The 72089-nt window shown below is 39.1% G+C and overlaps 2 protein-coding genes across 3 annotated transcripts in view; one reads left to right on the top strand and one right to left on the bottom strand.

The window, feature by feature from the left end:
- The first annotated feature begins 21466 nt into the window (after positions 1-21466).
- Positions 21467-38553, top strand: LOC111583094 (E3 ubiquitin-protein ligase pellino homolog 2). The gene is made up of 7 exons (XM_023292026.3): positions 21467-21898; positions 29774-29903; positions 30588-30689; positions 31167-31364; positions 32906-33091; positions 33184-33389; positions 34318-38553. The coding sequence occupies exons 1-7, from the start codon at positions 21819-21821 to the stop codon at positions 34700-34702; spliced, it is 1287 nt and encodes a 428-aa protein (XP_023147794.1). The 5' UTR covers positions 21467-21818; the 3' UTR covers positions 34703-38553.
- A 32111-nt stretch (positions 38554-70664) lies between these two features.
- The window catches only part of LOC111583095 (homeobox protein OTX2-like), a 5646-nt gene continuing 4221 nt past the window's right edge, over positions 70665-72089 (bottom strand). For both annotated transcript variants that reach the window (XM_023292027.3, XM_055015665.1), the window contains one exon: positions 70665-72089. This exon is cut by the window's right edge and continues 39 nt beyond it. In XM_023292027.3, coding sequence (XP_023147795.1) covers positions 71481-72089 — 609 coding nt within the window. In that variant the 3' untranslated portion in view covers positions 70665-71480.

A 72089-nucleotide genomic window follows, 5' to 3' on the forward strand; every position in this document is an offset into this window, starting at 1 on the left:
TTTATGCTGGAAATGTCTTTATGTGCAAAATTCAGACACCAGGTGAAAATTCAGACTATAAATGGATTTGCTTATGTTGGAACTCATAATTTATGTTTTTAAAGTTAATATCTGAGGCCTTTGTGAATTTATTAGTGACATCATTGTCACTTATTAATGTTTTAGACATTTAATTTAGATTAAGTTCTGTGGTTAACCTTCCATTGTTGTTGTTAAAAAAAAGTAAGAAAGGAAGTTTTTGAAACACTTTTTAACAGTTATTTTTTAAAATAATGTACTATTTTTTTCTCATTTGTGAAATAAAAAAAAAACCCTAGTAAAATCGCAGAAAATAAGTTTGGATTTACACATTTGCCATAAAAAGGTTAAATCTGTAAATAACAGCTGCAACAAAATCCATTTTTTTAAGCAATGTTTGATTGTACATGGACACTTTTTTACTGTGTTTAAATCTGCAAAAAAATCTAATTACAGATGGTAAATTTTTAGCAGTTAACCGTTACTTTGCACGTTTTTCCTGTTCTGCTGAATTAAAGACTTTTTAACAGTAATTTTAAAAAAAAGAATTTACTATTTTATATTTTAACTTTTTTCCTCATTTGTGAAATTTAAAAAAACAACAGCTAGTGAAATCACAGAAAATAAGTATGGATTTACATATTTATTGTAAAAAAAAAAATAGACCAAAACTGTAAATAACAGCTACAACATTTTATTTATTATATTTATTTACAAGATTTGATTGTAAATGGACATTTTTTAATGTTTAAATCTGCAAAAAAAATTAATTGCAGATGGTAAATTTTTAGCAGTTAACTGTTATTTTACATATCTTTCCTGTTCTGCTGAATTACAGAAAATATCTGTTAAAATCACAGAAAAAATACAGATTTTTATACATTAACTGTAATACAGCATTGTAAATAATATTCACAACCAAATTTTCCCCCCTTTTTTTACTGTATTTAATCAGCACAAAATAAAAAAAAATATTTTATAGATATTTTCCATTATTAAAAAAAAAATTACACCGAGTAGTAAAATGGGAAATAGTTTTTGTATTTCTTTTAGAGTATTTGGCTGTAAAATAAAATTTTTACTGCATTTAAAATTCTTATTTTTTCACAGATATTTTTGCTGATTTTACAGGTTTTTTTCTCCATTTTTCAACATTCCAGTATTCCACCATTTCTTTTCTGGCACCAGGTTTTCACAGGCTAATGTCCATAATTGCATTGAATTAATTGGATTGATTTGAACCCCTAACATGTACAATATTCGGATAAATTCACACCATGAATCTAACCCCGATATTTACATCTGTTGAGTTAATTAGTTATGTGCTGTTGATATAACGGAGACTTGAACATACGTGTTTTCTCTATACTGAAGGGGATCTATTTTCTGCTTCCACCTCCTAAAAATGTACAACCGTCAGTATAATAATCATCAAACGTCTGTCACTTAAATGTCACATTTCAGTTTTCATTCATTTTCCTGCTAATCTTTGATTGTGGTGAGAACTTTTCCCACCAGCTGAGTGACTTTGTGTTACTTAAGCGCTTGTGTAACTCTTCAGGTCACTCCGTCGGCCTCACAGAGGTCTCTGGCTGCCTGGCGCTTTGCCCCGAGTCGCCCTGACGCACAGATCTGAGATCAGGCCTCCGTTTCAAAGCCTTCTTTTAAAACTCCACCTGCTTACTGTACGGTGCTTCTGCAGCTTGCCGAGTGAGAAGTGTAGCTGCTTGTGTGCTTCAGGTCGGCTTCCTCTGTGAAAACACTGCAGGAGGAGGCTGAGAGTCGCAGCAGTGACGTCAGCGTGTGAAGTCAGGAAACGCTTGAAAGGCCGTTGTCATGGAAATGGGCGGTTTAGCAGCGAACAAAAACAGGTGAACAATAAGCAGACGTCGAGGTTATTCCTGCACTCGAGCTAATAAAGCGGGACGCCGGTTAATTTCCTGAAAAACTCACGTTTTGGAGGCAGAGTGCAGGAATTCCTGTGCAGGAATGTTTGTCTGGTATCTCTGCTCTGTTTGCTCGTGTGCTGTTTGTTCATGGGAAGTTCGACCTGTTGCTGAAGGACGATAGTTAAACTGAGATAGACACACAAATGTGACGGTGGATTATCTCACCTGAAACTGCTCCACTCCTCAGGGCAACCAGAAACAATATTCAGACTATTTACTGAAGTAAAACTACTAATTCCACTCTGTCCTGCATTCAAAACCTTACACAAGTGAAGGAATGCAAATATTATCAGCAATATTTACTTTAAAAATCACGAATAAAACCACTCTCTGGTTCCTGTAGTTGTTTAACTTTTGTATATGATGTTTCCGGATTAATACTGCAGCGTTTGAGGTTTAGGTTTGAGCTAATTGGAAGTTTAATCTACAGCAATATATCATATTCTATAAGACTGATGGCTAAAACTATCAATTATTTTCATTCTCGGGTAATTTTGCAATTAATCGATTAATTGTTTGGTCGATAAAATAGACCAAAATAACAAAAGATATTCAGTTTACTGTGATAGAAGTGTAAAAAGCACATACAAATACACTGAATACCTAAAGAGATGCCTTTTTGTCGACGAAAAAGCTACTCAAACCGATTAATTGACTTTTAAAATAGTTGGGGGCTACTAATGAGATCAGTGCATATTTGTAAAAAGTCTACTTTTAATGAAGTCAGGGTAGGGGGAAGTTTCTAGGTTTGTATTTTGCAGCAAATTCGCGAGAATAATAGTTTATTTGGCTTAAAAAAATAGGAGGATTTGTGAGTCAAGTGTGGATTCATGGCATGTCAACAGGTTTGCTACAATACCTTTATAAACAACTTTCAATTTCAATTTTACTCAATTGTATATATAATATTTTACAAGAATCGTTGTGTAAAAATGCCATATGGTGTTTGGTTATAGGCGGCCATGTTGATTTTAGGCCTGAAAACAGTAAAAATGTCAACTATGACACCTGTCAGTTATGTTACAAAAAGACCCGCAGTTATATATTGCCCCAAATGCTTTTCTTCTTTTGGGTTTTTTTCTCTCTCTCTCGCTCTCAGGAGAGGAAATGTGGAGCGGTAGGGCAGTTTGGAGTTACATCAGCGCTGAGCCGGTGAATCGTGCTGCACGTTTCAGGCCTTTTGTCCAGCTGTCACTGCACTCAGCAGCAGATGCACCAAACACACTGGCTGGTGTCAGACGCTGTCAGACTCACCTGTGGCCCTCAGTTACAGGACGCCATTTAGGTCCTCTGTGTCGTCACACTGCAAAAGATTCATTGTTTCTGCTCAGAAATATCCACCTCAGCTGCCGGCAGACTCTCATTCTACTCTGCAGTCATTTTCTTTTAGCCTTAAGCTCTGCCATTGTGCGTCCCAGGGTGGGGGTTGACCAGACTATTGTACGCCTTATGAAGAGGGAGGTTTCAAACAATACTATAACAGCAGAGCTCATTGGTAGTTCCTCTGTTTACTCAGGCGTTCCTCTTTGATTTTGGTCTCACTTCACTCATTCAGCAAACCAGGAAACCGCCAAATGCACACAATATCTGCACAAAGGAGTCGCAAATTTCAATTAAATCTGCCTCCGACACGTGCTTTCTAAGAAATATTCCCAAGTTTGCTCAATGCTAATTCACTTATAAAGAACAAGTCATTCAGTTCATCACAAACATTCAAAATCATGTAAGATATATAAAAAATAATGTAATCTGAACTGTAACTCAAGCTGTCAGACAAATACAGTGGAGTGTAAGTTAAAGTATTTCCCTGCGAGATTTAATGGAGTGAAGGTTGCATTAAGACACTGCACACAAAATGTCACCTTTCTGACTAATAAAGCATCCAAAATACATATTTAGATGTTTATTTTGCTACAGACTGTCTATTTGGTTCTGTACAGTTTATGATATGAAACACTGTTATCTTAAATGGAAGTAAAGCTGTTATGGTGTACAATACAGTATTTGCCTCTGAGCTGCAGTGGAATAAAGGTATAAAGTTACATTAAGTTAAGACACTGCACACAAAATGTCACCTTTCTGACTAATAAAGCATCCAAAATACATATTTAGATGTTTATTTTGCTCCAGTTTGTCTATATGCGTCTGTACAATCCAATTGTTCTTATCATTAAAGGACATTTTCTCTGTTTTTCTCCTATGCTGATCCAGAAATCTCCACTGCAGTAGCAATGTGGGCCAAACTCTCCAGTTATATTCATTCTAAAGGTTTTTCCAGAAGGGTTTCCTCATATGTCAGTCACAGCCTGATTTATGGAAGATTTTGTTTATAAAAACATGTCAAAATTCCATGAATATGATGTGAAACACTGTAATCTTAAATGGAAGTAAAGCTGTTATGGTGTAAAATACAGTATTTGCCTTTGAGCTGCAGTGGAATAAAGGTATAAAGTTGCATTAAGTTGAGACATTGCAGGCAAAAACATGTCACCTGAGTGGGAAAGAAATATCTTAAATCCATATTTAGATGCTTATTTTACTACATGTTGTCTGTTTGTGCTTGTATAGTTCAGTTGTACGTACATCTAAAGGACATTTTCTTAGTTTTTTCTCAAACTCTAAGGCAATAATCTCTACTTCAGTAGTACTTACACCCACTAAACTCTCCAATTTTATTCCTGTTTGTATTCTAAAGGTTTTCACAGAGAGGTTTGTTCATGTATCACTCAGCCTGGTTTATAGAACATTTTATTCATGAAAACAAGGTGAAAAATGACTTTTTTCTTGCTCTTGTCGCTATTTTCTGAGCAATAAAAAGAGAAATCTAAAGTCTCTTCTGCCAAGACATTTAACTCTAATATGTCATAAAAATGAACCAAGCACTGATTATGTGTCTGTTAACTATCAGTGAAAACATGAGCACAATCTGAGCAGTTTTTCTCGCATCTCAGGCGCTCGATATCCTCCCACTGCCGTTTCCATAGAGCTGTGGAGTTTAGACATGCTATGCTCACTTTACTTAAAGAGTCAGAGGCCAAGTAAAGCTTCGCCCTTGAGCCTTTTCCCATCGTGTTTGCACAGATGCCTATTGTGTTTAATGTCAGTTTCATTGCTTGAGTACACAGTCAGTATGCTCAGAGTAAAGTTCACTTCAGTCATTGTGTCATCCTGTTGGGAAACTTGACTTGACGTCTGGGGCACAAGATAATTTATTTTTTTTTAAAAAGAGCCAAAAGTGAAAAAAATGAGCTCCTCCAGCAGCCATGTTACAGCAGGACAGTGTATCTCCCTGTTGCCATGGGTGACCGGACCAAAAAAATTCAACCAGCGATTGTTCAACTCATCGAGGATAAGAATCTCTCTCCGGCTGTTGTTTTTTTTATCCTGTCTTCTGATTGAATGATTATCTGCACGTCTCTCGACAGGCGTTTCCTGTTCAACACAATCCGCTGCTGACACTCAGAAAGTTCCAGGGTCTCCGTTGCCATGGGGGCCGCTTTAAACGGTGCACTTCCAGCAGCATGTGGAGTGACATTCAGCTCCCAGGCAGTGCTAAGCTCTTCAGAATCTGTTGCACAGATTTGCATTTCCCTCCGCCTCGGACAATGTGCTAATAATTACAGGGAGCCCGAGGCCTGTGTTTGCGTTTGGCAGAGGAGTCGTTCAGTGGGAGGGATGAGAGCTGCTGCACATTCAGGCTCACAGATGTAATTAAGGACGGATTCTTCACATCCTTTGGAAGAAACACAGTTTATGTAAATAAGAACGAGGGCAGGAAGGTATTTTTACTAGAACTGTGAACGACCAATTTAAATAACTGATCCGTATGTCCAGATTCTCACTTTGATCACTGGTGAGGTTTTGTTCAGAATGTATTTACTCTGCATATTTAGTGTTACTGATGCAGCTGTTGGATCAATAATGATGGAAATTTTAATCGAGTGTTGGATTTAAGCACAATTTTGACGTTTATGCTGCCTTATTCTTCCACTCATTTCAGGGGGAAATTTTGTACTTTCTACTCCACTATATTTGTCTGACAGCTTTTTTAAGATGCTGATTTCACAAATTAGATAAAATTTTTATAATACCACACATAGTTGAAGATTAAATCAGCAATTTCTGACTTTTTTAGCTTCTAGCATGTTGTGTAGTCGGGCTCATATTTCAGATGTCTATCGCTTGTTTCCCACAGCAGGAACATGCAGGTCATTTTAGGGCAGCTGAACATTTAAATGCCTTCCGGCTGCTAGAATCATCCCTGTAGAACCTCTTTCACAGCTGGGAAGAAAAAACTCCAGTATAAGCACTTCTGAGTGGCCTTGAAAAACTGCTGTGACACTGTTTGGTCACACGAGGACGAGAGACATTCTTATTGTCCATTTAAGGTCCTCAGCTAGTTGCAGTTTTTTTCTTCTTTAACAACTGCATCTAAAATGTAAAATTCACCATAGAGGCTAAATAATAAAGCTCCATTGTTGTATTTCCTACATTTTCATAGAACTGGAGTTACATCCAGTAACTCGTATTTGTCATTGTTTTGGTGGCTTTAAGTTAACATCGTGGTTGAAACTGTTGGATGCCACACTGGAATAGAGACAGAAATACTGAAAGGGTTGAGTTCCTGCTGTGGAAAGTCCCCTTAGAAGTTGCTACCAGCTTCACCAAACATCAATTTTTCCCTTTAAAGTTCTGACATGGTTTCATTTCAACAAATGTTACAAAAAGTCCAAAAACTGAGAACAGATTAGATTGTTTTCTTCTTCCCTCTTCCATTTATCAGGTGATGAAGCCTCACATGTTGTTATATTACAACATGAAGACAAAATGGATGCAACCTGTAAATTTGTTCATGTAATGACCTACAGAGATCCACATGTACACCAGTTTTTGTGCTTCTACAAATGAGTCCACATCACCATTTTGTCAAAAGAGCTAAAAACTTGAACCTTGGTTTGCTATACTTAACGTACATTAAATTTAACTGATGTCAGAGGCCTAAAAAGTTGGTGAAATGTCAATCAAAGACTGCATTTTAGTAAGATATACGGACACATCCATATACAGTCAAAAGTTTGGACACATTTTCTCATTCAAATGAACCTTTGACTGGTAGTGTACATATACACTTTCAGGAACTTTCTGGGGTCTCAATACCCGCCTTTGTATGAAAATCCTGGACTGTTTTCCATTTTAATAGTTAAAAATTTGATGGCACCTTTTAAGCATTTGGATCAGTTGAAAACAGATTTGTACTGTTTCTTCTTGTTTTTCCCACATCGAGGCCCTCATATGTCAATAAATTGAAGACAGCATGGCAGCAACTTGTACATTTGCACATATAATGACTATTTAAAGGCACCTATCTAAACCAGTTTTTGTGCTTCTACCAATCAGTCTCTATCACCATTTTGTCAAAATAGCAAAAACCTGGAACTTTGGCTTGCTGTACTTAACATAGTGCATCAAATTTAACTGATGTCAGAGGCCTAAAAACTTGGTGAAATGTCAACCAAAGACAGTATTTTATTTAGAAACAGGCATACATTCATATATTCAGTATATAGACTTGCAGGAACAGCTCTGGTATGAACATCTTGCACTTTTTTCAATTTTCAAGGGCCAATAGTTAAAAATGTGATGGAGCCTTTTCCAAATCAATCCACATCACCATTTTGTCAAAATAGCCCAGAACTGGAACTTTGGTTTGCCAAACTGATGCATTCTTCTTGAGCCATTTAACCATTAGGATCTGTTGTTTTTTTTTTCCCTCTCTTATTAATCATGTTTGGAGACCTGAGATTTATCTTCTGTCTCTGTATATAAAACTGGATATTAAGTAGTTTAAACCTGCAGCAGCTCCAACAGTAACCTGCTGCTGACACTCTGATGCTTCACTGTTAATAATATAATGATGGCACATAAAATATTATATCAGTCATCAGGACATTTATTGCAATACTCTAACTACATTTTGCTGCTATGTACTTTTACATAAATATAATGGAGTATTTTCACATTAGCCCTTACTAAAGTAAAGCATCTACATACTTTGTCCCCCCAGTGGTGTAAAAATGATAACTTGTGGCTTCATTCGACGAAACTATGGTGAACAAATAACAGGAAGCTACATGATTTTCTAATTACAGATGAGTTTTTTTATTCTGCTGATAAAGACATGAGCTGATGGGTAAACGTAGAGCTGTATCTCTGAGACAGGAACTGACATGTGCTGCAACCTTCCTGTGTGACACATGGCACACCACAGCAGCAGATGGACACGTGAAGATAAAATAATGATTCACAGGACAGTTTCGAGCAGAGGTTTTCAGAATGGGAAGCGAATAATCCACAGAGGGGCTCCGAATAGTTTCAGGGGAGGTTTAGTGACAAAAATATGACATCAGTTAACAAAAAGAGAATCATTGATTCTTCTTAACCCTCGTGTCGTCCTGCGGGTCAAAATTGACCTGTTTTTAAGTTTGAAAATGTGGGAAAATATATATATATATTTTCACAGTGAAACTTCTGATGTCCACGTTTTCAACATTTTTGGGAAATCTTTGAACATTTTTTGGCGGAAAAAAAGAAATGTTAAAAATGTTTCTTAAGAACATTCACATAAAAATCAACCAAAATCCAGCGAAATTCGCTGGATTTTGCACACATATACACAACATCACCATAATCAAGTATCGACAAAAAAAGCAGCTGACATCAGAAGCTTCCGAGCTCTGAGGGAGAAACATGATTTGTTTCTATAGTAGAAACCAAGCTTCACTTTTAATTTAGAGATCAGGTTTTTGACATGGACTTTGAGAGAGAGGTCCTCATCAATAGTTAATCCCAGGTACTTGTAACTGGTGACCAGCTCTAGAGTTTTACCGTGGGCAGTTCTAATTGAAGGGATATCCTCCGAACGAACAGAAGAATTTGAAAAAAGCATCAGTTCGGATTTTTCTGCATTTAAAACCATTTTCAATTTCTCCAGATGAATCTGCACCGCATCAAAGGCGGACTGCAAGAATTCAAATGCCTGTGCATTATAATAATGATAGTAATAAAAATACCTTTATTTATGTAGTAACGTTGAAAAACAGAGCTTACAAAGTGTTTTATGGACATGTCAAAATGAGGATACTCACAAAGACCACTGAACTACAGAAGGCCAGTCAGTCCAAACAGAAAGAACAAAAACAGAGAAAAAAGACCAGCAGCAAAAGTAGAGGACTAGAGTGAAGCACTGCAAAAGATTACACAATAAATCAATACAACAAACACCAGCTGGCACAAATAAAATAATACTACCACCAAAAATGCCACATTGAGAGAAAAACAACAAGTCAAATAAAAGAAAACAGAGGGTAAAACCATAAAAACAAGGGTAAAAGTAATATTCGAAATGTCCTCTTTCTGATGACATCTGTTGGCGCCAGTAAAAATGTTCTGTCACCATCCAGCTCCAACTACTATGAGGAGGAGACGACAATACAAACAGGTCATTAAGAACAACAGAGATGTTCAAATGTCTTTCCAGAATTTCCTTTCTGCAAAGGAATGAAACATAAATCCACTGAGGAATGATGAGTCTTGCATTGTTTTTGCTTTGTTGCTTTCAGTACAGCATTGATCTTCTGAGGGGTGTTTGTTGAATTACCATCAGTGTCTCTGCTCGGTGTTCATTTCAAGTACACATTTGGGAACATTCAGTAATGGAAAATTTCCTATGTTCTCATAGAACTGGAGTTACATCCAGTAACTCGTATTTGTCATTGTTTTGGTGGCTTTAAGTTAACATCGTGGTTGAAACTGTTGGATGCCACACTGGAATAGAGACAGAAATACTGAAAGGGTTGAGTTCCTGCTGTGGAAAGTCCCCTTAGAAGTTGCTACCAGCTTCACCAAACATCAATTTTTCCCTTTAAAGTTCTGACATGGTTTCATTTCAACAAATGTTTCAAAAAGTCCAAAATCTGAGAACAGATTTGATCGTTTTCTTCTTCATTAATCAGGTGATGAAGCCTCACATGTTGTTATATTACAGCATGAAGACAAAATGGATGCAACTTGCAAACGTAATGGCCTACAGAGACCCATATGTACACCAGTTTTTCTGCTTGCCAAAAGTATTCGCTCACCCATCCAAATAATCAGAATCAGGTGTTCCAATCACTTCTATGGCCACAGGTGTATATAATCAAGCACCTAGGCATGCAGACTGCTTTTACAAACATTTGTGAAAGAATGGCTCGCTCTCAGGAGCTCAGTGAATTCCAGCATGGAACTGTGATAGGATGCCACCTGTGCAACAAATCCAGTCGTGACATTTCCTCACTCCTAAATATTCCACAGTCAACTGTCAGCTGTATTATAAGAAAGTGGAAGTGTGTGGGAACCACAGCAACTCAGCCACCAAGTGGTAGACCACGTAAACTGACGGAGCGGGGTCAGCGGATGCTGAGGCACATAGTGCGAAGAGGTCGCCAACTTTCTGCAGAGTCAATCACTACAGACCTTCAAACTTCATGTGGCCTTCAGATTAGTTCAAGAACAGTGCTTCAGCAGAGAGCTTCATGGAATGGGTTTCCATGGCCGAGCAGCTGCATCCAAGTCATACATCAGTGGTGTAAAGCAGCCGCCACTGGACTCTAGAGCAGTGGAGACGCCTTCTCTGGAGTGACCAATCACGCTTCTCCATCTGGCAATCTGATGGACCAGTCTGGGTTTGGCGGTTGCCAGGAGAACGAAAAGTTGAAGCTGTTATAGCTGCAAAGGGTGGACCGACATCATATTAAACCCTATGGATTAGGAATGAGATGTCACTTATGTTCACATGCGAGTCAAGGCAGGTGAGCGAATACTTTTGGTAATATAGTGTACATCAAATTTAACTGATGTCAGAGGCCTAAAAAGCTGGTGAAATGTCAACCAAAGATTGTATTTTAGTAGGTAGTGTATATGGATACATCCATATACACTACCAGTCAAAAGTTTGGACACACTTTCTCATTCAAATGAATGAATGACAAAGTGTGTCCAAGCTTTTGACTTGTAGTGTACATATACACTTACAGGAACTTTCTGGGGCCTCAATACCTGCCTTTGTATGAAAATCCTGAACTGTTTCCCATTGTCAAGGGCCAACTGTTAAAAACTTGAAGGAGCCTTTTAAGCATTTGGATAAGTTGAAAACAGATTTAAACTTTTCTTTCTTGTTTCTCCCATGACGAGGCCCTCATACGCTGGTACACTGAAGACAGCATGGCAGCAACTTGGTTGTGGGAGTTGTATTTCTGGAGATATTGAATCCTTTTAACGGCTTCCTGAGAAAGATGTTTATTGGTTCAAGTGTGAAAATACAAAAATTCACTGCTCAATAGATATATGAAATTTTCTAAATTTTGCCGAGATATAACATCCAAGCGAGAAATAAGTAAACTGTGAACAAAATCTGAGATGGTCATCAATGTATTTTCTGAATACTGTCTAATTTGCATGCACTGATATGCAAGCAACCTTCCACGGACACGAAAAGTAGCATAATAACAGCAACTATGTGTCCGTGGTGTCCACAGATGTCCGTTTGCATGACTCCGTAAAGAAGCATAATGAAGGCTTAAGCCAATAAAGTAAGGGGGGTTTGGAGGCCTTTTTTTCTAAGCTTTTTCTCAGGCTTTGGTATAAAGAAAAGTACAATAGAAACAACTGCGTGGGCCTAAAGTAAAACAGTTAGGCGAGGGTTAAAGTACTGTTATTGTGAAGTAAATTATGTGTGTTTAACAGCACTGTAATTACCTGGACGGCCTTCCTATTGTGCAAAAGAAATACTGCAGACATGCTGTATTTTTAGTTTATACTTTGCTGCCACTTCATTTAAAGCAGCGATAAGACAATCAACATGTGTCACATGCCTTTAACACATTCTTCAGAGGCCGCGATAATAAAACTGGTCGAACCGAGGTTAAAGGCTGCCACTCACCCCGTTGTGTAATTATTAATACACTGTCAGGCCGAACAGGGAGCCAATTACTGGAAATGTCGCTCACTCTGGTGCCCGTTGGCAGCTTCCCACAAACGCAGAAAGAGTCGCCGATACAACTTTCATCCCTAAATAACACACAACACTACACGCTAAAAATAACCGACACACACAGCAGCAGCCTCTCACTAATGACCTGTCTGAAGAGCCATCTGCTTTCATGTAAAGCGCTGAGAGGAGCTCAGGCCGGCAGCTGTGCAGAGTCATGTGCATGTATGGCAGGTTGTTGGCAGGTGCCGAGTCTCAGCTCAGTGATCGGTGTTTAAGCCGAGCAGCATCCAGGCCCAAAGCTCCCATTTGTTCTCTTTAATGAGGTTATAATTGCAGCGTTCCAGACACTTTATTGTGTCGGTTGCAAATTATATTTTTCACAGTTTGCTAATTCATTGTAGCGAGGTCAACGTTTTCTTTCTTTGTGCAAATGAGTTGAGGTCTAATAACATTTTGAGCAATTGTTTTTGGATTTAGTGTAATTAATTTTAAGAAAATATGATCTTAGAGATGTTTGGGTCAATATATAATTGTGGGACTTTTTTGTAACATAGTTGACAGGCATCATAGTTGATATTTTTGCTGTTTTCAGGCCTAAAATCAACATGGCCACCTATAACCAAACACCACATAGCATTTTTACACAAAGATTCTTCTAAAATATTTTATATACAATTGAGAAAAATTGAAATTGAAAGTTATTTATAAAGATATTGTAGTAAATCTGTTGACATGCCATAAATCCACACTACTTTATATTAAATAACTCAGAAAGCCTTGGAGTCTGGCCAGTCTTGTCTTCAGGAGGAAATGACATCATGTGGAGCAGGTCATGTGATCTGGAATTAACACACTTTCTTCAGAGGTGTTTTTGTAATGGGGAACTTAGTTGAAAGTCATTTCATTTGCCAAAAAAGAAATATCTGAACACAATGAAAACAAATTTTGAATAAGCTTATTTTATTATTGTTTAGCTAATTAGAAGGTGGTTGTTATTAAATTGGGATGGTTATTTAGCTGACATTAGTTATATCCAGTCATTTTTTTATTAATAAGTGATTGTTTCCATAATAAATAATTATGTAATTTGGAAGGTATGATCATAATGAACATAAAAACTGTATTTTTTTTTTAAGTTTAATAAAAACGTATGCAAGACATATCGCATGGACTTCAAAAGTCCCTCAATTATATATTGACCCATTTGCGGTTATTTAAAAGAAAATGTATGTATTCCAGGGCTGCACAGTGGTGCAGTGGTTAGCACTTTCGCCTTGCAGCTGGAAGGTCCCTGGTTCACGTCCCGGCTTTCCCGGGATCTTTCTGCATGGAGTTTGCATGTTCTCCCTGTGCATGCGTGGGTTTTCTCCGGGTACTCCGGCTTCCTCCCACAGTCCAAAAATATGCTGAGGTTAATTGATCATTCTAAATTGCCCGTAGGTTTGAATGTGAGAGTGATTGTTTGTCTCTGTATGTAGCCCTGTGACAGACTGGTGACCTGTCTAGGGTGTCCCCTGCCTTCACCTGAGTCAGCTGGGATAGACTCCAGCCCCCCCATGACCCTAATGAGGATTAAGCGGTGTATAGATAATGGATGGATGGATGTATTCCAGACTGAAAAAGCATTAATAATTTTTCTATTTTATCAAATTTCCCAATTTTGTATGTAAAATCATTTACTTGCATGTTTAAAAAAATACATTGTATTGCTGTATGTAAATCATAAAAAGCATTCTTATATAACAGATATTTTCTATTATTTTAAAGATGAAGTCTGTATGTTAAGGTTTCAAAAATTGCAAATACTTTTATATTGCTATTCTGCTCATTTTCCTTGTTTTGTATTTTTTTTTAAATATTCTTTTACATTCCAACCATAAAAAACAATAAAAAGAATAAACCAAGTCAAAATTATAATTAATGTCCACATGAAAAATCTGCATTTTTGCAAATAAAATTACCTTTTGCTTTGTAGTGTGTAAATCGGCAAAAAAAGTTTTGGTATCTTTCTTTTTTTTTTTTTTTTTTTTACACATCACAACGTGTAAATAAATATTTTTTGTGAGTTCGCTAGTTATTTGAACAGAAAAACTGAATTGTCAGCTAAAAAATGTCCAAAATTGTTCATTTTTTACAGTATAAAGTGGGAATAAATCAGCCGAATTAAGGATTTGGATTGTTTGAAACGTGTAAGTAAAGAAGCGGAGCCTTGTTAAGATGGAAATGTGAAAAAGAAATCAAAAGAACAGGCTGTAACATGCAGTTTTCCTTGCAAATACTGCATTTGTTCTGTTCTTTGTGTAAATGCTGGAATGCGTGAAGCGTATTGCGTAAACAGCTGACTTTAAAGTTTAATCGTGTCACATGTGCAGCAGGTTTATTTGCCCTTTTTTTGTCTGTGATTTGTTGCCGTGGACTCTTCAATGGCTTCCTTATCTCCCATGTCTCACATGATCTCAAAGCGTCATCAGCTAGATTTTACGGTTTTCCCCTCAATAAAACACACAAGCTGGCCGACAGTCTGTTAAAGCTGCTGTGTACAGTGTATACAATCAATTTCCTCAGTGTACGGTGACATTTGTTTTTGGTGTTTTGCAGCTAACCTGCTTGTTTATGCAATTAGGCTTCGCTGCAGGGAGCCCAAATCACTGGCGCCTGGTGTGTCTGAGCTCATGTAGAGGATGGGAATATGCTGAGCCATCTGCAGCATCACGGCCTCCTCCTCAAATAGTCCTTCACAGCACAGAAACACACCCAGCAGGCAAGTGTGCACTCGTGTAGCACAGGTAGGACAAGATCTGTTTGTTAGAACTGGCCTCAATCTAGTCACTGTACCTGCATTATACAGTCGTGGACTCTGATGTTGTCCACAGTATGAAACAAGCTCCTAATAGCCAAAATACTAAAGCATGCACAGTGAGTGTTTGAATATCAACTTATCTAAGTGCTTGTCCTTAATAACGTGATTTATTCCCCATTTATTTTTCATTATATTCAGTTTTTTGTCGTTATTGCCTGTATATATACATATATATGTACATTTCTAAATATTTGGGTCTAGTTGTGTATTTCAGGGCATGCAGGATTAGGCTTGCTCCAAAAAACTCCTTATTTGTGTATATCCTTCACAAACATTCACCTCTAAATCATCAGTGGCCTCTTCTACTTTTGCACCGCGTGAAATGCGGCCCTCTAAAAGCTGCATAATGACAGCAGAAGTAATGCATCCCACATGTTCATAATTAGAAGTACAATCTGATCTGTGATTTACTCACCAAATATGGTTTTAGATAACTCGCGTGACGTAACGAGGCCGTTCGCTACTACACACTGTGGTGCAATAACACACACAGACACACTATGAATTCAATTCCAGTTTGGCTGCTCGGATCGCTTATTATTATTCATGTAGGTGACATAAATGTCAAAGCAAGCTGACATAAATCATATTGTAATACTCTATATTTTGTGAATACAGACGCGACTCAGCAGCAGCCGAGACCACATACTGTGATTAACTCATGAGAATTTGTCTGACTGATGAGGCCATCACAGAACAAAGTGGCTGTCAGTCAAACCTGCCATGTCCAATCTGTTTATATTAATTCAGTTCCTCTGTATTAACTGGGGGAGGATCTGGATGAACACGACTTCATAAAAAGACAATTTTCTTGGCTGTTTGTGGCAGAGGGGGTCAAGTCAGCAGAAACACAGAACCTTTTCAGCTCTTTATGACAACAAGCTGCACAGAAGGGATTCTTTAGCTGACTGATGAATCACTCCTACTGTTGAAACTGTTCTGTGACCTCAGTGAAAACAGGATTACTACATTATCATTAACATGGGCGTAGATTTCCTTTGAATGTTGGGCAAGCAGCCTCCTCCAGAAACATCAAAGATTTAATTTCCTGCATTCCGGTGAATTTTTATGCACCAATTTCTTAATTTTTATGCAGTAATTTGTTCCTTTTCTGCATCAATTTATGGTGGAGTTGCTTTTATATATGAAAAGGAAAACACAAAATTCACTCCCAGTGAGTAAAATGATACTAGTTCATGGGAGAGAGCTGTGTATAAAACAACCATTGCCTGTTCTTCACCAGTCAAAGCCTTACAGGAAAGTAGCAAACAGAGAGCCACTGTTAAATATAAAGACATATACATATTAAATCTTGAGTAGAGTTCACCAGAAGGCTCTGAAGTCAATTGGAAGAAGTTTCTGTGGTCTGATGAGACCAAAATGGAGCTTTTTGGCCATCAGACTAGATGCTATGTTTCCCAAGTGCCATCACAAACACACCATCCCCACTGTGAAGCACGGGGGTGGCAGCATCATGATGTGAGGCATGGTGGTGGCAGCATCATGATGTGAAGCATGGTGGTGGCAGCATCATGATGTGAAGCATGGTGGTGGCAGCATCATGATGTGAGGCATGGTGGTGGCAGCATCATGTTGTGAAGCACGGGGGTGGCAGCATCATGATGTGAGGCATGGTGGTGGCAGCATCATGATGTGAGGCATGGTGGTGGCAGCATCATGTTGTGAAGCACGGGGGTGGCAGCATCATGATGTGAGGCATGGTGGTGGCAGCATCATGATGTGAGGCATGGTGGTGGCAGCATCATGTTGTGAAGCACGGGGGTGGCAGCATCATGATGTGAGGCATGGTGGTGGCAGCATCATGATGTGAGGACGCTTCTCAGCAGCAGGCTCTGGAAGACTTGTAAATATAAAGAGTAAAATAAACGCATCAATATACAAGGAAATCCTGGAGGACAACCTGTGGATGGACTTGCAACCTGACAGTTTTGCAAAGAAGAATGGGATAAAAGTGTAGTGTCCAGATTTGCAAGGCTGATTGAGACCTAGTCACACAGAATGTTGTGTTTTCACTTATATGAATAAAGACATTTCTGCAGTAAATTGGCATGTTAAGGAACAATCTGGTGCATAAAAATTCCCCAGAATGCAGGAAATTAAGTGTTAGATGCTCAAAATGGATGTGTCTCACTGAGAGTTCAAACGAAACTTACGCCCACGCATGTATGTTGATTTAGAACATAGCTATTTCTGGGTTTCTTAGTTTTCTTGGAAATTACTTGGTATACTAAAAAGATTAGTATACCAAGTAAGTCTGTCAGCAAATATAATATAAACCCAATGGTTAAACATAGGATTCATTCATTCATTCATTCATTCATTCATTCATTCATTCATTCATTCATTCATTCATTCAACAGTTACATTCCAAAGCAAAACAATTTACAATCCTGCTTTAAACTGACCTACAGGTACAGGCTGAAGTCTGAACGTTTGTTGTAAATTTTCCATTTGTGCAGCACAAAAGCTAAAAGCAGTTTTCTCAAATTAAGTATATGATTATGGGATTTTGAACATTGGCCAAACATTTGCACCTTGTAAATAAAAAGAAATCAAAGTTTGCCGAGTTTTTAGGCATTAGTCTATAAAAATTAGCTTTGTTTCTGCACAAATACGTATTTTTGTTGTTGTTTCTTGCTGATAAGTACACCAATATGAAAATTAAATTAGTAAATTTTTGATCCAAAAAAGAAACATACTATTCTCTCTCACTGCTTTGTCCACTCTGGCTCTAGAGGACAGCATATATTTGGTTTCTTAATTGCATTCAGGACTCATTTCTAATTAAAAAGTGCATCATTTGAACATTTGGAGAGGACAGATTTGGTGAGGCATCTGTTAGTCCTCCCTGAGGAAATTTTGAGAATGAAACACTTTATTTTATGCATTCTGGTGATTTTTTTATGCGCCATTTTATGCCTTTTCTGCATCAATTTGTGGTGGAAACGTAGGCACAATGAGAAAAATGTGTTTTTGGATGTATCCCCTGCATGACAGCTGATGATCATTAATATACGGTTGTTATCGGATACAGAGCAGCTTTGTATTCATTCAGAGGACTCTTTACATTCCTGGTCCAGACCAGGCGAGTAAATAACCCCAAACTGGAACCTCGGCCATAAACTGTGTAAATTAAGGAGAGCAGTGAGGATTCATTTAGCTCGACTGAAGGCAAGAAATGTTTTAATGCTGAACCGCAGCCAAACAAGGACAGAGCAGGAGAAAGAGAATTTGGGAGGCAGTGAGTGAAGAGGGTGTGTGGAGAACGACTAAAACATGCACTCACACACATCTGGTCCATCCAGTTTCAGAAGACAAGTATGCAAGAGGTGAAACTTCTGCTGTACTCTCTGTAGACCAATAAGAGGTGAGTCAGCAGTGGAGCAGGTTGATTAGTTACTCTGCAGCAGGCTGTCATTCATAAAATAAGGGTGTGGCTGCTTCAGCTCATTCATGACTCATCACTTTAATGTGTGAGGGCCTGACAGCGTCCCTGTTCGCATTGTTATCTCCTGACTCATCTGTAAAATTTGCAGCAGGCAAATGTTTTCTAATGTCATCCAACATTTCCGGAGAGCCGCTCTGAGTGCAGTGTGGCGCCTTTTAGCCTCCGTACATGTCGCTGCAAGTTACTCCAGGCGGCCAGAACACGAATCAGATCGCAGATGAAGGCAGAGGAACACACTCTGTTACTGACACCCAGACTCTGGGTTCTGTCCAAAAAGCCTGCAGCGAAGGTTTTGCTTTCTAGTCATAAAATAACAATGAGCAGCGGCCACGGTACATATGGAAACTGTAGGACGTCACCCTGAAAAACAGGCCAGACTGGAATACAGCACAGTTAATCAACCAGTATAGGAAAGGAATTAAGTACATTTACTCAAGTACTGTACATTTTTTAGCATCTTGTACTCGAGTTTTTCCATTTTGTGCTACTTTTTCCTCCTATTCACCACAGTTCAAAAGGAAACATTACACTTTCTACTGCACTACATTTATCTGACAGCTTTCTAATCTGCAGGTTTTTCACAGTGGGTAATATATCAAGTTTTATCCAACACTTAGTTTCAGATTAAACCATTCTTCTTCCAAAACAGCAGTGTGTAGCCGGCTCACATTACAGGTGTCTGAGTTGTTAACAGCTTCACCAAATAGTGATTTTTCCCTCCAAACTTCTCACATTTCAATAAATGCTTAAATGAGCCAAAAGCAACAATTACAGAAAAAAGTCTCCAAACTGAAAACCCATTTGTTTACCTGAAGTTTGTTTTTTCTTCTTTCCTCCTTCATTAATCATGTTTGTAGATTTATCTGCTGCCCCCGGATATAAAACTAGATATAATGTAGTTCAAACCTGCTGCAGCTCCAACAGTAACCTGCTGCTGACACTGATGCTTTAATATTATGAATCTAATGATGGCTAATATAATAATATATCAGTCACAGGCGTTTACTGCAATACCTTAACTACATTTTGCTGCTAAAATGTATGTATTCTTTACTTAAGTAGGCCTTTCATGCAGGACTTCGACATGTAATGGAGTATTTTCACTTTTCTGTGTTGTACTTTTGCTTAAATAAAGGATCTGAGTGCATCAGTCACCACTGTATTAAACCAAAGCCCCAGTAGATGTCATATTAAACACTAGTGTTGTTGAGCCTGGGCATTTGAGGCCATTAGAATAAAACATTTCTTCACACTAAAGGATGAAACGGAAGACAAGCACGATATAAGTTGAGGTGAAAAGTAGATAAGACCAGAAAGAAAAGTACAAAAACATTTTTCTGATTATATTTGCTCTGTTTATTATTTATTTGGAATGCTGTGTAACTGGACTTTTTCCTTTCCTCAGCTGCTACATCTCCTCTCCTGGAGTATTAAAAGGGTCAGTCACCTAAATTGCAATTATTAAAGATTAAAATGAAATACAACAATCGCAGTCTAGCTGGTGGATAAAAGTTGACAACTCTTGTTTAGCTCAGTGGTTCTCAAATGTTCAGACACATTTACATATGATTATATCTGTGTAAATCATCAAAGATTTGGTTAATACCAATACACGAACCTGCCTTTACTCTCTATGATTAATTAATAGCTAATGGGTTAATGTGACTCATAGGCTGATCAGAAATAAAACGTGGAATGACCTTAGTTTGCCTAAAGCTCAGTGTCTCATTTTATAGTCATTTTTTCCTGCAATAACTTAAAAATGGTGCAATTATCAGTTTAAAATGTGTACATTTCTAGACTGAGCCAATGATGTTTCAACATCCCAACAACATCTCTGCAGACGGAGGATTTCTCAGTGATTGTGTTTTTGTCCCTTTTGTTTTGATGCTTCTGAAGAGGTGAAGCAATCTTTTGTTAATGTTTGGATTTGTGTTTGGAGTTTGAGTAACCAAGACTTGAATTCACACACTGTCTCATGGGATTAATATTTGCACAGATTTTAGAGAAAGAGACGTGCATTAAAGAACAAGATGGTTTTACTTCATTTTAATGCAACACAGAAGCTGCGTTGCATGTTTTACGAAGAGGTCTGGATCTAAATGATGCTTTTGTTAGTTTGGTTTAGATAGTTTGGAGGAAGATAATGTGACACAGTTGATCCTGGTCGAATTAAAAAGAAATTACTGTTAAATCAAATTAGGAAACAACCATTTTCATCTCACTGTGGAAGATCGCCTGAGCAAAGAGCACATTGTTTTACATTTTATATCCATTTTGCTGGAGAATAACTCAAAAATGGTGCAAATATGAGGTTAGAATCTAAAGGTTTGTGGGCTGAGCTTCAGTGTTTCCAGATCCTAATAGCAAATCTGTATTTAGACAGAGATTAGTGCAAAAAAAAACTTCATATACTGGAAAGTTTGCAAATGCACTGCCCTCATGTGGCCACAACATGACGCGTTACTACACTTTGCGTGCGTGTAGTAGTGTGTGTGTGTGTGTGTGTGTGTGTGTGTGTGTGTGTGTGTGTGTGTGTGTGTGTGTGTGTGTGTGTGTGTGTGAGGGAGACGCATGCATCCTCTCCAGCCGGCCTATATCTGTCTCCCAGCTCCCACATGAGACGCAGAGGAAGAGGAGGATGAGGAGGAAGGTGTCGTCTGGTCTGGGGCGCAATGGTGACCCACATCCCAGCAGCTCCACCACTACCACCACCACCTCCTCCACCACACCCCCCGAAGCTCCTCATTACGTCAGACTCCATAATGACCCATAAATATCATCGATATATGTTTTACATATTTAAAGAAAAATCAAGTATTGTATCGTATGACTTTAAATATAGCAGTACGCCTCTGCATGTCTGGGGATGCGGGTATTTCCAAACGCCTCGTTTTATTCTACCAGCCAGCTTCTCATCAAAGACGCCACCATTGGTTGTTCAGTGGGGGGGTTCTCCTTTAAAGCGCATTTGCATTTTCACTTATGGCTATATTCAATTGCTCTAATCGCAAGTAGACTATTTTTTATATGTTTTTTTAACTAAACAGACATCATTTTTTTTCTGAAATAGGTGGCTTATAAACTTTTTTTGATGTGTGCCTCAGAATGATCCTCCCCTACAGAGAGTGGTACGCGCCACTCCCTGCCGTTAGCCGTTGTTGTACCCGATGCTACAGAACAGATTTGTCGCGATACAAACTAGCTCCACACGGGCATTAAAGCCGCGAAAAGATGCTCCTCCACGGGATTAAAACACCGAAACACACGGCAAGAAGTCTGGAGAAACTTTACACGACTGTGGCCAAACTTTGATAGACTACAAACCTCCGCACCACTTCCCTTTACAGTTCCGAGCGTGTTAGCATTGTTTTATCTCACCACTGTTGGCATTGGACGCGTCTCTCTCTCTGTCTCTCTCTTCTCTATCTTTTTTTTTTTTTTTTTTTAATTTTTAATTTTTTTCCTCTTCTTCTGGAGCAGTCCAGTCTGATGAATTCACCGAAAAAAGACGGAGATGATGATGTGCCCGTTAAAGACCCGGTAAAATACGGCGAATTGGTCATTTTGGGGTAAGTCTCTTTTAAAAAAAAAAGAGCTTCGGCAAATTAAATATGTAGCAGCTCCATCAGCACAATAAGCCAACAAAAGATGTGAGTTGAGCTTTAATCTTATGCTACTGCACAAAAATCGCCCCTTTTCACGTATTAAAGTCGTCATGGTTCCACATTTTGAGCTTCTTTCTCATTTATTCCACATTGCAGGCTTTTCTACCCCCAGAATTGCTGTGTAATGTTGTAAAGTAAGTTTACACTCCAGATGAAGGCATATTTTTTGTTTTTTTTCGTCATTTTTGAGTGCAAAATATGCTGTAGTCACAGTACATATGGCTACTACGGATGTAGCTTTTCATCAATGGTTGTAGTGGGGGGTAAAGCAGCGCTGGATGGCTCAGCCTGCAAATCCCAATGATGTCATACTGTGCAGGATTGCTAAAAGTAGGACTGAGGAGGATATCATTGTCTGAAAAATGCATGCATGCTCGCTCACCGCTTCTCTCATGCTGTTATTACTAATTAATAAAGCCAGATGACCATCCATGCCAGGCAGCAGTGAGGAAGAGGAGGTGGAGGATGATGAGGACGAGGAGGCGGAGGAGGAGGAAAAGCCCCTCTACATCACCACAGTAGGCAGGATGTGCTGATGACAGCCACCAGCTTCCACAGCATTTCCATCCCCTACAGCCTCCACACTGTGCAGGGTCTGCAGGGACCAGAAATGCCACAATGCACACGTATACAGAGTCACATCCAGGCTCCCCCAGGCCTCCCTCCTGCCCGCAGAGCTTCCTGTGTAAGCCAAAGATAACTGACCTAATGGCCTATCTCTTTCCCTCCGGCTGAACATGGAGCTGGGAAGGCTGGAGCCCGCCCGCATCAGAATACTGATTAGCCGTCCTCCTCCTCGTCATCTGACTGTTTGAACACAGCGGTCCCTTTTACATGCACAGATCAGAATGAGGAAGCGAGAAGAAGTGATAGTGGAGGCCTGTTTTTGAGGTTTTCTTGGCAAGTGAGACACAAGCTGCGGTGTGCGCCATAACGTGGCTCATTTAGGGCTGGAAATGCATTTGTGTTAGCTCACTTTAAAACTGCAGTGATTGAGGTTTGGTGGTTTACTTTGCTAGAGTGATGGGCTCAAGGCTGTTAAATGGCTTCTTTGTGGTTTTGAAGTGAAATTCTGTTGTGTAAAAATGATTTACAGTTGACGTTATTAGTAATTATCCGAGCAATGGCCAGCTTCTCCGTCCCCAAATGTACAGCAGGTAGCTGGTGTAAGTACAAGCTGTTCTTTCTGCTGCTTCCTGACTGACACCATACTTTCCAGGCCTGTTTTGTGCAACTGTGGCTTGACTCTGCATCTGTCAGCTTTGATGATCACATGCCCCGTGTGGTCGATGCCTGCTTCACTGCAGGCCATGTGATCTTTGCAGTGGCTGCCTGCCATCGCTCATAACCTTAGTTAGACCGGATACCGTGCACACCGCTGCCCCGTCCAGCAGCCCGGCCAAGCTCGACCCACTCATAACCGACTCATCACTATGCGAACGTGTCCTCCGCATGTAATTACGCCCCACACATGCATCTTTTTTTATTCCCACGGTCTCTGTCGCAGTCTCTCCCCCAGTCCCCTCCAGTGATTTGCTGAGTGCTGACTTTCAGGGAGGCTGGCCTCCATGGTGACTTGCCCTCAACGAAAATAAACCCCGTGTTGGGGGGCAGAAGGAGTGAATATTTCATATTGTGCTTTATGATGTGTGCACATGCGTGATGCAGGTCAGAGCTGCCCTTAGTCGTACCTTATGAAGCTGCTCCTCCACAGGCCTTTTCCCCTGGACCTTCTGCTTCCTCTCCATGCCCTTTGCCTTCCTCCATTCGTTTAGCTTTTCTGGCTCTCATCCTGAGGATAGCGTCTGATTGCATTTCTGTCTCTGTTTCGGTCAACCTTCTGCTTTTCGCTCTCTCTCTAAGCTGATTTTCTTCTCCTGTGCCTCCTTATCCTCTGCTCTGCTTCATATCTTCAGCTCTGTCCTCTTGTGTCTCCTCTCCCTGACCCAGTCTTTCTCTCATCAGTCACAGTTCAGATTTTAGTGACAAGCCGGGCCATGGAAGGCTCAGGTTAGCACTGAGTCATGTGTTTTTTACCGGACACCACCTTTACAAACAGAGAAGAAAAAATCACTGCCCTGCTCTGACCTCAGGAATATTTATTTTTGCACTGAAATTCTTGGAAGTACAGCTCATTAAAAATACATGATGTCAACAAACTTCCCTGTAGACACACTCAAAAATTAAACATCAAAACCAGTTTACTGTTTTTTTTTTTCAACAAGCTAAATGAAGTTCTGCTACAGAAAAAAGCATCAAGATAATATTAAAGAATAAAAGCATTTGCTGTCTATCACTTCGCCTTTTACAGAAATTGATAGAGCTAATCAATTTGGAGAAACTATCTGTATATTGCAATTTCATTTGCAGTGTACTTTCTTAACCCTTTGAAATCCCAGCAGTTTCTGGATATTTTTTTCCTCCTAACACATTTTCCTGACTGTATTCTCATTATCCACAGCAATATGAAGTCCTGCACCTCTATATAAACAGGTTGACCATGACTACAGGTAGTGGGGACTCAGAAATGTCTTCTGCGAAGTATGACACAAGAATAATGCCACAAAATCATTTTTAAAAAGTAGAATTTCTTTGATTATTTATTTTACAAGCATTTTTTCAAGTGCCCACACGTTACCGATACTGGGAAATATAGTGACTATATAGATATATTATTACTTACACTTACAATATGTTTCTGTATTTGTCTCCTCTCTCTTCTGTGCAAACACTGCCTGCAGTTAAGCTGAGTTGATCCTGAATTTCTGTCATGTGACTGTTGGTCACAGCTAAGTCATTAATAACATTTCAGGTGCACTGAGGAATGCTGGATTTGTATTTTATTAGATTTTTTTTTACAGAATCTGATCAGTGTGAAAGGTTTATTTTTGGCATTTTTTTCATGAGACATGAGGAATAAAGCTATTTTGATAAAATCAGATTTTATGTTTAGATTTGGTTAATTTTTCTGACAGAACTGCATTCCATATGATTCTATATGATAGATTAAGGTCTGTTGGAAAGTTATAAATCTGGCCCTGATAAATGGTGTCATTTTGACATTTTTAAAAAATAGAACATGCCAGCAGGTTAGGAGATTTCAAAGGGTAAAGGTCAAGCATCCATTCACTGTGTTATAGATTTACCAGTCGCTGGAGCATTATCACATGAGATACCATAAAAATAATAACTGATAAAAATCCACATTTTTCAGCTCAACTGTTTTCTTTCGTACAGTTCTTGAAAGGCAGCTTGACTGAAATATGTGTGGGAGGGGAGTTGTATATCTTATTCAGCATGAAGAGGAGTTTCTGAAACCAGCCTTGTCTTTAGCAGGGTAGTGCTTTACGGTGTTAATTACGATGCCTTCGTGAGCACTTTTCATTCTGAGTAACAGTCAGCATCACTGCTTTCGCTTGGCTTTTTGGCCACATGTTCGTCACATCGCTGCCTGTGGTGCTTTTCGAAGTGATGACAGTTTGTGGTGTTGCTTTGCGATGTGGTGAACGTTTCACAGCAGATGTTGCACAATACTTTCTGTTGTTTCGAACATGAAATACTCCTGTAACACCAAAGTGCTGCTTTTCTTTACACCCCATGCCGCTTCTGGCTCATTATTTTCCTTCGGCTTCTTAATTGGTATATATGCAGGTGTCTGATTGGACTGTAGGAGTTTCTACATCCACTGACTTGACAGTTTAACAGCTAGATCAGACGTGCTGCATAACATAACATATCCTAAATTGCAGTCTTTGTGATGTAGTAATTGGTTCTAATTGCAGTTTGAAATGCCAAATGATGATAACTGACTGGTTTCAATTCAGTGCTTGGCTTCAATCTGTACGTTAAGTTAGATATTGTTCCTAATTTTACTGATTGCATTTCATAACTAAAATATGAGAAGTGTATCATTGTGCTCCGTTTTGTATTTTGAGTAGATTCTAAATGCAGTTTGCCAAGTTGTGGTATAAGCGATAACCACATATTGTACTTCTACATTAATTGTTTGGGTGATGATGCATTTATACTTAGACTAAATAATATGGAAAAAAAAATCATATTGGGTTTATCTTAACAGATATTGTGATACGAGTTATGATTTTAGTGGGAATAGTAATTTTTCTATGTCTTTTTCACTTTATACAGTGGTGTGTACAAAACTTGTTCTCTTATTTGTTTAAATGATTCATGTATAATAGTACATTGTGATAAAGTTTAGCTCTATCCACACATTGCAGCTCCTGTGATTTTGATTTTATTGCAGATAATATTTCCATAAACGTTTCATTTATACTTGAAGTTACATTAGGGTAGAGCAAAGTCCCAAATATATAGAAGATATAGGCAAACAAATATGAGAAAATTGAAATAAAATTAGGAGTAAAAGTATCTCAAAGACAAATAAGTCAAAATTCTTTAAAAAACAAAACATTAAGAATAAACACTGCAGTTAAGATTCAAGACCTGGTGAATGAACTAAAAGAAGAGTAAGTAAAATAGGTTTATATTTACAACTTCAGTTGCCTTTAGGATAAAATAAGCACAGTGAGTAAAACTGGATTTCCCAAGTTCAGTAAAAACAGCTGCCTCTGCATTATAATCCAATCATAATCATTATTTGAACATGTTTGTTTGGGGCCCACGTTAAAGACAGCAGAAAAGTCACGTAAGGAGGTAAAAAAATAATTTAAAAAGCCCAATGTTGTTAATTTGTATTTGAAAACATCCAATCAGGTAGAATTTTGCATTTAAATTTGATGAGTTACTTCAGAATCTATCACAGCGTCAGTTGGCTGATTTTCTTTTTGGAAAGACTGGAGCTTTGATGAATCAATCCCAGTTTGAGAGCCTCGCTGTGGCGAAGCTGTCAGAGCAGACAGTGGATCCTTTGACCCTCAGTGTGAAGCAGGTCAGAACTGAGACTCACCAGATGCCCTCTGATCTGATCAGGTTTGAAGGCCAGTAAGGACAGTTATTGTCTAGATTGTTATGGTCTTCTTGCCTGCTGGGTTTCCTCTGAATGCTTTTAATAAGAACCATGTCCTGCTGATTAGTGAAAAGCCTAAAACCAGCATACTGCCCTCTGAGTGAACTCAAACTGTGGAACTGCTATTTGACAGTGGTGGAAATGAGTACATTTACTCAAATAATGTATTTAAGTACAATTTTAAAGTACTTTACATGAGTATTTTCGCGTTATGCTACTGTATACTTCCACTGCAATACATTTTAGAGGGAAATATTGAACTTTCTACTCCACTACATTTATCTGACAGCTTTTTTTAACGTGCAGATTTGACCAGCTTTTAAAGTACAGCACATTTTCAGCTTTTATTGCAGCTTCCAAAAAGCAGTTTTTCGTCTGACTCACGTCAGATGCTTCTGAGTTCCACCAAAAGAGATTTTTCTCTGTGAACTTCTTACATTTCAATAAATATTCCAATGATCCAATATATTAGTAAAAAATCAAAGATTAGTGAAAAAATGAAAGTAGGTTTGTGGATCAGAACTTAATTTTTTCTTCTTCCTCTCCCATTTTATCATGTTTGGAGCCCTCCGATTGTATATAAAGTAGTTCAAACCTGCAGCTGATGCACTGATGCTTGACTATTAATAATCTAATGGTGGCACATATAAAAATATATCACAAGGACCAAGTCAGGACTTTTAGCACATTTTCCTGCTATATACTTTTAGTTAAAATAGAGAATTCTCACATTGCTGTATTGGAACTTTCACTTAAGTAAAGATTCTTAAGATTTCTTCAATGTCTGTCATTCAACTCGGCTTCAAAATTTTTAAAAAAGGAGGAGGAACTCAGTATTTTCACCAGCACCAGAACTGAGTTAACATAATTAAAAGGATGATATTGAATTATAAAACATCGGCGTCTGGATTGGAATTTATTATTTACCACTCTCATGCGAAGAATCAGAATTTTCATTTCCGTTTCTATTAATAAACCTACCTTCAAAGTAGCATTCAAAGTCCTAACTGGAGCACATAATCAAAGCTTTAATGTAATTGTGCAGCAATGTCGTGGAGATAATTCTGTCCTGTGTAAATGCGTGACATGAGAAAGAGGTTAGGTGAAGCTCCGGTGAACGTGGGCCTTCAGTAGAGGCTGAGTGAGTCAGATCAAGTGCTGGTTGTCCTTTTCATTGAGGTTAAGCAGTTTAATGTGAACCACGAGCGGCTTGAACGTGCTGCTTTAATTCATTTCAGAGGTATATGCAGTGATATAGCCGTAAAGATGAATTTCAGTTAATTCAGCAGACATAGTGGCACCTCAGTGGCACTTGAAATGATGACATTTAAACACGATGAGTGTTTTTGCCTCCATTAGGGTTCTTGGTAAAGATGGAGCTAATGTGTGTGTACATTATGGTTCTGAGATGTCCAGAGTAGATACATAAAGCTGTGGTAGACACTACATTTCAATAATAATCTTTCAGCATCTTGTAATAAGTAGTCTGAGAGGAAATTAGACCTTTGCACCAACTATTGGCCTTATATTTTTTGGAGTATATGTCATATTGGCTGATTCAGTGCACAAAATCCTGCAGGATAAGTTGTTGTTCTAGCATTGGCAACGACTGCCTACACTGCAGAAACAAACCAAATACATCAGGTGGACAGTTTGATAGTGATTCTGGCAATCCATTGGCTAACCCTCTGAACATCAAAACCTGCTGACAGGTTCGAAAGGCATGTTTTAAAAAAAATCACAAAAACTACACCTTTTATTCGAGACAGAAACCATAAAGCAAGACGAATCTTGAGATCTTCAGCTTTTCAATGGTCCTTGAAGTAATCATGTGTCACAGTCAGCCCCATGATATCCTGATATTTAATCAAAATCACTTTATTCTGTATATCAAATCGAAATTTTTAAACCATTATCGCCAGATCCTGAAGAAAAAAAATCTAAAAATTCTGCTCCTTTTGGTGCAGCCGAGAAGTCATGACTGATTCAGCAGCAACTAACAGTCAGTTGAAAGAAATTTGGTGATAATTCGGGTGAACTACAGGCTGTGTTTTCAAGGAGCAGAAAGAAAGTGTCCACTGTATGTAGAGCCACCCTTTTTCCAGCATTGGTAACACTTGTTGACCCTTGAAAAAACAAATTGTCCATTTTTTTTTTTTCAATTGTTGTAAATAAATAATCAAAGAAATTCAACTTTAATTTTCTCTTTTTGTGTGTCATTTATGGCATCTTAACTGTGTCATACTGTGCAGAGGACATTTTAGTGTTCTCTCTCCTTCTAGCCATGGTTGTGCTGTTTCCATAGAGATGAAGGACTTTATATTGTGACAGGAGCAAAACAACATGGCTGGGGTTCAGAGGGTTAAAACTTGCATCAACATTGGTCACATGTACTCATTGCCCCAGGGTTATGTTGAGTACCAACTATAATCTGAGCTTGCTATTCTTCTCATAAACAAATAAGCCGCTAACTTCATTTAAATGTAATTGTTAAGCACATTCTAGTTGGTGAGGTCGTGTACATTGATGTATCTCCAAGCTAGTGGTGACTGGCTATGTTTAACATTACCTTTTTTGTTGGCTTCAGCTGTATCTTATTCAAATCCATGTTCATGTTTACATCAAGCCTGCGATGTATATGAAGCACATTTTTCACTTGTGCTCGTCTGGTGGGAGGAGCTGAGAACAGAAAGAGGCTTTTTGCCTTTTCCAGATTTCTGCCTACCCCAGCTTTAATGAGGACCTGTTTGTTTCATGTTTCCTTCCCGTGCTTGTTGTGCGTCTTTCTCCAGGTACAATGGCTCTCTTCCAAGCGGAGACCGTGGGCGCAGAAAGAGCCGCTTCGCTCTGTACCGAAGGGCCAAGGCTAACGGTGTCAAACCCAGCGCCGTGCACATCCTCAACACGCCACAGGACAGCAAGGTCCGCATTCGTGTTCTATCTGTGCGCAACATTAGTTTCCTTCCTGTGAGTCTTTCAGAAATGTGCCAGAGGAAGGATGACTAATCACGAAGATGGGCGTATGTGGTCTGTCCTTTTGTGTGCTGTGTCTTCCTGCATCAGAATGCATGATTGCTTGGCAACTGACACATGTTGTCATCTATAAAATGAAGGCAAATTAATGTTTTGCCACCATCAGATTATCGTCAGTGCTGCCACTTCCAACTTTAACTGGATATTGAGGAATTTTTGGTTCTGTCAAACATGTTTTAGCCAGCACCAAAGGAAAAGGAATAGTGCCAAAGTGATAAGAATTAAGTTACTTTTTCTTTAACCAGTTTTGTTATTTTGGGTTTTATTTACTGGGGAGTATTAGACGTCTTTGTTCATCAAACTGTCAGAAATAACAGGAAAAGGCATAGGTTTCTGTCAAATTCGGTTACGCAAACTTATCGACTTTACTGTATACACTGACTGTCACACATACTATTTTTTTACCCATTCTGAGGGAGTAAAAAGTCTGTTTAATGCATCATTTATGAATCTAGATATGTTATTATATTTTGAGTAGCAACATGGTTTATTCAGGCATTTGGGTTGTCTAGAAAGTGATAAAACTGCTTCAGAAAACGAGTGCTTGAACATATCTTGTCGCTGCTGTTGCAGGCGGTGCACAGCAGGGGGCAGCACAGTATCTCTTTCACACTGTCCCGTAACCAGACGGTGGTGGTGGAGTACTGCCATGACAACAACACGGACATGTTCCAGGTAACACACCAAGGAAATCAAGAAAACAAGGTCAACGTTTTCACAAATCCTCCTTCAAAGACGACAGCATTCACAGCAAAAAATAATCCTAGATTCGTGATCACGTGCGAGTTTCTCCAAAAATACACTGTTATGTAATGCCATCAAAGTAATTTCTACAGTGGGAAGATTATTTTGGTTCAGAACTGTGACCATTAACAATAAAAGCTTGTACATAATATCTGTAAGAAAGTCTATTTTTATCCACAAGGTTCTGCTCTTATTGTAGTGTCACAGATTTATTTTACATCCATTAAAACGAACTGTCTCTGCCAAATCATTTACGGTGTTAAAAGTATGAGCATCCAGAGAAAATATTTAAGTATGGAAATTTTCAGAAACCTGCTATACTTTAATTGTCATTTTAATAGGCATTTGTTTCAATTAATTGTCTGCAGAATTATGTGTGAGTTACAGTTGTGTTTTCGTCCCCTGCAGATTGGACGCTCCACAGAAAGTCCCATTGACTTCGTGGTGACTGACACCTCTGGAGGGGGAAAGGAAGCGGAGGACCCCTCCATCGCCCCCAGCACCATCTCCCGTTTCGCCTGCAGAGTGGTGTGTGAACGCAACCCTCCTTACACTGCTCGCATCTACGCCGCAGGCTTCGACTCCTCCAAAAATATCTTTCTAGGGGTGAGTGGACTGATAATCCATCACAAGACATTTCTAGTGAATGTGTATTTTTAGGTTTAGGTTAATCAGAGTACAGTTTCCCTTTTTACTGTAATGGTGATTTAAACCTTCCCTTCTGGCAGTGAGAGTAATTATACAAACCCTGCCGACTCGCGTTTATGACGTATGCCTCGCCATCTATCTCTTTCTTCATTAGACTTCCTCTGAAGTTTATTTTTTAGCTGTAACATCAGAAACTATTCTTGGATGCCTGTTAGGTTTTGCATCTACATCCTCCACCATACTCCTATTTGCTATTTTTTTCCGTGACTACTACTGACATAAAACATGTTGCTGCTGGTGTGCTAGCACAGGAACTGCCATCTGCAAACAGTCCGCATGTTGCCTGTTCAATGTAGACAAAATATCAGACAGTAAATGGCAAAATCCTGAGAAATTATGATGTACACATGATTATAAGGTAGTATTTTGGCACATTCAAGTTCCTTACTTTGTCTCAGAAGCTTGAAAAAGAAGATTTGGATTATTCATTCAGTATTTACTTTCACTTCATCAATGCTATTAGCAAATGTTTTCTTTTCAGTTATTTATTCATGCTGTTGTAGACAGTGATGGTCTGTGGATTTGTGAAAGATGCTTAAGGTGTGTTCTCTATTTTTTTGGCTTTTCCTCGTTGTGTATTTAGGTACACTGTAGTTTTGGCTTGTATGAATACATGGTGCAACAGTTAATGCATGACACAATAATAAACTAGAAAAGCACTCAGAGAGCACAGTACTCTGCCAAAGCCGTTCATTCCCCCATATAGCATTGTCAGAAATGCAGCATACTTTGTAGAAATGCAGCGTTTTTTTGTTAGTTATTGATGATCAGAAATCATGGCAACATAGAATATGGTCATTTAATATAGATGTACCCACAAACAAAATGACCTTGCGCTGAGCACAGGTGTGTGTTATGCATGTGTACGTTATGTACTGATACCAAATCACATGACCTAAATATGTAGCGGGCGGCGGGAATTGATGGGACTCGGAAACACTCCCACAATTTAATCAATTGTTCCTTGTATTATTTCTGATAAGTCAGCAGCAGTGGATTTGTAGTAGGATCCCAATCATGTGATCATCAGCAGGCAGCTGACGTAGCGTTCACTTGTTGTCATGGTTACAGTGACGCCGTGTCGCTATCTCACAATGATACAGAAATCTTTAACAAATCCGTGGATCCAGACTATAAGCTGCATCACTGCCAAAATGTAATCACTTGATCCTTGTGTCATTTCTGACCTTCCCTGAATATTTCATCCAAATCTGTTGGTCCATTTTTGAGCAATGTTCACGGACAGACAGACAGATTCACGTACGCCAATCATCACATAACTCGCCGTGTTCCCTGGTATAGGTATAAAACATTCATTCATCACTGCTTAGTAGTTCAAACGCCAAGTCAAGATGTGAAACATTATTTTTTATCTCTTGTAAATCTGCTCAGTCTGATGATGGATGGTTTGCATTTCTTCGCTGTCTTTACTGTTACAGGAGAAGGCAACCAAATGGAAAAATCCTGACGGGCACATGGATGGTTTGACCACCAATGGGGTTCTAGTGATGCACCCTGAGGGATTCCCAGAGGACCCTAAGCAGGGTCTGTGGAGAGAGATCTCTGTCTGTGGAGATGTTTATGCTCTGAGGGAAACCCGTTCTGGACCCAGCCGGGGCAAACTGGTGAGCCTCTGCAGACTCTGTTACTTTATGACTTTATACACTGACTGCATTTATTTTGATTGTAAGTGTGCATCTGTATATGTCCCCTTCAGGCGGAGGGAGAGAGCAGCGCACTACGAGACGGTTCTCTGGTTGATCTGTGTGGTGCCACCCTGTTGTGGCGAACAGGTGAGGGGCTCATGCGAGCTCCAACCCTGCGTCACCTGGAGGCTCTTCGTCAGGAGCTTAACGCGTCCCGGCCTCAGTGTCCTGTAGGCCTCAGCACACTGGCCTTCCCCAGCCTGCCACGGAGCCACAGGTAGGGGCCACAACCACAGCAAACTATAGGTAGCTTTACACTAAACGTGATCAGCTTTTTCAGGCTTTCTGTTTCCATTGTAGTGTAGGGTCCAACAGCTATATGAGCATGAGAGACATAGAGCACCAGAGGTCTGTTATGTTAGTCTATATGGTAAATTTTATATTGCTGATGGGGATGTTTCAGAGGAGAAGACTGCTACTCAATGAGGGAAAGAGGGCTGAGAAATGCCACTCAAACCCTGCCCACCTAAAAACAGCCCTAAAAGAGGTTCTAAAGTGGTGATTCTTGCTTTTGGAACATGCACAAAGGTTCTGGCCATCCTAAAACATCCTACAAGTTCCTGCCGTGGAGAACAGCTTTATGTCAATTAGTGTTTCAAATATACTAATTATTTTCCATCATGTCCTGGTTCAAAAAGGCCACAACAAAAGGGAAGACACACGAAGTGTGGATATTAAAGCTTGTTTTTATTAAATCAAACCAAATTAATGCCAAATTAACCAGAACAGTTTAGGTTTGTGAGAATCAGTGGGATCAGTGGTGTGAATGAGGTATTGTAAGGTGCAAACCAAATCCTGAAGGAAGCACTAAAATGGCCTAACGAGACCTGGGTGTGAGGTACCTGTGGAGTAAACCAGAGAGAGTGATTAGATTCAGCCAGCACTAAGTAACCTGGGATCCCGCTGGGTGCCACAGGTGCTGATTACATTAGGCAGCCACTTGCAGAACTAATAGAAACAAAAACTATTAGAGCTACTCTGAAGATGACCCCAGGGTCACATTTCTATTATGATGCTAATTTACTTCCATCTCTAGAAATCCCTGTCAGCAAATTTTTTTAGGTTTTTTGTTTGCATTTTGTTCCACACATCCACCCACAAAAATACTGTTGAAACTACTGACTGTATTGATGTTGTTAATTCAGCCTTGAAGAGCGTCAGCCCTGGGTCTACCTCGCCTGCGGCCACGTCCACGGACGCCACGACTGGGGCCAGAGATCAGAGGGAGAGGAGGATCCAGGAGAGGGCGAGAGCTCCACAGTCCGTCGTGAATGTCCCCTTTGCAGGAGCGTGGGCCCCTATGTGCCCCTGTGGCTGGGTTGTGAGCCTGCAGTGTACGTGGACGCCGGAGCTCCCACTCACGGTTTTGTGCCATGTGGCCACGTCTGCTCAGAGAGGACAGCCAGGTACTGGGCTGAGACTCCACTGCCCCACGGGACCCACGCCTTCAGACCCGTCTGCCCCTTCTGCTCCACTGCCCTCAGCTCCCCTGGCTGGACGAGGCTCATCTTCCAGGGTCCCATTGACTAGTCAGCACTTCTAGGCAACCACTATCACAATACCAAGAAGCTGCCTGAGCTTCATTCATGTTGCAAACGTTGGTCAGCGTGGAAAGGTAACAATGTGGAGTGCTTAGATTATGATTAGATTATGGTTGTTGCACTCTCATGGTCTGAGTGTATAACAACCCTCTGCAACGTTGTGTTACTGAATGTAGCTCAGATGAAGAATCCTTGCCCTTGTTTATCCTTCAGAGCTTGTTAGTTGGTGTAAGATCAGGAGGATAGGTGACAAAAACATGGCAGAATAATCAGCGCTGTCACGTGGAGAGTATTTCCTCTAAATTCTAAGGGATGTCCAGTCCTCTGTCATGCAGGAGTTTCAAGTTTTTAATTCCAGCCACCACGATGCCAGCTGAAGACATAGTTCTCAGAAATATTTACCCAGGAGCCTAAACGATGCTGCTTAACCCTTTTCAGAACACATATTTTCAAATGACACATTCTCATAATAACTATCTACTCTATCAGGCTTAAACCTTTCTCTCAGTATTAGACATCTTGCACAGTATAAAATGGCAAGTAGCTTTTTGCACATATGAGGTGCGATCAAAGCGTTTAAAGTCTGTGCCAGAAAAAAAGATTCAAGAAATTAAAAACCATACCTGGTTTAAATTTGTCCAGCATTTCATTCACAGTAGACTTCTTGTGCAGCGATACACTGCTCCCAGTGTTCCTCCAACATTTGTGAAACTCCATTAAAGGCACATTCTGTAAGCAAGTCGAGCACTGCCTGTGTCTCAATGGAATCACAAAGTAGATCTGGTTAGGGAATGACTGTGTTGTTTTAAGTGTATAATTATCGCGTTGTGATGCAGTGCAGCTGAAATCATCTGCATGCCATCGCACCACCGCTTAGATCGTTTGACCCAAATATTTTCCCTCTGAACTTTACAGTACATCTCTGCCTTAACATCCTGACAAATTCATGATGCACAGTTCTGTGAATGCTTCCTCAAAGGGCATTGTAGGATGTAGTGGGATTCTCTCCATAGTATATCGTAATAAGGTGTTGACTAGAGATGTCCGATATTGGTTTTTTTGCTAGTAACCGATATGCAGATATTGTCCAACTCCCAATTTCCGATTCTGAAATCAACCGACACTGATATACGTGGGCTATTTAACTAATTCTGGGTAACATCACATATCTCCTGTTGTGGAATTAACACATCATGCCTAATTTTATTGTGATGCCCTGTTGGATGCATTCTCAAATGCAACAAGGCTTTCCAAATGTAAACATTGTCTGTGCAAAATAAGAAAACTACTTCAACGTAAGTTATGGAAAAAAAAATTGTTTTTTTTAATTGTCTGTAACAACAATTCACACTCTCCCTCTCTCCCTCCCTCTATGAGTCTATTTCAATGTGGCAACTATACTGTACAAATTTGGTAAATGCCGGCAAAATCCAGGCATTATTCTATCGGTTTTCATGATAGGCAAAAAAAACCTGACAACGATATTGACCAATATTACATTTTTATGCCAATATCGGGCCAAAAATATCGGTGGGCCGAGATTATCAGACGTTTCTAGTGTTGACCTTATTATGTGATGCGACCCTGAGATGACTAATGTTGTGAATTTGCAGACGTGCTATTGGTGCTCTTGACCTGATGTTCCTTCTCTGGTCTCGGAGACTGCAGCTCTTCTGCTGCTAAAACCACCATTTCTTCTCTTAGTGATAGCCACAGACCCACTTGTGGTCGTCACGATGATCCTCCACATGAAGGTTGGATCATCCGACTGCTGACTGACACAGAATGTGATGGTTGCACACTGCTCCTATTTGAGCTCCAGGGAGAAAATGTGCACCTTCACGTGATCACAAAAACACCCGTAACACTGGTTCTGATGTTAATAATACGGTTTCACTCTGCATCCTGACAGTTACAGCTCGCACGTGTTGCACACGTGACCATTACTCTCCATTCATGCTAAACCGGCAGAGTCTCAGGACGTTTTGATCGCACCTTGTAACAAAGGAATGGCCTTGTTTCTCAGTTAGCCTGCATTTCTTGCAGGTCTATGTGTTCTTCACTCGATGAAGAACCACTTGTTGCACTTCTTGGCCTGAAATCTCACCACATCTTAGGTTCTAAAACATGTCGACATGAAATGCTGCCGCTGAATGTCTTTTGTTCTTAATTGGTTGCAGCAAACTAATCCATTTGGCCTCAACTTCTGCAAAAACCACCTTCATCTGTATTTCACATCAAATCCACTTATAGATTTGTATATTTTCCTTCCTGAAATACAAGCTGATTTAGCTTTATTCTCCGTAGGAGGTCACAAGGTTGGGCCAGAGGCTTGTGTTCCCATTCAGCATTTTATATTTCATAGTGGCAATTATTAGCCATTTTTAAAATCAGGACATTTTTAGTATATGCAGTTTCCATCTTTTGTCTAGACATATCCTTTAAGTGTGAAATCTATGCACAAACACCCCCGTAAATGAGATAAATGAGATCCCTTGTGTAGTATTTGGTTGGAAAGAAAACCTGCCGACTCTTTGATTAGCTCTGAAGCACCAGAGGGAACACTGCATGCTGGAGATCTTATCCTAATTATAAAGCAGAATGAGGATAAACAAAGGCTGGGAATGAAACTGGGTAAACTCCACTTCACAACCCTCTCAAGCAATAATAGCACTCCCATAGATAAGCTAGATGTTGTGCTATGTTTAGCCAAGTGTTAGGTCCGCAGTCCCTTCAAGCATGGCTGAAATGGTTTCCAGGTTAAGGGCTCAACCAGAGGCGTGTTCAATCCCATCACTTCTTTTGTTTCCAAACAAGGTCTCAGACCAGTGATCCAAGTATGTGTAGTGTAACCAAATAGAACTTAAAGATGAGCAACCAAACCATTGAAATGCATTTTAATGCTCATGTCACATGTGTAATCAAGCCCAAAATGATTCACACATGCCAAATTTTGATTTAGAGTGAATTTTTGTTTGATGGATACATTTCGTCTGGCTGTTAATTATATGAATTGGTAACAGAGACAGATGTTGTGTTACAGATGTTAATAGTTAATTTTAGGTATGTAATTTTGTACATTTTTACATAAAATACCATGTCCAAATTCATTCATACTCATTGAAATTGCTGCTAATCTTTGATAAAGTGTTGATTTCTATCGCATTCCAAATGGTCACAGTGATTTCTGCTAGTTCCAGAGCGTTTTCATGCACTGTAGACAAAGAACAGCAGATGCAGTAGTTCTCTAGTCAGCTACTAGTCGATTGCAAGTTGTGGCTAAAACCAAAGAGCTTAGTGAGGACCTCCATTTCCTCACAAGACGTGGAAAGGCTATAAAACCATATCCAAGTGCTAGTGACCACAGTGCAAACCATCATCCAAAATTACAAGGAGTTCCACACTGTGGGAAAACCTCAAAGGGCTGGTAGGAAGCCACAAGTGACCCCTGTGCTCGCAAGAATGGTAGAGTCCAAGAAGAATCCAAAGATCAGCACCAAAAGCGTCCTGCTGAATGTGAGCAGTTCTGGTAGCAACATCTCAGACAGCGAGTCAGGAGACTTTAATTCTTCAAGGCTATTCTTCAAAACAGACATACAAAAAGTCACCTGGACAAAGAAGCAAGCTTTTGGTTGTCAAATGAGATATAAATGGAGTTGTTTGGAAAGAAAGAAGAGGCATTGAACTCCCAAGAACACCGTCCTCTCAGTCAAACATGATGGGAACATAATGCATTAACAGCATCAAGAGAAGAGAGGAGGAAAACATCAGTTAGTCTGCATCTCTAACACGATGCGTTACCGTATTTTGTCTCTCGTTTTGCATTTCCAGCCAGAAGAAACCCATCCATCCATCCATTATCTATACACCGCTTAATCCTCATTAGGGTCGCGGGGGGGCTGGAGCCTATCCCAGGTGACTCGGGTGAAGGCAGGGGACACCCTGGACAGGTCACCAGTCTGTCGCAGGGCCACATACAAAGACAAACAAGCACTCACACATTCACACCTACGGGCAATTTAGAATGATCAATTAACCTCAGCATATTTTTGGACTGTGGGAGGAAGCCGGAGTACCCGGAGAAAACCCACGCATGCACAGGGAGAACATGCAAACTCCATGCAGAAGGATCCCGGGAAAGCCGGGACGCGAACCAGGGATCTTCTCGCTGCAAGGCGAAAGTGCTAACCACTACGCCACTGTGCAGCCCCCAGAAGAAACCTATTGGCTAAATAAAAATTCACTCTAAATCAAAATTTGGCATGATTATGAATAATTTGGAATTTAACTGTATCATTATCCTCATTATGCTGACAGAAATCAGCATGTTTAGGCTGCAGAGCATTACCCCAGTTGGAATTGTCATAAAAAAAAAAAAAAAAACCCTACCTGTTCTGATGCTTCTGTTGTTAATTTGAACACACTTCTGGTTACTGAATTATGCTAAACAGGGTCTATGTTCGTATGATGGAGTGTCAATAGGTTTGAACTTATATAACCTCAAAAAGAAAATCTTTTTTTTTTTCGTTTCAAAGATAAACTATTTTGTTAGGAAATGGGAAGGGCTGGGTTTATTTGGGGGAAGCGGGGGGAATTCTTTTAGATGTTCAGTGTTAACAAAAAAACCTGACTATTTTTCTATCTGACAATTGGTTTTTGTTGTTACTCAGTGTAAGCAAGTTCTGTATGTTTCCAAATATAATCGTGTGGTAGATGTAGGAGAGCTTGTGAGTGAGAAAACATTGCCAACACTGTGTCCAACAAACACAACTTACACACAATGCTACCAGAAAACATTGCCCAGACAATGAATGTAGCCAAATACTCGGGCTATATTTATTTAGCCTTCCCTGGTGCTCATATTGAATGGTCTATATTGTGATACTATTTTTGTAACTGAATATTATGGTGTAGCTTGGTGAACTAGCTGGAAAAAAAAAAGTCTGGTAATTTTCAATAATAGCCTCAAGTATGGAAGACGTAATTGATAATACTCACACGGAAATTGTGTCTAGCTTGCATGTGCTACACATCCAGTATGTACACTACACATACTCGAAAAACTTTGCACGGTGGATTGCCAACTTGTTATTCATGCTGAGGGAGTTTTGTCGCAGACCAAGTGTCTTCCTAGTCCTAACAATTGCAGCATTTTCTTCTGATTTGTCGTTTTGTTTTACTTTTGAAAGAAAAACAAAAGAGAGCCTAAATAAGAAATCCTCATACTTGATAGATCTTTGTGAATGAGACCTCTTGAATCCCACTTTGTACTACTATGCGAATATTTTCCACCAAAACCAATTCACTGCGAGAAAGACACTCGACGCTTGTTTACATTTTTGTATTTAGGCCCATCGTGGAACATTTAAAGCTAATGAAAGTCAGCGTGCTGTCTTCAGAATGTGATGTGTTCTCATTTGAAGTCTAAATACAAGATTTGTACTTGGTGGACGGTAGTGTTGATAATTCACTGTAGCTCAGGATTAGTGATTTCAGACTCACAGCTGACAAAGACTGAAGGAAACCTGGTAGAAGACACTTTGAAAACACAGACGAGGCATCCGATGTGAGAGTAGGCACATCTGATGCACAGATAACAGAGGGAGTACAGTGGAGCCACCACAGGTCAGCCACATACGGGTCTCTATATAAAGGGATTTAATGAAACAGGCATGAAAAACATCTCTGCCCTTTACAAATCACGCCAAATCCAGTGAATCCTGCTTTTAAATATGAATATATATGAACAGTACAACATGTAACACCATTGGCATGTGGATGGAGAACAGTTGCAGCACCCTCATCGGCTTCTGACCTGAAATATTCGTTTCAGCGCATCTTTAATTTTAATTGTACTTTTACTTCTTCATTTGGGTTCTAGTTATGTAATTTTCTTTGTTTTTAGATTAGAAAAAATTCAGACAGTATTTTAGTACAGTTTAATACCACCAGTAACATCATAAGCTCTTCCCTAATTGTTTTTTTTTTAAATCAGTTAAACCCTCATTCCAGATGGCAAAACCTCAACCTCCTCAACTTTATGAGCTCGCCTTGTCATAGGTGAGTGAGTAGCCGACATGTATTATACAGCGTAAAACCTCACAGTTAACAATGCATTCCTTTAAATATATCTGTGTTATGTACAGCTATTTTGTATTATTTTATAACATATTCTTCTGTAATCGTCCGGTGCACAGACAATCGCTATACACATGTCAATAAACCAGTTTTAAAAATTGCCGTGCTGTTTGTCTTTTTCTTCAAGATCAGCACAAAGTCAAAAATTATGATTATCAAACAGAATATGGTATAGAAAGGAGCTAAAAGGTGTGTTGTGGTTCCAGCAGAGGGAGCTCTCTACCAGCTCTCAGGCCAACTGAGGGACGCTGCAGTTGCTGCCAGTTGCATCACCTCTAAAATAATCATCTGTTTTAATGAGCAGTTTTGGCACCAGCGTAAGGTACATCACCACGCAAATGTGATAAGAAGCCGCAAATGTGTGCAAAATTAGCTTGATTTTAAATAGCAATTTAAAAAGACTTTGTAAAGAATGCAGAATGTCTGGTGAAAGCTCAAACTGCGAATGAAGTCTACGCTCCTAAAGACCTTCTGAGAGTGGTGTTATTCAGAAGTTTGTATCGCACTTAAACCATGAGGAGGAGGCCTTTTTTCTGTCAGAGAAGCCTGTTTCATGGGTATGTCAGCGATACACCACATTTAAAGTCTTTCAGAGCACAGGAAGGAGGAAAACTACAGGCCTGCTAAAACTCTAAGACACTGGTTAACCTTTCGCATCTGACGTACCTCCACAAGCCTGACAAATGGACTGAAGAACACCTTCACCAACATCACCTTGCATGCGCCAACGTGTTGATTTAACTCATACTGGATGCTACTTAACAATTATATAAAATTATATATAACTATATAAAAACGGAATTATGTTCAAATTATTTTCATGCAGTTGTACTGTAACTAAAGATTTTGGTCAGTTATTGTTAAGTTTGTATATATTTTAACATTAATCCTTTACTTTAATCTTTCAGCTGTTTCAACTGTTTATGCATACTGTTAAATGTTCAGTTTATCTTGAACGCAGTCAATTAACAATTTCCAACTGTTTCGCCATACTTTTACAGTTTTTAGTTGTTTATCTATGCTTTTAATTAACGATTTCAGCTATTTATCTACTTTCAGCTTACATTTTCAACTGCTAATCTATACTATTAATTAACAGTTTTAAGTGCTAGCTGTATTTTCAGTTAAACTTTACCCTTTTATCCCCATATTATGCTAGCTATCTCAACTGCTTATCCATTATATTTAGCTAACAGTTTAATTTGTTTATCCACAGCCTAGTGTTAGCTAGCCATTTCTACTGATAGCATTACCGTTAGCTCACGATGGTGGCTGTTAGCTGTACTTTCAGCTAGACATTTCAACTGTCCGTTATATATGTACACACGTGGACAAATATGTTGGCACCCCTCGGTTAATGAAAGAAAAACCCACAATGGTCACAGAAATAATTTGAATCTGACATAAGTAATAATAAATAAAAATTCTATGAAAAATTCAGACGTCCAGGTAAAAGCCGCCTATTGGCTGATTCATTGCCGGGCTGCAGGTGATTGGTCGATAGCAACCCATTCAAAAAGAGCCAAAATGGCGCTGATGCCGAGCGGAAAATTAGACGTCTTACTCTCCTTTCCTCTCCAGCAGAAATTACATTTGGTCTGCTCACCTGTAGATTTCTACCACACAGGTGACTTTGTTGAACTTTAGGAGTTTGTAGAGGTGAACAGCCATTTCTTTTTAAATTGTCTTCTCGTCTTTATTTTCCACAGGTTGGTAAGGTCCTGTATTTTGGTTGACAGTTTTGGTCATCTTGTTTGGGTAATGTAGATAGATGCGTTTGTTATTTAGGTCTTTGTCCACCCAGAAAGTTTTTTTTTTTTTTTCTGTTTAGTACTGCAAATGTATTGTAAATAAAAACACCTATTATACAGTCTCAACAACCTGTATCTGTGGCTGCGTTCTTACCCCACGTTTAGTTAATAGTTTCAAGTGTTTATCCACAGCCGACTGTTAGCTAACAGTGTAACCTGTTTAACAAACTTTTAGCTAACAGTTTAAGCTAACAGCTATACTTTTAGGTAGCTATTTCAGCCACTTATTCCATTTTTCACCATTACCTGTTTGTTTTAGTCATTTGTGCATCTGTTTTAGCTGTCCGTTTCTACTGCTTGTTTGTTTTGGTTAACTTTTCTGTTAAACCTGCCATGCCCCTATCTATTTTTTTAATAAAACTGCATGTTGTGTTTGTTTTAGATGGGCCAGTATTTCCATGTACCTTGGCTACTGCAGAAGTATCCCAAGAGACACTGCTCTAAGAGGTAAGATAGACATGAAATGCACTCTTAATTTCAATTCAATGAGTCGTAATGTGTCACATTCTTAGCTGTGAGGATGCAAAGAAGTTTGTTTAGATGGCAATTCAAAAATACCTCCAATTTTCTAATAATGTATATGGGTCAATATATAATTCAGGGACTTTTGAAGATATATCTTGCATACATTTTTTTTAAGTAGAAAAACTAATGTTTTTTATGTTCACTGTGATCATGTCTTTACAAATTCAAGAGTTTTTTTTTTATTATGGAAACACAATTATTAATAAAAAAATGTGAGGATATCACTAAAATATCAAGTAAATAGCCAACCCAATTTAATAACAACCACCTTCTAATTAGCTAAACAATAATAAAATGAGCTTAAAAAAGTTTAAAGGTTTCAGTCAGGGATGATACAAGAAAATTTCCAAGTCACTGAATATCTCTTGAAGTACAATTAAACATATTATTAAGAAATAAAAGGAATATGGCAAATGTGTTAATCTACATAGAACAGTTAGTCCTCAAAAAAGTGACTGCGCAAGAGACAACTGAGGAAGGCCACCAAGACACCTATGAGTCCTCTGTAGGAGTTACAGGCTTCAGCGGATGAGATTAGAGAGACTGTTCATACAGCAACTGGGTCAATATATAATTGAGGGGCTTTTGAAGTCATGGGATATATCTTGCATATATTTTTATTAAAAGTAAAAAACTAATGTTCTTTAGGTTCGTTATGATCATGTCTTTACATTTATTTATTTATTTATTTTTGATCATGTCTTTACAAATTCCATAATTACTTATTATGGAAACAATCACTTATAAAAATGACTGGATATCACTAAAATGTCAACTAAATAACCGTCCCAATTTAATAACAACCACCTTCTAATTGGCTAAACAATAATAAAATAAGCTTATTCAAAAATTGTCTTCATTGTGTTCTTTCTATTAAGTTGAGATAATCATGACAGATATTTCTTTTTTGACAATGTATCAAATTTTATATGGAAAATAACAAATGAATCACTTTCAACTAAGTTACCCATTACAAAAACACCTCTCAAGGAAGTGTGTTAATTCCAAATCACATGACCTGCTCCACATGATGTCATTTTCCTCCTGAAGAAAAGACTGGCAAGACTCCAAGGCTTTCTTAGTTATTTAATATAAAGTAGTGTGTGAGTCAAGTGTGGATTTATGGCATGTCATCAGGTTTACTACAATATCTTTATAAATAACTTTCAATTGTGTATATAATATTTAGTAGAATCTTTCTGTAAAAATGCCATGTGGTGTTTGGTTATAGGCGGCCATGTTGATTTTAGGCCTGAAACCAGCAAAAACGTCTACTATGATACCTGTCAACTGTGTTACAAAAGTCCCACGATTATTTATTGACCCATATGGTTTTTGTACTTTGGCACTTAACTTTTTCATTTAATTGCACTCAAAAATGGAAAATACACTTCACTAAGGCATTATAGCAATATGGAACATCCTATTCACACAACAGATGCATTGTACAGATAAACAGTGACTGTAACTGAGATATTCTGAGAAGAAGGAACATGGTAACACCACTGCTCATTTAGAGAGTTGATGCCTATAATCAAGATAAATAGAATCAGATCAGAATCAGAAAGCTTTTAGTGAGGAATTTGACTTAGTGTATAGAGAGCAGTTCCTAGCAACAACAGATAGTAAAAGAATAAATAAACAAATCTAAATCTGCGAATTCTAAATAAGAAATGCTACAAGTGTAAGACTTACTGTGTAAAAGTAAGTGTAAAATCAGGTTAATAAACTAGAATATTTTTAAATTACAATATTGCACATTAGAGTATTGCACATGAGGTTTGAATACTGTATATGTATTTAATATTGCACTGACAGAAGTCCTTAATGATTTTCTGATTAGGACAGTGATGTGTGTCTCAAAGAAGGCTCCTGTGTCAAAATCCAGCTGGAAACTGTGTACGCTTGTGATTTTTGTGCTGCCTTAGTGGTGTGTATTCCTGACTTCATTTGGTTTTAAACAGAGAAACCTTAGAGCCAAATAGCATTCCGGCATAGGAACACTATAAGGAGGAACAAGGATGTTTAAAGGGTGCCCAGCAGCTCTTATTTTTTTCATTGTGGGCCCCCAAGCACGGATATGTGGCCATGTTCTGTTTGTGTGCGTCAGGGGACGTAGCACAGATGATGGCGGTAGCGTTTACAGCTGAATTCTCTGTGGAGGGATTTGTAGGTTTTGATCCTAGCTAATTAATGTGAATCTCTCTATGGGAGCAACGGTATCTGTGAAGTTTGAAGGGGACTTTCCTGCCCCTGTGTGTGTTTTCATGCCTATGTGTGTGTGTGTGTGTGTGTGTGTGTGTGTGTGTGTGTAAAATGTGTCGTTTAAGTTTGTGTGTGTGTGTTAATCAAAGGCTGTGAAATCTGAACTCTCTGCGGACTCTCTCTGCTCTCATGGTGGCAGGGGGGCCGTTCATGCCATTGTTCCATCAATCCACCCATTAACTACAAACACTGGGAAACTTTAATTAAGCTGGGGCCGCAGACGATTAATTAACTTTAAGACTTTCACCCCTTTTTTTCTTCCCTTCTAAACATTTCACTAAGTCACCGAGCCTCAGGAAGTGTTAATATAGCCACATAAATCACAAATCCAATTAAAGGCAATATTAAGGCATCACAATCTGCTGTCCGTGTTCTTCTAGTCTTATAAGACTATTCTCTTTTGTGGCTTGACTAGCGGTGAATGCCGGCACACGTAAGCCGGGCAGAAAGCATTAAACAGGGGTTAAGAGTTGTAATAAGTTTGATTATTTTATGGAGTTTATTATGCTGTGTTATCCTGTTAGGGAGGCGATGTTGTGGCGGTGGATTGGTAATCCAGACTGTCTTGTGTCTCTCCTGCTCTGCCACCATGGATGAGAATATGGCAGAGGAGGGAATCTGTTCAGCAGCTGTCACATTCAGCTCATCTGGCTGTCTGGGAGATACTTTCTCATTTTGTTGGTTATGAGAAGCCCAATAGTGACGCAGCTGCACCTTGCGTGTCTTTATGAACTCACTAGTCCCTCTCCAAATCCACATATGTACATATTTTTACAAGGATGTGCATTTTGCTAACAATTTTTAAAACAATTCATGCGCATTAATGAAGCTAGCTGACATTGTGGTCACTTAATATTTCTGGAAATGTGGTAGTTTTAGCAACCTGCTGGACTTGTAGTGGAAAATGTGGATGATAAATACAGTGATCCCAGTATTTTCTGACTGCATCCTGAATGTTTAAATTGGACAGTGCTTGCAAACTGTGTACGAAAAGCACAAATATCCACGTGATGTATAAATTGTACATACTGAGTAAAAATATATACAGTCATGGAGAGTATGCCAGGACGCATGGCTGCAGTCCTGTGTGTATCTTGTGACTAAAACAGACAGAAAAGAAAACATGGAATGCCTAAAAGCTGTTTTTGGCAGTATAATGCCATAGCTATTGATTTAAGAACTTATGTAATTTTGGTTATTATCAGGAAAACCATGGAAAGTGGCTAGATATCAGCTCTTAAATTAAACTCTTATGAGCTATATTTGTTGTGATCATTGTATTTGTCCAAACAAATATACCTTTAGTGGTATCAGGCATTAAAATGAACAAGAAATTGAAGAAAACAAGGGTGGCCTACTGGTTTTTTCCATGACTGTAGATCTAAATGCCATCTAAAGCAAAATAACATTTTAGGTGCGTTTACCCATCTTGCAGCATATAAGAAGGTCTTACAGCCTCTTTCAAATCTATTTTGTTTTCGATGCAGAAATACAAATCCCCTACAAAATCACCCGTCATTCTAGAATGAATAATTCACTTCAGATTCGTGAAGAAAATTTCAGGTTTTCTTCATATCACAGAAAAACTAAATATTTCCATATAATCTTTTTCCAGAATCATGCAGCCCCACTTCCAACCATTCAACAGATTTTCTTGTAAAATTACAGAATAATGCTTAAATGTATTTTGTACACTACTGTTAGAAATTGGATGTATTTTTTTTAATACTTTTATTGCAGTGTACAGAACGAGCTGTCAATCCCTCAGTATTTTGCTGTTGAGTCTGTTTAGCCTCCATGCTGATGAGCATAGAGCTTCTGCTGCTGCTAAATGAATGTAGGCCAAATGTTTCTCCGTTCCCACATCTTCCCAAAGTTCCTCACGCTGCTCTCACTGCGTGACCAATACCAGCCCCGAGGAGGCATCGTCGTAATTCCCTGTAAATGACAACTAATGAAGATGGTCGTTCCTCTCATTACTTTTTGTCTTTGAGGCTGTCAGTTGTTGCGAGCTTTTATTTCACTTTCTCGCTATCTGCTCACTGTTTTTCCCCCTCCTCAGCACCTTCAGCGGTCAGGGATGAACGCTCCCTTTCTCCGGCTGTATCAAGCACACGCTCAATTAGCATCGCATGGTAGGTGAGAGCCGTTTTGAAAACATTTCTCATTACACCTTATCGCTGGGGCACAGAGGGGGGGCAACACGAAGCAAATTAGAGGGGTGAATGAGAACCGGAGAGCGAAGGGAAGGAGGGGAGGGCTGCAGACATCAAAGTGTTCCCGCTCTATTTAAATTGAGTGATCTTGTGTGAAAGATCCCCACTACATAAAGATTAACCCCATCCTCCCTCCCACACTCTCACACGGCTAATATCTCACACCCGCATACCCTTGGATTTATGTGTCAGGGGTTAATAGCTATGAGGATGAGGACACTGGGGGGTTCGTGTGGGGTGTCCCTGCGAGCGCACATATATGTGGGATGTGATGTAGGCAGGGACGCTTGTGTGTCTTGAGTGGAAGGGAGATCACAGCGAGAGAGGCTCAGTTTCATCTCAGACTGACATGTTACAAATCCCGGCAGCAGCACCGCTGAGCAGACCTGCCAGCACTCCTCAGGAAAACACTGACACACTCAACGTGGAGCTGATGTGTCGCCTGTTTTCCACCGGTTTCATCATGTCCTTTAGCGAGATGCAAATTTTTCCTTTCCTTTTCATTGCACCGTAGAAAGTGGAGCTCGTGGTGTCTGTGTGGGTTTGCGAGGCTTTCATTCCCTGTTTGTGCAGATATGTTTTCCTTCTACCTGTTTGTCTTTTGAGTGTATAAAAAGAGTGCATCCTCTGTCTTCCCCGAGTTGTCTTTTTACCGGGCGCCTGCTCAATCCCACCCGGTGGATTAGTGACGTCGGCGGCGGCGCTCACCCTCTCGCTCTGATAAGGGCGTTGCGCCGCTGCCTCCCGCTCTCTGCTCCCCGTGCTCAATTTCAGATAGTGCTAATGGAATCTGTCCTGCGCGATTGTAATGCGAGCGAGACTCATTTTCCACGGAGCTTGGAGCTGTCAGCTTGGCAGGACGGTGGGGTGGGGCGGGGGTTTGGGAGAGGAGGAAGGGAGAAGCAGTGAAGAGAGGGTGGAGGATGAGGAAGGAGAGGAGGGTGATGATGATGAAGAGGAGGGTGTGTGTTGCCTGACATGCGTTATAGTGGAACTCCTCCCTCTTGTCAGAAAGCTGTTGTGTAGCGTCCCACATGCTGCCCATCACACCTGCACACACACAAACACACACACACATCTCCAGGTTTGGTTTTCGCCACAACAGGTTGAATTCTCAGTTGAAGCCTCAGTGATTTCTCGTCTAACCATGCAGATAGTTTTGGTTTGTGTCCCAGTTTTAGGAGTACAGAGCCTATAGTACTGGCAACACTTGAACGTTTTTCTCTTTAATTGCTTTTCAAGTGACAGGTCATTTAAGATCTCAAAATTACTCTTTCGTGTTAAAATGAATATAGATTTCTACAAAGTAATGACAATTAAGGGAATAAAATTTTAAATTGTGTAAAACAAAAGTGTTTGCAGAAGTATTAATTAACTTAATTCAACACAGCTGCAGCCAATTGATGATGCTCGAAGTCACACAATCAGTGAAATGGAGATCATCTGAGTGCAGTAAATGTGTCTCAGTGATTGTATCTGGAATGTTCAGCCACTGGTGAATCAGTACTTCTGGATAGAACAAAGGAACACTTGAAGTCACTCTTTTAAAAGGATACTGAAAAGTTTAAGTCAGGGGATGACACAAGAAATTTTCCAAATCACTGAATATCCCTGTAAGTACAGTTAAACACATCATTTAAAAAATGGAAGGAATATGCCAAATGTGTTAATCTGCATAGAGCAGGTCGTCCTCAGGAAAAGTGACTGTGCAAGAAAGAGATGACTGAGGGAGGCCACCAAGACATCTATGAGTCCTCTGTAGGAGTTACAGGCTTCAGCAGCTGAGATTGGAGAGACTGTTGGTACAACAACTGGGTCAATGTATAATTGAGGGACTTTTGAAGTCCATGGGATATATCTTGCATACATTTTTATTAAAAGTAAAAAAAACAAATTTTTTTATGTTCATTATGATCGTGTCTTTACAAATTTCATATTTATTTATTATGGAAACAATCACTTATTATTGAAAAATGACTGGATATCACTAAAATGTCAATGAAATAACTGATTGAATTTAATAGCAACCACCTTCTAATTAGCTAAACAATAATAAAATGAGCTTATTCAAAAAACGTTTTGATTGTGTTCTTTTTATTAAGTTGAGATAATCATGACAGATGTTTCTTTTTTGACAATATATCAAATTTTATATGGAAAATACCAAATTGTATCTGTGTCTGAGAAATCATTTTCCACTAAGTTATCCATTACAAAAACACCTCTCAAGGAAGTGTGTTAATTCCACATCACATGACCTGCTCCACATGATGTCATTTCCTCCTGAAGAAAAGACTGGCAAGACTCCAAGGCTTTCTGAGTTATTTAATATAAAGTAGTGTGTGAGTCAAGTGTGGATTTATGGCACGTCAACAGGTTTACTACAATATCTTTATGAATAACTTTCAATTTGAATTTTACTCAGTTGTATATATAATATTTAGAGGAATCTTTTTCTAAAATGCCATGTGGTGTTTGGTTATAGGCGGCCATGTTGATTTTAGACCTGAAAACAGCAAAAATGTCAACTATGATACCTGTCAACTATGTTTAAAAAAAATCCTACAATAATATACTGACCCATCTGTTGCCTGTTCTTCACCAGTTAAAGTCTGACAGACACCAAACACTGCCCATCATCACAAACACATCATACCCACATTAAAACCTAGGGGTGAATACTAGCTTCACAGAAGTCATCGGTGTCTTGGTGGCCTCCCTCACTAGTCTCTTTCTTGCATGGTCACGGTCAAAAACCTGACACCTGATCACTTATAGGTCATTATTCTTAAGTAAAGACAGTCTTTAACTTCAATAGATGAAATGTCCAGAGGTTATGTAGAAAAAGTGCAGTGTAATACAACTGGTGTTGCAGTAAACTAGAGATAATTAGTTTAAAAGGTAAATTTATGTTTTGATTAAAATGACATTTCTTTATGTACAATGTAATTACTTCATATGTTGTAATAACTGAAAATAAAATCCATTTCTGGTTACACCCAACATGTGAGTTATCACAACCTTCAGAGTGGATTAAGTGTGGATTATTTTGGGCTTTTTACTGCAATTATATGTCAAGTCCTATTTTTGTATTTAAAAACTGCCACCATGGAGGTTCTGAAAAAGTCCAACAGAAAAACTATAGTTAGGGCTGTACGATATGCAGAAAAAAACATCATATTGCAATTATTTTGATGAATATTGCAATATGAGTCATGAGTTTAGTGGAAATTTTAGCTTTTTAAATTTTTTTGGGAAAAAAGATGATGTAATTTGTCTTCCAGTTTTTACAAAACGGGCATTTTCTCAAGTTGTGGAGAATATGATTCTCCACAGAAGGGAATGTGATAGGTCCCTTCTGTAGTAACAGAATGCTTCATTTATTATGATATGTTGTGATTCATTTTACCTTCATTTGAAGGACTGTAGCGCCTTCAATTTGGATGTTTCACTTGACCATATTGCAATATTGATAATATTTTCATTAATCGTTCAGCCCTACTGTTACAGGTCAGAAGAAGGTCCATGCACCTACCAAATAAGTCAGTTAATTCAGTTCAGTAGGCTTTAATTAATTCTCTTTTATTCTTCTAGTGTTTTCAAAGGTAACATTTTGATCCAAAAAAATTATCCCCAGGCCAAAAAAAAAAAATAAAAAATTTGTTTCTTACACAGGCAATAATCAACTCAAGTCATTATCACCTGCTGCTGTTTTTGTTTTCTCCTTTTTGATCAGCGGGTGACAATGATTTGAGCTGATTATCTCTTTGGCCTGAGGTGAATCTTTTGCAAACACTGCTTTTGAAGAGAAATCTTTAAAAGAGAATTAAATTACTTATTTAGAGGCTATAATTGTGCAGACCTTTTTCTGACCTGTAGTTTTTGCTTTCTTGCACCTTAGAGACGTTTGGTTGAATCTGTGCACGGTTGGGAGTTCTCTTTTGTGATGTTTTTGCAACGGAAAATGTGACTTAACATAAAAACAAGCCAGCAAAATCTGCACATATTTGCAGCTTTAAAGTGTGGACACCTTTTCTTTGACCTAAAACTGCCATCAAACAATCATATTTTATTATTTGCAAGAAAGGATTACATTTGTGCGGTTAGTATTTGTCAGTAAAATCACCTCATGAGCAATTTTTTTATTTCTGTTTTAATACATTAAATGCAGTTTAGATGCCAATTTGTCAGATTTGAAGTGACGTGTCCCCAGAGATATTTGCATTTTCTGTCCTAATATAATTTTGTCCGCATGTGATGCTGTGTGTAAATGTGTTTTAAACAGCAGCCTGCAGGTGGCAGTGTTTGCATGATGAACAATGTAAGAGCGGCCTTTAAACACTGACCATTTCTCCTCACTGGACTCCTGTATTGTCGCAGCTTTGCTCTATTCTCTTTTACCTGATCTCCTCCTTATTCTTTGTCTTTGCTATTTCTCTTTTTTGTTTTCAGAAGTGCAGCTCTCTTCACACATCTACTGAGTGCTGTATATTTTTCTTTTTGGCCACATTCCCATTCAAGCTTCTTTGCACAAACCGTGTTTTTATTGGGGAATTAATTAAAGGAATTTACACAGGGCTGGTCAGTTCATTCAGGTCAGGCCGTACGAGTCATACTGAGATGCTCTCTCTCTCTGTCTCCCAATCTCTGCTCATTCAGCGACGCTCTGCACAGCAAAGGGAAGGAAATACCAATTTGGCAGCGTTACAGGGATTACAGTGGTAGTGGGCAACTTTAATCCGGGACAGACTGTGGCATTTGTCTGCACTTAAAACTGTCATCAGTCCTGCCCTTCATCTATTGGCCTGTCACCCCTGTCCCATCCGGTTAAAAAAAAAAAAAAAAAAAGAACACGAAACACTGCTGGAGCTGATTAGACTCTATAAAATAAATGAATAAATGGCAACCTAAATCTCACAGCCAGTCGTTGACACAGCCAGGGCCCGCATTACTGCTACCGCAAGAGTTTAGCGTGTCGACAGACCCTTCTTCTGCAGACGTTGAATGAAATGTCTAACCATCAACCAGTGATTTGGGGTATTTTGATCCTAATAAATAATGTGTAGTCCGGCTTTCGATGTTGGTGAATAACGTCAATGTTTCCCGAAGCTCAGGATGATGAATGTTTTGCTCATCCACAGCGTAAAGATATTCAGTTTGCTGTTGTAGAGGAGGAAAGAAACAAGAAAATATTCACATTTAAGAAGCTGAAATCAAGGAGTTTTACACTGTTTTCTTTATAAAGAAATTACTTTATTAACAAAATAGCTGGTGATTAGTTTAATATTTGGCTAATTGATCAATTGTTGCAGCTCAGATGTGCTGAGAAGTTCACTCAATGTCAGACCTGTGCAGTTTCCTCTTACGCAAGTAGGAAGAAAACTGCAACTGAAGAGCAAACAACCTCTAATGGCCTCAAATCCTGCGTAAGAGGACGTGTGCGCTGCTGCACATACACTCAAACATTGTTGCACACATGCAAAGAGAGCATATGCTTAATCACCACTGGAGTTTCCCAGGAAATAAAAAAGCCTTACTGGATTAAATCCTTCGAGCTGAACATTAGAGAAGTGCAGAGTTCAGCTCTTAGAGGAAAAAAAGGCAAATCATTATCTTGCAGAGAGAGAGAGAGAGAGGGAGAGGAAGAATCAGAGGTTGAAGGCAGCAGACTGTGATACTGAGGAAGAAAGGCGTCACGTTGTGAGGAAGACAGACTGATAAAAGAAGGAAGCCATCGGCGGAGGAAGAGAGAAAGGGCCCCACAAATTGGCAAAGGGAAGTCAGGGTGTCTCTGCTTTGCATTTCATTTACATGGCTGGCCGTATCGACCAATCGGATTGGGAGCAGAGCCCGAGGCTTAGGAAGGCGAATAAAGACTCCAAATGCCTTCACTGCTCTCATCCCTCTCTCTCATAATACCCTGTCTGCCCTTCTTTTCTCTCGCTCCCTCTCTTTTCTCTCCTCACTGTCATAATACCCTTTCTCTCCCCATTCTCTTCTCTCTGGCGTGGTACTATAAGTAGACCCTGTCCGATGTGATAGTGGGATGAGGAGAGGGGAGGGGAGGGGAGAGGTGAGGTGAGGAGGAAGGGGGGAGTGTAGCGATGACTTTTTCTGCCACCCACTAAAAAGTAAAAAGCAATGTGTGTTGTTGCCTTTGTGGGCATATTTGCAGGGGCACGTGCACACGTGTTGTGTTTTTGCTTTTTCAGATGAAGAAAAAAAACAGACTCGGGCAGAAGTAATGTTTTTCTGGTGTTTATTTGTTAATATTGTTGTGTTGTGTAGGAGTGTTTTGTGTTGCTCACCTCCATGTCCTGCACGATTTGAAGCAAGCTTGTAAAAAGTCGCAAGAAAATTGAAAAAAGCAAAGAAAATGCGGCTTGGTTTTGTTTTAATTCACTGTTTTGGGATGAATAAACTAGGCTGCATAGAGTTGTCAGAAGGTGGCGCTATAGGCTACGTAACTCTAATACATGAAGCTAGCACCTGGTGGCCATAATTACGACACTGAACCTGTGTGGATAGGCCTCAATCAGCTTTTTAAATCTGGCCACACTCAATTTTCACACATTTTTCTTTGTAAAACTGCTCAAGTTCTGTTAAGTTTCACAGAGAATAGTAAGTGAGAAGCTCTTTTCAAATCCAACAGCAAACTTCCAGTTGGATTGAAGTCGGGGTTCTGACTTGGCCCTGCAGAACATTCACCTTTTTGTCTTTAAAATATTTCTTTGTAACTTTGGATATTTACTGTGGATCATGCGTTCATGATTTACAGTGTTTCACATCCACTAAATAGTGTCTATTCTGATGGCCAAAAACTTCAAGTTTGATCTCATCAGACAAAAAAAAAAAAAAACTTTCTTCCTGTTGACTTTAGTCTCCAAAGTATTATCTTGTGAACTCTGATGTGACCTTTTTCTTCAGCAGTGTCTTTCTCTTTGCCATTCTTCCATCTAGCTTTGACTGGTGAAGAACCAACAATAGTTGTTCTATCTCAGCCACTGAAGCTCCTTCAGAGGAGTCATAGGAGTCTTGGTGGCCTCTTTGACTAGTCTCTTTCTCGCTCAGTGACTTAGTTATGAGTAATTTTCCATTGGGACTGCAATACCAGCAGTAGCTAACCTGACAAATTCATTGACACAGAGCAGATGGAAACATACCCAAGAAGGACATAATACATGCTAATTAATTTATAGATGCTCTATAATTAGAAGGAATAATGTAATGTGTAATTACATGGTACATATAGATGACAAGATGATTAGCAGTGATCGCTATCATGTGAGTTTTTTGAAGTGCTATTGATGGTGGGTTTCCTCAGTGGAGCTCCACATCACAGTGATACACTTCCCCTTGAATTCATTTGAATAATGATATGTAGACAGACACATTAGAAAAACCCACGATTGACCTCAGGCACTTCTCACAGGAGGGATGCAACCAGCCACTTAACACGCACACATACACACAGACACACACAGACACACACAAACAAACCTTGAGGGTGCAATTTTGTGCCATATTATAAGTCTAATAATTTACCTTCCCTCCGTGCTTGATGTGCCTCCATCTGCCATCCAAATGAAAATTTAGGGGAAGGAATCAGACAGGAACTCATGGACCTCTGTCATAGATAATAACTATATCCACCACATTAGTGCAGCATATTCAGATGTTCCCTTTGTGCAGTTGTGGAATATGTATCGTGATCTTTTACTTTGTGCTCTGTAACAAATGTACATTTAATAATTTAACACCCCTGGACACCTAAATTTATTTACAATTAAATGAAAAACAATTGTTGTGTGTTTTTGCTTTCCAGCTGATGCTAAAATAAGTGGATATTATAAATGTATCTATTACACATAAAACATAGATACATAGATATGTAATATTAATAACAGATATATACTAATTAGGTCCCACTCTGAGTGGTCATATGAGAAATCAGTGCTTGCAAAAGGTTCCGAGGTACGTATTGAATATGCACAAACCATCATTGGGGGAATTGTTGTGCAATCTCGGCTGCAGTCTGAATCAAAGTGGTATGTTGCGAATTCGCGACAATAGGCCTCAAGAGGTTAGGTAGAGGTACAGGAATACTACCAGCAAATATTGTTATTTGTAAATGAGGTCATCATTGTGCCATAAACAGAATAACCCTCATCAAATTATTGTATTTTCATTTTTTAAATTGCTGATTATACAGTGCTTTAAAAAGGGTTTACCTCTTTTTCAAGTGTTCCTCTTTTATTGCTTTTGATCAATTTAAATTGACTTTTCTAACTACATTTTCCAACAAAGCACTGTTTCATGTCAAAGTAAAAACAGATTTCAACAAAGTAATGTCCGTTAATTAAAAATGTATATGTAAAATATGTGATTGCATTCACCTTCTTTAAAGTGACTCACCTATTCTGGTGCTAGTAGTCACACATTTGGTATTTATGAGTGCGGTGAATGTATTTTAGGTGATTGCAGTATAAAGACAGCTGTATCTGGAAGGTACAGTCATCGGTGAATCCGGGTTAGAACTACACCATGATGACAAAAGAACACCAAGCAACTCTGTTAAAAGATTATTAAAAAGAAAAGTCAGGGAATGGATACAAGGAAAAATTCCACGTCACCGAATATCCCTTAGAGAACAATTAAATCCATCATTAAGAAATAGAAGAAATATTTGTAAATCTGCCTAGTGCAGGTCATCCTCAAAAACTGTGACTGAGCAAGAAAGAGAAAAGGGAGGCCACCAAGACGCCTATGACTCCTCTGAGGGAGTTATAAGCTTCTGCGACAACAACTACAACAACTGTTGGCTTTTCTTCACCAGTCAAAGCTTTATGAGAGACAAAGAGAAAGTCAAAAACATCTCATATTAAATGTTAACTAGAATTTGTCAGAAAATATGTTGGAGACTCTAAAGGACTACAATTGTAGTTTTTGGCCATCAGACTAGATGCTATGTTTGGTGAACACCAAACATTGCACATCATCACAAACACACTATCCCCACTGTGAAGCATGGTGGCGGCAGTATCATGACGTGAAGCGTGGTGGTGGCAGCATCATGATTTTGGGATGCTTCAGATTTTTTTTCCTAGCAAAATGATAACCCCAAGCATTCAGTCAAAACTACACAGAAATGGTTTAAAAACGACAAGGTGAATGTTCTGGAGTGGCCGAGTCAGAGCCCAGACCTCAATCCAACTGAGAATTTGTGACTAAAGTTGAAATATCACTCATGTCACCCTGTACAACTGAACAGAGTTAGAGCAGTTTTGCAAAGAAGAATTGCGTAAAATTGGAATGTCTAGATCTGCAAGGCCGAATAAGATCTATCCACACAGTTTTCTAGTAATATTTTTTATTCACTCTAGTCTTTGTAGGATAATTAATTCTCTCCAGACAGTTATTCAAGTCATCTCCTGAAAATTCCTGTTATTTTTTCCTCATTTTGTAATCAGAATTCCAGTTTTTACTGTAATTTCAGAAACATCTTGAGGCATTTTGCTCTGGAACCACTTCTGAAACCACTGCTTTTCAAAAAAATTATAATCCCTACAGATCTGCTGTATAACATTTTCTACCTTAACCCTGGTTAGTTTTGTACTGAGCTACATTTCTTTACCATTGGACACATCCACTAGTGCCTTGTGTGATGGAATTTCAGCAGCTGAAACTGGTAAGAGTATCAGCAAAGTGTACTATTATCTCATTCGTCTTCATTACCGCCATTTAATCTGGTGGCACCTCGAGTCATAATCGTTCATCACCTTCATCATCCTCATTCTTTTCCACTCACACACACACTGTCACACACCCCTTCGCTGCCGTTAATCATCAATAACAATACCTTATTTGTCGGGGAGGAATGTTTACAATGGGATGGCCCCCCTCCAGGTGTGTCGGCCCCTCCCCCCGACACCACAGTGTGTCAGTGTGCCACCAATTACTGAGTGCAAACTGAATGAGGTCACAACGGGATGGGGTCATTAGCAAAACAAACCCTCCGACCCCATGGGGCAAGAGAGGAGAAGACGGTGGAGGAAGACATATACCCCCCCACACCCCCTCCATCTCCATCCCACCACCCAGCCATGACTGAATTTACTCTCAATCAAAAAGCCCAGTGGCTCTTCAGCAACCCGCCTCTTACTGCTCTTCACCGCCTCCCAACAAACAAGGTCACATTCATTAAATGTCCTTGAGCGCTCAATTTTTGTTTTTTAGTTGTTTTTTTTTGGCTGCACGTCAGGATCTTGCTTGGTGTCCGTTTACATCACCTTACTGTAATTGCTGTCGTAGGTTTACCTAAAAACGTGTCATTGAATCATATTTAAGCACCAGATTACATCATGCGCTCAAAAGCAAGTGATGGCAGTTAAATTTACATGCTAGCAACTGATGGCTAGTCTGGATGATGTTTGCAAGATTTCACTCCTTTATTTCATCACTAGTGGCATTTTTTCAGTCATGTTCCTGCTTTATGTCACTTCATAAAACTTATTAGTCAAATGCTTTTTTTTAAGTCCATTTTGCTTCTAATACAGTACTTTCCCTGTACTTTTACTGGCCTGTTTTTCTTTATTGTGTTGAATTATTTTATCTGAGCTTCACTTGATGGTTGATTTTAAGTAATTAATATTTTCATTGTTGATTATTTTCACGATCAATTGAACAGTTGTTTGGTCTGTAGATGTCAGAAAAAAATGTTCAGTGCTTCGTAAAAGCCCAAAATGATCTTAAACATCTTATTTTGTCCACAAGATATTCCATTTAATGTCAAAGAGAAGGGAAGAAACCAGAAAATATTCACATCTGAGAGGCTGCAATCGGAGAATTGTAACTTTTTTCGTAAAAAAAAATACCAAAACCAATTCATTTATTGTCATAATAGTAAATGAACATAATAGCTGATAACTAATCGATTCGTCTTTGTGAAAAATTATTCAACATTATTCTGAAAGCACTTTAACTTTTACATTTGTATTGCTGAAATTAGCCATAAGGATAGCCTAGCGATCTAAGGTTTTGCGTTCAGACAACAGCTTGAAAGGATTTTCTTTTGGATTAATACATTTCTATCATATATTTTTTGAAATTCTAGCAACGCCTGTAATTATTTCACCATGGTAAAGTAACGGCTGATAGTCAAGGCTAGTGTCTTTTTTAGTGATGAATCAAGGAAACAAACATAATGATGGTGAGATCCAATCAGAAAGTGAATGCCCATCCAGACTAAACCCAAACTCTTAAGTTTTTACCTTGAAACAGGGACTCCAGTTTAGGATCCTAAAACTCTGGACTAGCAGGAATGCTCGACTGACTTACTCATTGGTGCAAAACGTTTATTTTTGGCAATGAGACACCGAACATAAACTGATTTTGAGGAAATGTTTTAATTTTAGTATGAATGTCTGATATTGGCTTTTTTGCCAGTAAGCAATATGCAAATATTGTCCAACTCAATTTCTGATTCTGGTATCAACCGATATCGATATATGTGGACTATTTAACTAGTTTTAGGTAACATCACATCTCTCCTGTCGTGGAATTAACACATTATGCCTAATTTTATTGTGATGCCCCATTATGCAACAAGGCTTTCCAAGCGTAAATATTGTCTGTGCAAAATAAGAATTTTATCGGTTTTCATGATAGGCCAAAAAAAACAATAACAATATTGACCAATATTACATTTTTATGCCAATATCGGGCCGATAATATAATAGATTTGGGACATAGATTTGATCATTGTTCCTGGCACATATGCAGTTTGAGAGGTGGTGTGGTCGTGGGGCATCAGAAAATGGAAAGGCTGATAATTATTTGTGTTTTTTACAGCTTCACTTGGGTAAATGGTGGAATCTTTTTTGTAGGAAACATGCATTTCGTACTGCTTCTCAGGGTTAAAATTAACTGAGTCAAAGCTCTCAACAGGTTTCACAGTAATGTTAGGAAATGATTATGTGAAATATTATCAATCTGTAAGTGTCTCACATGTCGTAAAGAGCCTGTAATTGACACATCAGACTGCAACAAAACACTAATTATGCTTTGCTAAATCCCTGAGCTCACTATTCTTCAGGCCTGTTGAGTAATACGTACGACACATATGAGCAGCTTTAGTTGTTGTGAATGAGATTTATATTTGTGTTTGTTGTGCATGCTGCTTTTCACGGTGATGCCGTGTTTTTGCTCAGGAGTCATTAACATCACAGTGTTTTTATGGATTGAAAAGTAGGACAACAGGTCTGTTGTGGGTCACAATGGCAAAACACCTCCCTGGGCAGCTCACACACAAACACACATGTGCTGTCAATGGCATCATAAGCCTTCCTCAAACACATATAAACACAAATCCACAGCGGAGAAAAACACATATTTCTGCCCGTACACCTGAACGTGTCGGTCAGCATTAACATAATCTCCCCGCGTACACGCGCTGCATCCAGAGTCATTACATCCCAAACTGTGAAAATATTGAAGATGCTAAAAGTGATTAGCGGTGAGGCTGTCTGCTGCGAGTGTGTCCTTTGTTGGCGAGGGCATATTTGTGTTTGTGTATCTCCATTGTGACGCGTGTAATCCGCATGCTCTCTAATCCCGGAGCAGGTGGCCAGGCGTTGGGCGGCTGTGGGGGTGCGGAGGGGGCACACTCCTCCCTGCTCCCCTAAACACACCCACAAGTACACAACATCCATCCACGGACCCGCAAACACACCGGCCAGCTCTCGCTCTGTGCTTTACCTCAGGGGTAGAGGAAGCACATAGAGACACACGCCGTTAATGCACACATACATATGTTGTAACCGGAGAAAGATCTCCGTGGGGAAGCACGTGCCAGCATTTTCAGTCCGGCCGCCTCCTCCCTGCGTGAGGCCTCAACAGACACGCTCGCCTCCAGGAGCTCACTTGCCGGCCTTAACAGGTGGGCTGAGTCGGGGTGGGGCGAGGCGGCGAGGCATCTGTCGTCAAACTGTGCATCTCATCCTCCTCTGCTGCACTACCTCTCCATCTGCCCCAGAGAGAGGCAGAATGAATGGAAAAGGTCGGTGAAGCAGTGGGTATTAGGACACTGTAGTTGCGAGTCTTCTCCTGTAGTTGTATTTCTTATCCCCCTTTATCATACTGTCCCACTTCTTTTTCCACACTGGACGTGGGTTGAATCATGAATTTGGTTTTTGTGAGATTTTCTATGCAGTTCTGTTGTCTGACAGGCAACAGGAGGCCCCTTGACCTCTGACCTCTGTATTGTGGTGGCGGTACAGGAAAGGTCTGGCAGTTGCGTGTCTGACAAGTTGTCCACTTAGCGAGCTGTTGGCAGTGACGTGACCTTATTACAAGGTGTTGTCACATCTTGTCATTACTATTTTTGCCTTTTTTAAATTGCATTTTACTATTTTAAAGAATCATTAGGTTGACTGTGACTGCTTTTACTATTTGAAACTACTCTCTAGGGCTGAACAATGTGCAAAAAACATCATATTGTGGTTATTTTGGCAGATATAGCACTATGACTCATGATTTTAGTGAGAAAAATGTTTTCTTTCTTTTCTAGGGAAACCAATTTAAAAATGATGTGATTTGTGGTGCAGCTTGTACCAAACAAGCATGTCCAGGACATTTCTGTGTCACCACAATACTTTTACATTTTGCCTTTATCAAAAATGGCACATCCAGCGATTAGGATATTGCACTTGTCAACTTTTATAATATTTCAATAAACTGGTCAGGCCTACTGCTGTTTTTTTTTTTATTTTTTTTTTTTTATCTTGATCAGCTTAAATCCATGTCAGTTACAAAAGATTTGTGTCAATTAATCAAACTTTATTTTTACACCATATGTTCTGCATCAATTTCAGCTCCAAGTGTTGAATATAAAACCTTTAAAAGCAAAAGTTTAATTAAATATGTAGTATAAAATAGTCAGAACAATAATAAAATAACTGATGATAGGCAAAGCAAGGCAGCTTTAGTTGTGTAGCACATTTGATACAGGAGGGCAACTCAATGTGCTTTACATTAAAACATTAAAAGCATTGGAAACATTCAGAGAAGCATAAAAGAGCACAATTAAAATGACAACTATAATAAAACGTAGAAAAGAAAAGATTAGAAATATATTAAAAAATAAAATTACAATTTGCATTTAAAACAAGTTAAAATAATCTATAGTAGAAAAGCAGTGACAAACAGAAAAGTCTTGAGCTTTGATTTAAAGGAAGTGAGAGCTGGAGCAGAACTACAGCTTCCAGATATGTGGAGCATAATAAGTAAACGCTGCTTCACCATGTTTAGTTCTAACTCTAGGGAGTGAAAGCAGACCAGGACCTGATGACCTCAGAGGTCGAGATGGTTCATAAAGTGACAGCAGATCAGCTATGTATTTAGGGCCTAAATCATTCAGTGCTTTATAAACCATCAGCAGGATTTTAAAATCTATTCTCTGGCAGACAGGAAGCCAGTGTAAAGATCTAAGAACTGGAGTGATGTGATACACTTTTTTGATCCATGTTAGGACTCCAGCAGCAGCAGCATTCTGTATGAGCTGCAGTCGTCTGATGGACTTTTGAGGGATTCCTGTAAAGACACAGTTACACTAGTCTAGTCTGCTAAAGATAAATTTCTAAATCCTGCTGAGACATTCGTCCTTTAATCCTTGATATATTCTTAAGGTGATAGTTGGCTGATTCTGTGATTGTCTTAATGTGGCTGCCGAAACTGAGGTCTAAGTCAAGGACTACACCAAAGTTTCTGGCTTGGTTTGTACATTTCATTGTAAGAGATTGAAGCTGAGCAGTAACCTTTAACCTTTCTTTCTTGGCTCCAAAAACAAGTGTTTCAGTTTTTGCTTTGTTTAACTGAAGAAAATTCTGGCACATCCACTCACTGACTTGTTTGATGCATCTACTTAGTGTTTATATGGGTCTATAGTCCCTTGGTGATACGGTGATGTAAATTTGTGTCATCTGCATAGCTATGGTAGTTTATTTTGTTGTGTGTGTTGTGTGATAGTGTAATTACAAATTGAAATGAAAACATGCTAAAAATTTCGACTAAAAAGGTGAATATTAAGGTTTTGTTACTGATATCCACATTCTTTGAACCCTCCAGGTTCTCCTACACACTGTTAGACTGGAGCTATAGTGGCTCAAAGAGGCCTGGATGTGGATGTTAGACTGGACTCTAGTATTGAAATGTCTGTAGAAGCATCTGAACTCATGTGCTCAACAGATAAAATGGCAAATATAATGAGGGAACATGATTGCTGTTGCTTTTAAAGGTATAGTAAGATTTTGATCAGTGTAAAACTGGTTGAGTCTAGTTTATTTGTATGATATAAATAATAATTGCCATTTATTTTAATGAATACACACAATGTTTCGACCTCTTTCAATGTGAGCAGGTTCAGATTTTAGCAAATAACTAATTTTATCAGCCCAGTCCTTGCGACGGTAAATTTGAAAATTCAGCTTCTACTTGAATGACTTCAAACAAACCAGTGTTTGTTTGTTCTTAAACTTCATCTCTCGTGTCCTATACAGTAACTTCCTTGACAGAGCTTCCCTCAATCATCTGTTTGTGTCACATGCTTTTAGCTGCAGCTCATGGATGTAAATTTGGCCATTAAATGCATGTAATCTGTTATTAAAACATCTCCCTTTTGCTCTCGTAAGGAGATTTGTGATTTTTTTTTCCTGCTAATGGTCTGTTCTCATGAGGGCAGGAGTGCTTTGTTGGCTGAATGTCCACCATCGACATAATCCAGTGTGGCCTGAAGCTAAATGGACGCTTTGATAGAGAAAAAAAGAAAGAAACATTAACTAGGCATTAACTTCGTGTAAAGCACTAATTCTCTAATGGCAATTCATTCTTTTACATATGCTGGATTTTCTTTAAACCTGTAATCAGCTTTCTGCTTCATGTCAGCAACATATGTGTGTTTTTGTACAGAGTCGTTTCATCGAATGATTTCTGCATTATGGATTTTTTGGCTCACATGTGGAACTCCAGCCATGAGATATATGAGATATAACAACTTAAATACTGGAAGCGCTCAAAAATCCTGTTTTTTAAGAGGTTTGCGTACATTTGTAACAGGCTCATGTCTCGAAAATCACATAATTTGAGTAATTCCGAGGAGATTAATGTAAAGATTATGATAGAAATCTGATTTTCTTCACCTCCATGGTTCAAACAGATAACTAAGAAATCAAATTATTTACTAAAAGCACTTTTAGTAGAGATAGAAACATGACAGTGCATAATGCTGCACAGACAGCGTCTGGAGAAAGTTGTTACATCTCGTGTTTACAAAAATGATTCACCGTGTGTTGAGGGGCTGCGCCAGGTTCGTCACGGTATCCGATGTAAAATTAAAAACCTGCATGCAGCGTGGCACGTTTGCAACACGGAAATAGCATCGACAGAAGGCGAAAGCAGCTATTATTATTGGAGCAACACTCAGGAGGTCCGGTTAGTAAGCATTTTCTGCAGCAATTTCCGAGAAAAACTGGAAAAAAGCCAAAGAAAACATTGTGATAAACAAAACGTCTCCTTCATCCTGGGGGTGTGCACGTGACGGGACAGAAAACAGTCTATTAACAGTTTGTTTACATTGTAAAACAGCTAATACTGACTGCATATGGCATCACGTGACCATAAACGGCAAGCAAAAATGTGTAGTACTTTAAATATAAAGACAATAATTAACACTTTAGGCCTGCATAAACCACAGAGTTTATTAACTTGATGTTCATTGAACTTGACTGAAGAAGTCGAGGGTTTTTCCTCTTCACAGTTTGTTCACTTGTCTGTTCACTGTTGTCTTATTTGATGGCACTCTGCATTTTTCTGTTATTTCTGACCAATTTCAGAAACAAAAATATTAATTTAAGTTGAATAAATGAAACCCCAATTAACAAAACTGATTTAAAATAATCTTCTTTCTGATTTATCTATGTAGGACAGTGCAGTACAGTATTTATGCTATTGGATACTTAGATGTCACATTTCAGGGGGAAATATTGCACTTTTTCTCCACAGCTGTAGTCACAAACTGCTTCTCTGATTGCCATTTAATATGAAAATCCCCCTATAGTCAATAATTAGTTGCATATTTAAAAGTCTTTCCATGAAAATTATCTCTGTCTTAAAATGGCTCAGATGTTGCTTCCTCTAGAAATATGCAGATCTATGGAGTCCTCGCCTCTCTCTGGCTGCAGCTCGAGCACACCAGCTCGCCTACAACTCTACTCAAACACTATAAAATTACTGTACTCTACATAATTACAAGTTGTAATATTGGTGTAATTTACAGCCAACAACTAGAAAGTCTGGAAGTCTATAATCAGTACACTGCAGTTTGAATGAGGAAATGCTAATATACCTTCTAGCATGCAACAAAAACACCATATGGACATGTTAACAAGGTAAAACACTGGATTTTCATTAGAGGGCATCTTTTAAAGAACATATTATGAGCATTTCTAGTGATGTAACTCTCCTCTTATTAAACTTTTTCATTTTAATAACATTTGGCAGCCCAAAGTGAAGAGATTATCCAATTTATTTCATCAAGTGTTGACTCCTCACATTTGTCCCGTGATCCTTCAGAGAGGACCAGAACCTTGAGTTGGGAAACACTGAACTTAGCAAACGGTGTATGAAGTCAGTAGCGCCACCTGAACCAGCTTTAATGGTAAAATGCTGCTGATAGAATATAATAAGGTAAAATTTCATGGTTATAAAGAAAAAGTTGTGTTCCTTTTATTACACTTGACCAATAATACCAATAATGGTACTTTTACTTATTGTCCTATAGCTTTTTCTTTTTAATTTACGGTTAAAACACCTCAAAAAACAGTTGCAGCATTTACACCAGACTAACATAAAGCGAAATTTAAATGAGCTCAACTACTTTAAACGCCACACTCAGTGTTCGTAGCAATTAAAAGAACATTTCGCCGCTGCTTTAAGTCCCATTAAAAGGTCACATGGCGACATGTAGCATGTGCATCCGATAGAATTTAGTCTAATCTCATCAAATTGTGTAATCCACGAGACGAAATCACTCTAAACATTACATGGCTTAATGCGGATAGAAAGGGTCACGACGTGTTCACACCACACTTTTAACCATTTACCATATTCCTCAACCGCCAGTCTGATGGGAGCACACAAACTCTATTGTCCCATTCATTTAAATGAGATTCCACGACTGCTGTTGTTGTGGATGAATTATGTATGCGTTACTGTGCTGATATGTGATAGACATTGCCTCCCTGGGAATGTAGGACACATACTTATGCATAACAATAGTCTTCAGTTGTATTCTCACCCGTCGGCCGTTTATCTCAAATGTTCTTTTCTTTATTAAATAAAGTCCATTCAGTTTATCCTGTGCTTCCAGTACCTGCTGTCGAGAAATCGGTTCATATCTCCAACGTTGGTTTTCAAATGTGGAGGGGGGGGGGTTCACCCAGTTACCCCAATACCCCGATACTTTGACTCTTTGTTGTAGTGACACTGTGCAGCTGGTAATAGTGTCACTTCTTTAAAATAGGGCTGCAACTCACAGATTAATTGTCAGTTACTCTGTCGAGTATTTTGTAGATGAACTGATTAGTTGATTGGCCAATAAAATGGCAGAAAACTGGAAAATAGCAACCTGTGTTTTCTAAAGCCCGAGATGACGTCCTCAAATGTCATGCTTAGTCGAAAGCCCAAGATATTCACTTTATTGTCACATCAAGAAGCTGAGATCGGAGAATTTAGACTTTTTTACTTAAAAAAAATAACTCAAACCAATGAATCACTTGTCTTTATAGCTGGAATTAGGTTAATAGTTGACAACAAATCCAATAATTGTTTCAGTTCTAATTTAAAATCACTCTAAAAGGTCTGTTTTGATCAACTATCCTTCATTTATTGATATTTCTGGACAGCAGTGGACATATTTGCGATTTTTCAGTCGTGCTTCAAACACTTTCTTCAATTGCTAATTTAACAGCTCTGTTAAGAAGCATAATTGGATATTAGAGGATTCTTAAATATGATCTTCAAATCACAACTCCATAGCTGTTTTCATTTTTTGTTTCAGATTAAGCCTTTATTTAAGCAGGAGAAATCTTTTAGAGATTAAGTATCTGTTTTACAAGAGGCCAAGACTAAAATCTTATCGCACAATCGCACATTTTGCATGTCACTTCTGCTCGTTTTAAGCTTTTGCATGGCATTTTTTCAGCATTTAAGTGATGGTTAAGTCTAGTGTAAAGGTCATTTGTCGCAACCACTTGCCATGCAAGAAAATGCCGTAAATGCTGCAAACAAAGCTTTCTGAATGGTTTAACAGGTTACATACAAAGCTATTTAAATATCATAAAGGTTAAGAGTGTGTTACAGCATCATGAAATCACAAAAACATGTCACAAATCATCAGTGAGAATGATCATGCAGCGCCCGATATCTCTACTGCCAGCATTTTAAAACGAGATGGAAAAACATTACAGTTATATAATATTTTTTCATGATCATTAAAAAAAATACTGAAAGTATTATGTCAGTAATGGAAAATCTGTATTACCTTGAGTGTTAGAGGGGGGAAAAAAAGACAAACAAGATACATCCTACATGACTAGTCCTTAAAATGACCAAGAAAACAGCTTTAAAGTAAATTGAGCAGTTGTGATAGGAATCATGCACACAAACATCTTAACCTTTTGCTGAGTAAAAGTTGACATTTGGCATGTGATATAGGTCAGGAGGATTTATTTCAAAGCAAAAATCTGAAGAAATATGCAGGTACAATGATACAGGGGTCAAGGGGTTCTTCCCCAAGGAAAATTGTAGCATCAAGAACAACACATTTCCTGTATTCTGCAATAAAAATAGAGAATTGTTGGACCAATTGAATTGAGAAAAAAGCATCATGACATCAGATATGAAACTTAAAAAATGTCTATTTATGTGAAGGGAAACACTAAGTGGGAGTATAATATTTGTTGATCTGATTAGTTGTTGATTGAGCTCATAATTCTTATTTAGAGAATACAAAAAGTGTGAAGAAAAAAGATGCATAACCCTGTCAAAGGCGTCGTTTGTCTAATATATCCCTTGTGTCCGTTTAAAATCTGCACCTGTAAATGGATTGATCTGACACTTATGACAGGTGTCACCAGTAAAATTAATGATTGTTCCCTTTCGTTTAGGTGTTTGAGAAATCTATGTCAGTGATTGTTAGTTATATTAGTCACACCTGTGCTTTTACCTCCATGATATTTCCACATACGTCAAAATTTCCAATTTCTGATAAACATTTTCATAAATTTCACTTTTACCTGATACATTGTCTGAGCGTCAGGATGCTAAAATACTACCTCTTCAACAACATTAGACTGACAGCAGGTGGACAGAGTTCTGCAAATATTACTTGAGGATTATATTGTTGGTTTTCTCCATACTGAGAAAAACATCAGAATCACCTGTAAACATGTTGACAGATTTTTTTTTTGTATTATTATAGTACAGATCTTTGTCTGTATGCTTCTGTTGCAAAGGTTAAATCTTGAATCCAGCCTGTTTTTTTTCTACTTCTCCCATCACTGTATTTATGCTTTTCTGTTAAACCTTGTTTGTATTTTGTTAATCAGAATGGGAAGTCAAAGGAAATAATAAGTCAATAGTCATTTTCAACCTGTGCAATGAAATTAAGTGCAATCTTTAAAAGAACAGTGCTATAGCTGCTTTTGTGAAAAAATAATGTTGTGTTTGTGTCTTAAAATTCAAGAGACTGAGAGATGCCTGTTAACACCAAGTGTCAGTATATAAACCGTAAAAGTAACCATAACCTAAAAGTTAAATGAAGTCAAAGTAGTTCTTTTTTGCAAGTCTTTGCAGAAAGCATCAATATAATTTGTGTACAAAACAATCTATAAATGTCTATTAATACATGTTCCTTTTTCCTGTACTTCATCCCTCGTAGTAATGAGTAGAATTAAATAAATATTAGACACTGAACTCATGCTTTACTGGTTACTTTTAATATGTTTTGCAGCCTAAAGTGCACCAATACAGTAAGAGGCCCCAAATATACAGTAATATTGGTTCATTAATAATCATATTGATTACTATAAGGATGTTAATCTGTCAGAAGAAGAGCAAAATGAAGAAAGACATTTATGTGGAGCCTAGTTGTAATGTCATAAATCCAGCTTGTTTTTGTCTTTAGTAAATTTATACATTTTGCTAATAAAGAAACATGCATCATCCTCCTGTTGCTTTTTTATCAGCAGTGAAACAGGAGTTCGGTGCTGCAGTTTGTCTCCGCTGTGCAGCAGCATCAAGCTACTGCAGCTTCGCTCCAACGGCGGGGAAACCCGGAGATCCCTGACCGGGCAGAGGAGCCGCCGCTCGGGGAAAACCCTCCTGCTTGCCTGCCTGTCCAGGCGACAAAACGTGCGGCCAAGTAGAAGTTCTTCTTCTTTTTATTGTTTAACATCCTCGGATGCTATGAGAGGATTAATGAAGCGCGTCTGCCTGCTCCATATGTCCTCTTTAGTGCCGCTTGTGCTTAATTAAAACCGAATGGATACTCGGGGGGCCCCTCGGCTGGTCCCCTGGTTGGTCCAGTTTGGAACTGACTTACTGCTCTTTGCTGACATTTATTAGAAAACCTGTTGAAGCCTTCTATCTGGGGGAGTTGTGACACATTTGACGATTTTTTCACCCATCCCTGGAATAAAATTAGAGCTCTAATCTTTATAGACAAGCAGATTTGACTTTTTGTTAGGATGGAAGTTAAATGTTTTTTTTCTTCATAAATTACAGTGCTCAGATTATGATTTGGACCTGTTTTCCAGCTGCTTTGTCATGGTTTTATTTTAAATTCATTATTTGTCTTATTAATCTTTAAGATTTAACTTCAAACCTTCCTTTATGATTGCAGATTTAACTGATTACAAACACATTAATCAGTGTTACTGATATTGAAAATAGGCCTATATTACTTTTACATTCAGCAGTCATAAAAGTGTAGCCTGTTACAGTATAATTGTGTCTCATTTTGTGCTAATTGGGGGTCAAATAGACAATGCAAAGCTCAGCATAAAGTCACAGCAGACTTGTAAGGAGCCTCTCTGACATCTCCAGTCACATCCTAATTAGCAACAGCACCAGCTTTCTTCTGTTTTAATCCACGCACCAGTTAATTCTCACACTCTTTCCAGTTAAAAAAAAAAAGAAAAAGAAACTGCAGACAGGTTTATGTCCAATTTACACAAACCCACATCTCTCAGTTCCTGCAGCCCGTGCTTGCAGATAAATAAATTGATGTAGTTTGCTCAATCAGAGTGAATTCTTCATCGTGCAGGAGGGTTATTTTGATATTTAATTACTTATTTGTGTTTTTTAAACCTTGTAGTGCCTTGAGATTGAAATGTCACTCATAATAATGCAACCAAAAATATATATCTTCTTTTTTTTTTTTTTTTTTTTAAAGAATATTCCTTTTTTGTTTGCTGGTTTTCCCCCAGAACAATCCACAGTAAGACTTCGTGTTTAATGTGCATTTTTCTGTGTATCTGCTGCATTATTTTGTCTTTAAACTCGTGTTTACTCCTGGACTCTTCAGCAGCAGCAGCACAGCTCATTTCACATTTCTCCGTGTGAACTGGCCAGCGGTGCGCCCTGAACCAAAGCCGTCAATAAAAATGTTGGATTATCCGCTTTATGAGACGGGATTAACATAGCTCTCTCTCATAATTCACATTCCTCCCAGCTCGGGCAGTTGTGACAGAAATCGTGGACTTTGTTGTGCTTGTAGTGAAGTGAGGAAAATATAATGGCATATTGGTGCGTAAAAGGGATGACAAAGAAGATTTATGTACAAAAAACATGCACGTATAGGGTGTTTTTTCCCCCTTCTGTTGTGGTGTGTTGCAAACACAGAAATTGGATCAGATGGATTCACACATGCAGCCAAGTTGGATCAGGTCAAGTGGATCTTTATTGTCGTTTAGTGTGTTTGTGTCTCTTTCATCGCACTTTACAGCTCAAATGCACCTTCTTTGCTGCTGGCTTGATTCACTCCTCGCTCTCCTGATTTCACTGAACTAATACGTCCTCATAATAATTTATCATTTAACACTCCAGACAGGGAAATAAAACTATCAAATTCACAGCTGGCTTGTTTGCGCACGAATTGCGCAAACGCGAAAACAAAATTGCATACAGGTAGTACAAAGAATCACAACTTAAAAAAATCAAAACTAACACATGGAGGGAGGAAATAATAATAATAATTCAAAAAACACAGAAGGGACTTTTATTCTCACACTCAAACAGACTGATTGTCGCATAACTAATATTTTCTCATAAATTAAATAGTGCATCCATGTCAGAGCTGCTTTCTCTCACACACGCATACAACACACACTCATGCGTAACGCTTTGATCAAAGGGGCCCATCAGTGTGCCAACAAAATTTCAAAAAAAGAAGACAAGAGGGGAGTCTTTAAGGAGCTTAGAAGAAACCCTGACCTATCCCTCAAACTTAACCAAGTTAGGCTTGGATCTTTCGCTCTCTTGATCCTTTTTTCTCCTTTTGGTCAGCAAATTTGTTCCGTGCCCTTGATCAAAGTTGGGGAGAAGTCAGTCTCAATGTTCAATAAGTTAACCCAACAAGTGAGACAACCGCATGGCAGTCCTGCTCTGCGCAGCCCGAGGTAGAAGTTTGGGCCTCATGGGGGGAAAATACGCCACATTTTGGGCTGTAATAGTCTGAATTTTTTCATTATCTCTCTCCTCACAATACTTGAAATTTCCACGCTGCTTGGTCTTTGTAATCCAAACAGTCCGCGTTGAAATTGAGCTTCCACGAAGAGGCTGTTTGGTCCTTATAGTCCAGGCAGTCTGCGGCGCCGCTGAAGCCGAGTCCAGCCGCTCCGTACGCCGACGAGGAGAGGGAGGACGCCGGGCTCAGGTGGCTGGAGACCCCGTTGCTGCCCATGGGGCTCATGGCGGAGCCCGCGGCGGATAGCTGGTGGTGCATAGGCGAAAGGTAGGAACCGCAGTCCATCCCCGTGAAGTAGGACGAGGAGCCCGTGTAGCCCTGGTTGTAGCCGGTCGCCTGGGTGTAGGTCATCGGGTAGGAGCGCTGCATGCAGGAAGAGGAGGAGGTAGACAGCGGGTCGGACAGCGGGGAGATGGAGGCCGGGCTCCAGATGGAGACGGGCGCCGCGCTGCCGCTGCTGCTGTTGCTGCTGCTGCTCACAGCCGGGATGGAGGTGCTGGAGGGCGGCGTGAACTGGCCGCTGGCTCCGCTCTCAGAGCTCCCCTCTCGGACGGGGGAGCCCTTCTTCTTCACCGGCCTGCTCACCGGCTTGTTCTGGACTCCGCTCTGGGTCTGCTGGGC

This window comes from Amphiprion ocellaris, chromosome 12 (genome assembly GCF_022539595.1).
Source record: "Amphiprion ocellaris isolate individual 3 ecotype Okinawa chromosome 12, ASM2253959v1, whole genome shotgun sequence".
Lineage (NCBI taxonomy): Eukaryota > Metazoa > Chordata > Actinopteri > Pomacentridae > Amphiprion > Amphiprion ocellaris.

Coding starts and splice junctions, on each gene's coding strand:
- LOC111583094 (XM_023292026.3), top strand. CDS start 21,819: ATGAATTCACCGAAAAAAGACGGAGATGATGATGTGCCCGTTAAAGAC. Junction 21,899..29,773: donor GGCGAATTGGTCATTTTGGG/GTAAGTCTCTTT, acceptor GTCTTTCTCCAG/GTACAATGGCTCTCTTCCAA. Junction 33,390..34,317: donor AGCCTGCCACGGAGCCACAG/GTAGGGGCCACA, acceptor TTGTTAATTCAG/CCTTGAAGAGCGTCAGCCCT.